The sequence below is a fragment of the Callospermophilus lateralis genome, chromosome 6 (genome assembly GCF_048772815.1).
Source record: "Callospermophilus lateralis isolate mCalLat2 chromosome 6, mCalLat2.hap1, whole genome shotgun sequence".
In the NCBI taxonomy this organism is placed as follows: Eukaryota; Metazoa; Chordata; class Mammalia; order Rodentia; family Sciuridae; genus Callospermophilus; species Callospermophilus lateralis.
In genome coordinates this window covers 128978965-129051053 of record NC_135310.1, presented here as the reverse complement: position 1 = coordinate 129051053, position 72089 = coordinate 128978965, and the positions used below count along the sequence as shown (strand labels likewise).

Here is a 72089-nt window from a genome sequence, read left to right as displayed (position 1 = left end):
CATTATCACACATTGCATGCACAAATTAAAATATACCATACTCTATAAAAATGTACAATTACTGTGTTTCAATGAAAAATAATAAGATTTAAAATTATGAAGATTACTGGGAAAAAGACAGACACCTCAAAAATGTCTCTAAAAATGTGTTTGTTTTGTGCTCATATGAACTGAATGAAACCTTTAGTGTGTATAAAACTTGGGTGCTGTATGTTCCATTAGTTCAATTATGCATTTTTTCTTTCTTGGATTAGAATGAGTGACACTAAATTATATTATCTATTTTACTAATCCTTCTTATGGCTGAGTCAAAACATTTAAAATTACTCTATGTAATTCTTAGTATGTAAATCTATTTCATGCTTAAAATGATGGACTGATGGTCTAATCTTCATGCTTCCATTTTGCCAAGTAAGTACATTAGATTCTTGAATAACAAACATTGTATTTTTAGGATTTTCCATTCTTCCTACAGTCAGTATCATTCTTAGAAATCAAGAAGGAAAATGGCTAATTTTACTACAATGAGTGGATTTCTTCTCATGGGTTTTTCTGGCAAGCCTGAAATAGAAATGCTGTTTGCTGCCCTTTTCTTAGTCTTATACATAGTGGCTCTAGTTGGCAATATTCTCATTATTACCACCACTTCCATGGACCACAGTCTCTCCTCACCTATGTATTTCTTCTTGAAACATCTCTCCTTTCTGGATCTGTGCTACATTTCTGTGACAGTCCCAAGGTCCATTTGCAACTCTTTCATGCATAATGGCTATATTTCCCTCTGGGAATGCATACTGCAGTGTTTTGCATTCACTCTCTGTGGCTGTGCTGAGATGGCATTACTCACAGTGATGTCTTACGACCGCTATGTGGCCATTTGCCTTCCACTGCACTATGAAGTCATCATGGATATCAGTACCTGTGTTCATGGACTGTTAGCCGTCTGGGCCAGTGGAATCCTTGGTGGAGTCATGCACACAGCCGCTACTTTCTCCATCCACTTCTGTGGTGCCAACATCATTCATCAGTTCTTCTGTGATGTCCCCCAGCTTCTGAAACTCTCTTGTTCCAATGAATATGTGAGTGAGCTTGGGGTTAGTGGCTTCTTGGCCTTGGTGACATTTGTTTGCTTCATCTCTATTGGAGTTACCTACATGCATATATTCTCTACTGTGCAGAGGATACCATCTGCTGAGGGCAGAGCCAGAGCCTTTTCTACCTGCCTGCCCCACCTATCTATTGTCATATTATTCGTTTCTACTAGTGCCTTTGATTTTCTAAAGCCACATTCAGAGTCTCCAACTGTGTCAGACTTTTTACTCACTGTTTTTTATACTGTTCTGCCCCCAACACTCAATCCAATAATCTATAGCCTGAGAAATAAGGCCATGAAGGAAGCCCTAAAAAAGATTTTTGGAAAAAAAAAAAGACTTCTTTTTCTGAATCACATCTATTAATTTGTTTTGAGGAAAAAGTAAAAATTTATTACAGAAAAAAATAACATAACCAATCAAGAAATTAAAGTTAAAACAGAATTTATTATAGGGAGATTCATGATAAAGTCATTATACAAAAGGACTCTATGCAATAAAAACAGTGAGTACAGAGTTATGTATAAATTACTCTTATAAATACAGCTGATTAAAATCTCACTAAACAAATTCAGGTGTGAGAAAAATTTCTTCCATTTTAAAGGAAAGAATTACTCTTTGTCACTCATTTTTATCAGTGTAATGGAAATGTAGTTAATTTGAAATGTCTTCCTCATTTTTTCCTGAATTACACTTGAGTGGGAGCCACCTGATTCTCAATGCCCTCTGGTCATGTAGGGGTTCACTACAGTTCTATAATGTCTCAAGATTTCAGTCAGCAATACACAGTGCTCACCCTGGAACAGTCACATCATTTGCTCTGCCCCTTCAGATGCCATGGACTACTTTGCCACTTATGTGGATGAGATGTTTAAATGAAAGAATAATTTGATAAAGCTCAGAAAATGAATCAAAGAAGAAATCTGAAAAGAATTAATAGAATACCATGTTAGAAAAAAGAGACATAAATGAAAATATATACAAATATAATTTTAGTGATTGAAATTTGGAACTAAAATGTGTGTCAAACAGCAAAAAAAAAATTTTAAAAAAATAAGACAAACTTAGTGAATTGAAAGGTCCAAAGATTTCACACAGAATGAGATAAAAGAAATGTATGTCTTGGGCTGGGGATGTGGCTCAAGCGGTAGCACGCTCGACTGGCATGTGTGGGGCCCTGGATTCCATCCTCAGCACCACATAAAAATAAAATAAGGATGTTGTGTCCACCAAAAACTAAAAAAAGAAATATTAAAAAATTATCTCTCTCTCTTTAAAAAAAACAAAGAAATGTATGTCTTTAAAAAAAAATCTGAAAAAGATTAGCAATTACAAGATTAACAAGAAGAATCAAAAAGTTATTCAATCAAACTCTCCAAAAAGATCTATTGCTCTATTTGCCCATGCTTTGAGGAACTATGTTACAGATGAAATTTATTTATTTTTTAATGCTTATTTATTTTTATTGTTGGATAGTATACATATTTTTTTCATTTTTTTATTAGCTACACATGACATTACAATGATCTTGGCAATTCATACATTTTAATCAATTGGGGTATAATTTCTCATTTTTCTGATTGTACAGATTGCAGAATCACACTGGTCATATAGTCACCTATATACATACAGCAATTATAATGTCTATTCTATTCTGCTGCCCTTTGTATCCCCCCTTCCCCTCCCCTCCCCTCCCATCATTTCTCTCTATCAAATCTAATGTGACACACTTTTTTTTTCTTTTTCTCCTCACAATATCATACGTGTATTCTGTATAACGATGAGGGTCTCCTTCCATCTTCCATGCAACTCCCCTTCTCCCTCCTTTTCCCTCCCATCTCTCTTCCCTATTTAATGGTAATCTTCTTCTCATGCTCTTCCTCCCTATCCCATATTGAGTCACCCCCTTATATCAGAGAAGACATTCGGCATTTGTTTTTTAAGGATTGACTAAATTCACTTAGTATAACTGCTCTAATGCCATCCATTTCCCTGAAAATGCCGTGATCTTGTTATTTTTTACTTCTAATATTCCATTGTGTATAAATGCCACATTTTTTTAATCCATTCATCTATTGAAGGGCATCTAGGTTGGTTCCACAGTCTACTATTGTGAATTGTGCTGCTATAAACATTGATGTGGCTGTGACCCTGTAGTATGCTCTTTTTAGGTCTTTTGGGTATAGTCCCAGAAGGGGAATAGCTGGGTCAAATGGTGGTTCCATTCTCAGCTTTCCAAGGAATCTCCATACTGCTTTCCAAATTGGCTGCACCAATTTGCAGTCCCACCAGCAGTGTATGAGTGTACCATTTTTCCTGCATCCTCACCAGGACTTATTGTTGTTTGACTTCATAATGGCTGCCATTCTTGTTGGAGTGAGATGGTATCTTAGAGTAGTTTAATTTGAATTTCTCTGATTGCTAGAGATGGTAAGCATTTTTTCATGTATTTGTTGATTGATTATATATCCTCTTCTGAGAAGTGTCTGTTCAGGTCCATGGCCCATTTGTTGATTGGGTTATTTGGTTTTTGTTTTGTTTTGTTTTGTTTTTATTGGTTGTTAAAAACATTACAAACCACTTGACATATCATATTTTATACATTAGATTCAAGTGTGATATGAACTCCCATTTTTACCCCAAATGCAGATTGCAGAATCACATCGGTTACACATCCACAATTTTACATAATGCCCTATTAGTAACTGTTGCATTCTGCTACCTTTCCTATCCTCTACTATCCCCCCTCCCCTCCCCTCCCATCTTCGCTCTCTACCCTATCTACTGTAATACATTTCTCTCCTTGTTTATTTTCCCATTCCCCTCACAACCTCTTATATGTAAATTTGTATAACAATGAGGGTCTCCCTCCATTTCCATGCAATTTCCCTTTTCTCTCCCTTTCCCTCCCACCTCATGTCTCTGTTTAATGTTAATCTTTTCTTCCTTCTCTTCCTCCCTGCTCTGTTCTTAGTTGCTCTCATTATATCAAAGAAGACATTTGGTATTTGTATTTTAGGGATTGGCTAGCTTCACTAAGCATAATCTGCTCTAGTGCCATCCATTTCCCTGCAAATTCCACGATTTTGTCATTTTTTAGTGTTGCATAATACTCCATGGTGTATAAATGCCACATTTTTTTTTTATCCATTCATCTATTGAAGGGCACCTGGGTTGGTTCCACAGTCTAGCTATTGTGAATTGCGCTGCTATGAACATTGATGTGGCAGTATCCCTGTAGTACGCTCTTTTAAGGTCTTCAGGGAATAGTCCGAGAAGGGCAATAGCTGGGTCAAATGGGCTCCATTCCCAGTTTTCCCAGGAATCTCCATACTGCTTTCCAAATTGGCGGCACCAATTTGCAGTCCCACCAGCAATGTACAAGAGTACCATTTTCCCCACATCCTCACCAGCACTTGTTGTTGTTTGACTTCATAATGGCTGCCAATCTTACTGGAGTGAGATGGTATCTTAGGGTGGTTTTGATTTGCATTTCTCTGACTGCTAGAGATGGTGAGCATTTTTTCATGTACTTGTTGATTGATTGTATGTCCTCCTCTGAGAAGTGTCTGTTCAGGTCCTTGGCCCATTTGTTGATTGGGTTATTTGTTATCTTATTGTCTAATTTTTTGAGTTCTTTGTATACTCTGGATATTATGGCTCTATCTGAAGTGTGGGGAGTAAAAATTTGTTCCCATGATGTAGGCTCCCTATTTACCTCTCTTATGTTTCTCTTGCTGAAAAAAACTTTTCAGTTTAAGTACGTCCCATTTGTTGATTCTTGTTATTAACTCTTGTGCTATGGGTGTCCTATTAAGGAATTTGGAGCTCGACCCCACAATATGTAGATCGGAGCCAACTTTTTCTTCTATCAGACGCAGAGTCTCTGATTTGATATCAAGCTCCTTGATCCACTTTGAGTTAACTTTTGTGCATGGCGAGAGGAGGGGATTCAGTTTCACTTTGTTACATATGGATTTCCAGTTTTCCCAGCACCATTTGTTGAAGATGCTATCCTTCCTCCATTGCATGCTTTTAGCCCCTTTATCAAATATAAAATAGTTGTAACTTTGTGGATTAGTCTCTGTGTCCTCTATTCAGTACCATTGATCCACCCGCCTGTTTTGGTACCAGTACCATGCTGTTTTTGTTACTATTTCTCTGTAATATAGTTTGAAATCTGGTATCGCGATACCGCCCGATTCACACTTCCTGCTTAGAATTGCTTTTGCTATTCTGGGTCTTTTTTTTCCATATGAATTTCATGATTGCTTTCTCTATTTCTACAAGAAATGCCATTGGGATTTTGATTGGCATTGCATTAAACCTATAGAGAACTTTTGGTAATATCGCCATTTTGATGATGTTAGTTCTGCCTATCCATGAACAGGGTATATTTTTCCATCTTCTAAGATCTTCTTCTACTTCTCTTTTTAGGGTTTTGTAGTTTTCATTGTATAAATCTTTCACCACTTTTGTTAGGTTGATTCCCAAGTATTTTATTTTCTTTGAGGATATTGTGAATGGAGTGGTTTTCCTCATTTCCATTTCAGAAGTTTTGTCGCTGATGTACAGAAATGCCTTTGATTTATGCATGTTGATTTTATATCCTGCCACTTTGCTGAATTCATTTATTAGTTCTAGTAGTTTTTTTGTAGACCCTTTTGGGTCTTCTAGGTATAGAATCATGTCATCCGCAAATAGTGATAATTTAAGTTCTTCTTTTCCTATTTTTATGCCTTTAATTTCTTTCATCTGTCTCGTTGCTCTGGCCAGTGTTTCGAGAACTATATTGAATAGAAGTGGTGATAGAGGGCATCCCTGTCTTGTTCCAGATTTTAGAGGGAATGCCTTCAATTTTTTTCCATTCAGAATGATGCTAGCCTGAGGCTTAGCATAGATAGCTTTTACAATGTCGAGGTAAGTTCCTGTTATCCCTAGTTTTTCTAATGTTTTGAACATAAAGGGATGCTGTACTTTGTTGAATGCTTTTTCTGCATCTATCAAAATGATCATATGGTTCTTATCTTTAAGTCTATTGATGTGGTGAATAACATTTATTGATTTTCATATATTGAACCATCCTTGCATCCCAGGGATAAATCCTACTTGATCATGGTGCACAATTTTTTTGAAGTGCCTTTGTATCCGATTCACCAGAATTTTATTGAGGATTTTTGCATCTAGGTTCATCAGAGATATTGGTCTGTAGGTTTCTTTCTTTGAGGTGTCTTTGTCTGGTTTCGGAATCAGGGTGATGTTGGCCTCATAGAATGAATTTGGAAGAGCTCTCTCTTTTTCTATTTCCTGAAATAACTTGAAAAGTATTGGTTTTAATTATTCTTTAAAGGTTTTGTAAAACTCCGCTGTATACCCATCTGGTCCTGGGCTTTTCTTGGTTGGTAGTCTTTTGATTGCTTCTTCTATTTCATCCATTGATATTGGTCTGTTCAAATTGTGTGTATCCTCCTGACTCAGTCTGGGCAGATCATATGACTTAAGAAATTTATCGATGTCTTCATTATCTTCTATTTTATTGGAATACAGGTTTTCAAAATAATTTCTAATTGTCTTCTGTATTTCTGTAGCATCTGTTGTGATATTGCCTTTTTCATCCCGTATGTTAGTAATTTGAGTTCTCTCTCTTCTTCTCTTTGTTAGCATGGCTAAGGGTCTGTCGATCTTATTTATTTTTTCAAAGAACCAACTTTTAGTTTTGTTAATTTTTTCAATAGTTTCTTTTGTTTCAATTTCATTGATTTCCGCTCTGATTTTAATTATTTCTTGCCTTCTGCTTCATTTTCTGTTGTTTTGCTCTTCCTTTTCTAGGGCTTTGAGATGAAGTGTGAGCTCATTTATTTGTTGGTTTTTCCTTTTTTTTGAGGAATGACCTCCAGGCGATAAATTTCCCTCTTAAAACTGCTTTCATTGTGTCCCATAGATTCCAATATGTTGTGTCTGTATTTTCATTTATCTCTAAGAATTTTTTATTTCCTCCTTTATGTCTTCTGTAACCCATTGATTATTCAGTAACATATTGTTCATTTTCCATGTGTTGTAGGATTTTTCCTTCCTTCTTCTATCATTGATTTCCAGTTTCATTCCATTATGATCAGATAAAATGCATGGTATTATCTCCACCCCTTTATATTTACTGAGTTTTGCCCTATGGCAGAATATATGGTCTATTTTTGAGAAGGATCCATGTGCTGCTGAGAAAAAAGTATATCCACTTGATGATGGTTGATATATTCTATATATATCAGTTAAGTATAGGTTATTGACTTTGATATTGAGTTCTATAGTTTCTTTCTTTTTTTTAAAGAGAGAGTAAGAGAGAGGGGGGGTAGAGAGAGAGAATTTTTAATATTTATTTTTTAGTCTCGGCGTACACAACATCTTTGTTTGTATGTGGTGCTGAGGATCGAACTTGGGCCAAACGCATGCCAGGCATGCGCGCTACCGCTTGAGGCACATCCCCAGCCCCTCTATAGTTTCTTTATTCAACTTTTGTTTGGAGGATCTGTCCAATGGTGAGAGAGGTGTGTTGAAGTCACCCATAATTATTGTGTTGTGGTCTATTTGATTCTTGAACTTGAGGAGAATTTGTTTTATGAACGTCGAAGCACCATTATTTGGTGCATAAATATTGATAATTGTTATGTCTTGTTGGTGAATGGTTCCTTTTAACAGTATATAATGTCCTTCCTTATCCCTTTGGATTAACTTAGTCTTGAATTCAATTTTATTCGATATGAGGATGGCCACCCCTGCTTGCTTACGAGGTCCGTGTGCGTGGTATATTTTTCCCCAACCTTTCACCTTCAGCCTGTGTATGTCTTTTCCAATCAAATGTGTCTCCTGGAGGCAGCATAATGTTGGATTTGTTTTTTTAATCCATGTTACCAGCCTATGTCGCTTTATTGGAGAGTTTAAGCCATTAACGTTTAGAGTTACTATTGATATATGTTTTGTACTTCCAGCCATGTTTGATTATTTATCTTTTTTTTTAATTTAGTTTGTTTCTCCATGATTAGCTTTCCCCCCACCCTCTGTCTTTACCGAGGCACTTCCCACTGATGGTTTTGGTTATTGTCTTTCATTTCTTCCTCCTGTAGTGTTTTGCTCAAGACGCTTTGCAATGCTGGTTTTCTGGCTGCAAATTCTTTTAGCTTTTGTTTATCATGAAAGATTTTTATTTCATTGTTGTACCTGAAGCTTAATTTTTCTGGATACAGAATTCTTGGTTGGCATTCATTGTTATTCAGTATTTGAAATACGTTGTTCCAGGATCTTCTCACTTTCAGCATCTGTGATGAAAAATCTGTTATTAACCTTATTGGTTTACCCCTGAATGTAATCTGCCTACTTTATCTTGTAGCTTTTAATATTTTCTCTTTATTCTGTATATTGGATATCTTCATAACAATGTGTCTTGGCTTTGGTCTACTGTGATTTTGTGTGCTTGGTGTCCTGTATGCATCTACAATTTGTATATCCATTTCCTTTTTTATTTCTGGAAAGTTTTCTGTAATTATTTCATTCAGCAGGTTACTCATTCCCTTGGTTTGAATCTCTATACCTTCCTCTATCCCGATGACTCGTAAGTTTGGTTTTTTTATGTTATCCCATATCTCTTGGATGCTTTTCTCGTGATTTTTTACCAGCCTTTCTGAGTTGGCTAGACTCTTTTCAAGATGATATATTTTATCTTCATTATCTGATGTTCTGGCTTCTACTTGCTCCACTCTGTTAGTGATACTCTCATTTGAGTTTTTAATTTGGTTTATAGTTTCCTTCATTTCTAGAATTATTGTTTGATTTTTTTATAATCTCTATCTCCTGATAAAGATGCTTAACTTCTTCTTTTATCTGTTTATGTAATTCATTTTCAATAAGTTCTTTCACTGTTTGAATTTGCTGTCTCGTATCTTCTTTAAGGTTCCATTCCATCTGTCTAAGGTATTCCTTGAGTTCTTTATATGACCATTTTTCTGATGACTCTAGGTCCTCCTGAATATTTAGGCTGTCCTGCATTGTTTGTACTCCTTTTCTTTCTTGCTTTTTCATGCTGCTCATGTTACTTCTTGTTCTGTTTGACTGATAAGTTACTGTTTATTCTTATAAATTTATTTGATGCTGTCGCCGCTGGTTTCAATGAAGTTATCATTATGGGTGGGTCCTAACGGTCTCTCTCAAGCCCCGTTTCAATCCTGTGGCCACTGCCTATGAAGGCTCGGTTGGCTTTTACCTCCATAGTTCAGAAGGGCTGAGCAGTTGTTTCAGCGGGATCATTAGTGCTGAGTCACAGCAGTATGGCTGCGAGAAGCAGGCGAACCGGAGATTGAATGCATCTGATCCGGGCTCGGTGTGTGTTCTGAGAGGCCCAGACTGTTCACCCCAGATCCACATCAGTTCAGCATTGCCTAGTGATCCTGAGCAAATAGCATTTAGACAGTTTACGACTTCCTATGCCCACACAGCTGAAGAGGTCAGAGACTTGAGCTCTCCGCGGCCGCTGCCATGTTGGATCTCCTACAGATGAAATTTAGAGAAATAACTTCTAAGAGTTTTTTCAGATTAAAAAACAAAGGACACAGATCATCAGCTTTGAAAAGCACAACAAAATTCATCAGTACAACTAGGATAAATACACATGTAATTATATCATACTAAAACTAAAGCATTATTAAAAATAGAAATTTCTGAAAATCAAAATAGAACAAGATATTCTTAAAGTAATACAACTTTATAGTCTAGAAGTTTTATTATTTTGCCATACATATTTAGATCTATAATCCATTAGAAAATAACAACTGTGGGTACTGTGTTGTAGCTCACTGGTAGAGTGCTTTTCTAGCATGTGTGAGGCACTGGGTTTGATACCCGGCACCACATTAAAAAATAAAATAAAGGTACTATGTCCATCTACAACTAAAAAAGATTAATAAAGAAAATAACAACTGTATCTCGTGTGAGGTAGATGTCACTGTTCGTTTTACTCAGTGATGACAAATTTTATTAACATCAATATAGAAATATCTTTTCCTCCAATGAACTGTCATGAATTATGTGACCCTATAATGTGAGTCTCTAATCTGTTCTGTGTTCATATTTACAATAGTGAGCTCTATCATTTACTGTAGCTATACAGCAGGATTTTTTAAATATCTAGTAGTATAAGTTTTCTATCTCTGTTTTTTCCAGATTTTCTAGGCTATTGTAAGTTTTCTAAACATGCTTCTGAGTTTTAAAATTAATTTTGTAATTTCCAAAAAATATCTATAAAAATTTTGACTGGCATTCCAAATTGAATCTATGATCTAAAGAGTGGAGAGTGTCTTCTTTAAAATATTTTATCTCCTCATCCATAAACAAGATTCTTTTCTATGTTTATTTGCATTTTTAAAAATTCTCTCAGAAATTATATATATTTTAGTGTAATTGTGTACGCCTTTTATTAGATTTACTTATATGTATTTGATGTTATAATGTTTAAATTTGTCTAATTTTGCAGCCAATATTTAAAGAGAGCATTGATTTTTGTGTATTGACCTTATATTTGGTGATCTTATGAAATTTACTTATAAATTTTATATTTTTATAGATTTTTAAAATTTCTATTATATATTACATAATCTGTGAATAAAGAACTTCATTTTATCTTTTCCAATTTCTAAAACTTTATTTATCTTTCTTATTTTTGTGCTGGCCAGGAACTGTAAGCCAATATGAAAAGAAGTGATGATAGTAGTATTTTCACTTCTTCCCAAGCTCAAGGGAAACTTATTTCAAACATGCTTTAGATATGCTACCAAAATGGTCCTCAATCTTAGAGTATCTGGAATGGGCTCATGAATGTGCCCAAAGGAAAAAGAGTTGGCTTTAAATGTCTGATATGAGCATAGGAAAAGATACAAAAGCATGTCACTCTGCTACTTAAATATGACCATTCTCACCCTTCACATCTTCTTTGTCCCAGTTTCAACAACAAAAGAACCAGAAGAACCTAGAAACAGTGGGAAATAACATAGAAGTTGGAAGCTGGTAAATACAGAAAATGTGGCAATAGGTCCTGCACACTCTAAAGACCACCATCCCAGAATAGGTTTTAGTTAGGTAAAGGAAGATGATTAATTTTCATGAAGTTAAGGGCTTTTGATTATGAAATTGACTTAGTTATAATAACTGATAAAGTGATATTTTTCTTGATTCCAAAAATAATTGGAGAAGTTTTGTAAAGATTAACTTAGGGTCCCAGTAGCATAGGAAATATTAATTCTACAGAATATTTTCAAATGTCCGAGTCCAGGAGGCATGGGGGTAGGAATGATAGTAGAATAAATTGGACACTATTACCTTATGTGCATATATGATTACATGACCTATATAACTCTACATCATGTACAACCAGAAGAACAAGAAGTTATACTCCATTTATCTATGATGTGTCAGAATGCATTCTACTGTCAATGTATATGAATTAGAATAAAATTTTTTAAATGGCTGAATAAAATAAATAAGTGTCCCAGTCTATTGTCAAAACAGCTAAGATTACTGGACATTAACAGCTATGCATAGAACCCTTATAAATACAGACTAGTGTGAAACCTAAAGAGAAAAATCTCAAAGAACATCCCACTGAAATCAAAATTCTACCTAGTTTTCCAAAGTCTCTGCAAAAGAGCTATCCTCTCTAAGAAGTAACCAGAATGAGAACTTGTGAATTACTAGACCCTGGCTGACTACCTAGCAAACTCATGAACTCTCCAAATGGTGACGCAGTCTCCAAGCTTCCCACGTATTCAACAAGAGGTGAACGCTTTTCTTGTTCAGGACATTTAAACACAACCTCTGACCAATCACTGGCTGAATACTAAACAGAACTGACCCCAAGTAAGATAAGATTTCAAGGTAAAAAGAAAAGCAGAACTTATCAGGAACATCAGAGATTTTACACAACCAGGTAGATAGAATTTACTGAATTAGTCTAGGAAAGTTATTAAAGAATCAAACAAAAAACAATAGCAAGTCATAGGGGGTTAGGGAAGGATCAGCACCCAGAGTGCTACAACATAATATTTTAATATCCAGGTTCCAGCAACAACCAAAAAAATGGAAAAAAAAAACAGTGAATTATGCCTCATCTTGAGAAAGGAATACAAAAAGCAAGCAACACAACCTGTCCATGAGTGTGCTCAGATGCTGAACTTAGAAGATTGGGCTGTAAACTTACTCATACTCATCCCATCCTTCATGATTTTCTTCAAGGCTCAATAGAGGAGGTGAGCTTCATTTCGTCTAGGGCTATTAATCCTTCTTTAAATATTTTAGAGTCCAAGGAAAAACTCATGCACATTCAGGTTCTAGGCAGATGATATTAATGACAGAGTGGATCAGGTCTGAGAAAACAACTGCAGTAATGTAATGATGGATGGCCAACAATATTTAGCTAAGACCTGCACTCAGTTCTAAAAGAGTATCAGAAACAGACAAACTTCAAGCACATACAGAATCTGAAGGAAACAATAACTGTTCAATTCACTTGATCAATTTTCTGTGCATCAAGTCCCAGGACTGAAAAATATTCATAATCTTCAATAGAATCTGGATTTTTGTTAAAAGCCTATTGATTCTTAAAATAAGTTATTCATTCAGAAAAGTAAACAGTTCATAAAGATGCAAGTTGCTCAATTTTTATACTGTAAACACATCTTGATTGAGAAATAAAACACAGGAACACTCTAGAACAGACCTCAATTCATTTTCTTTTTTTTTATTATTGTTGATTGTTCAAAACATTACATAGTTCTTGACATATCATATTTCACACTTTGATTCAAGTGGGTTATGAACTCCCATTTTTACCCCGTATACAGATTGCAGAATCACATCGGTTACATATCCACTGATTTACATATTGCCATACTAGTGTCTGTTGTATTCTGCTGCCTTTCCTATCCTCTACTATCCCCCCTCCCCTCCCCTTCAACTCATTTTCATATAATACTTTTACATGTCCTCATGTAACCATTATTGTAATTTTAGAACTGTATACAAACACAATACATTACTTTTTTTTTTCTCTGCCTTCATTCATTCAACATTGTCTTTGTGATATTTAATCATTAAGGTGCTTATACAGTAAATCACAAATTTTATAGCAACATTGTATTTCTTTGTGTGAATATTCCATACCATATTTATCCATAATAGTATTGATAGGCATTTAAATGTATCTAGGGTTAACTTTTATGAGCAATGCTGCTATGAATAATTTGCATATATCTTTCAGAAAATAAAAATGTAAGTATTGCTTTTGAAGAATGTTTAGTCATAAAATAAGTACACATATATTCAGCTTTAGTAAATACCATTTACTCAGAAAACTTGTATAAACACCTACAAACCACAGGCGGTGTGAGAATCCCAAGTTCTCCGCATCTACACCCACACTCAATGTTCTATGTTCGTTTAATTTTTGCCATCTGCTAGCATGTAATGGATATCTCATTACAATTTAAACTTTGTACTCCCCTGATAACTAGTAAATTTGACCACATTATTTTGTTTATACATCTTTGGGAGATTTTATGTATCATACCTGTTCAAGTATCCAGGTTTTCTTCAAATTGATTTCTAGAAAATCTCTTTCTCAGACGTTTGAAAAATAAAAAAGAAATATTCAAATACTTGTCCTGGGGAAGTATAAATTTGGGGAAAAGAAAGGGAAATTTTGCAAAAGCAATTGTAAAATCAATTATACTCATTGCCCAAATTGAATTTATTCCAGAACCTAAAAAAATGAGTAAGTATATTTTAGCAAAATAAGAAAATCAAGGGAAACACTTAAATAATCATATCATTAAATCCAAAATCAAGTATTTGATAAAATTCAAGGTTTACAAAAATAATTAAAAATTTTTGTAAACTATGAATAGAATGAAACATGGTCGATATGGGCAGTAGACAAAGGTAGGTCCTTTTAGACAAATTTGGCATTTCAGATCAATAGAAACAGTAAATTTTTTATTAGATGCTACTGTAATAATTAATCACTCGTGTGGAAAAGAAGACAGGTGACCACTATCACACCATCCACAGACATCCTTGCCAGATGATTGTACATCCAATGATGAAAGAAAAAAGCTATATGTTCATAGCATCATCACAGTAATTATTTACTAATTAATCAATAAGTTCTTGTAATCTCAAACCACAAGGGAGTAGTTTGATTAATTTACCTATGCTGAAATTACTGAAAAGTTTTGTAATCTCCCTTGGGCTGCATTCCTATTCCTAGGAAATACCCTGCTGTTTCCTGACATAGCATACTTCTACCCTGGAAAGTCTTCCTACTATATGCACATCTGTCCCCATGCTGGTTTACACTCCTTTCCTTTCCTCTAATGTCTTTCTTTAATTCATTCAGATTCTCTCTCTCTCTCTTTCTCTCTCTCTCTCTCTCTCTCTCTCTCTCTCTCTCTCTCTCTCTCCCTTTCTCCCTCCCTCACTCCTTCTCTCTCTCCCTCTCTCTGGTTTGTACAGCCTCCTGGGTTTCTGTCAAACACCCCACACTCAATGCCTGCCAGGATAAAATCCCTTCCTGCTCCAAATGAGTCCCAAAATATCTGCTCTGAAGTATTGTGAAGTATGTTCACAATGAAGTGTGTTCCTGCTCTGAAGTATTGTGAAGTACATTCACAATGCTCACTGATTATTTGTATTCTATTTAAAATTTATAATAAGAGTGACTATATTACTTTTACTACTGATAATGATTCCTTGGGCTTTCTTTCTTTTATTTTTTCTTGAAACCATTTTGCCTGCCATTTACCAATTTTACTAAATTCTTTCAAATTTGTACTTTTGGCCTTATTGATTTTCTCAGTTATATACTCATTTCTATTTACTTTCTATCTTATATTTGTGGCCTGAAAACAGGTGACAACTATTTCAATTATTGGTATGAGAACACTTTACTAGAAAAGTAACCTCTCTTACCATCTGAAAATGACCAGAAAAGTCAGTGTCATTCTAAAGCTGCTCTCCAGGAGCATGGAAAGAGCCATGCCCCTGGTATGGGCAGTAGGCATAAAAGAATAATGTTCCTTCTGATTTAATAGTGCTCCTTGAGGAAAATCACCAGTAATAGACAAATGAGTGTTGAGCTTTGCTACATGCCAGACACTTGTCAAGACTGTTATGTGTGTTGTCCTCACTCCTCACACTAATATCATGAAATTGGCACTGTTACTTCAACTCTATAGATTTGGAAATTAGGGAACTCACTTCAGGAGTTAGAACTAGGTTGGTATGACTCTGGTGCCCAAGATCTTATTCAAAACAAGATATTCTTCTAGAACTCATAGTATTGTCCAGCCTCCTTCACATAACATACAAATACCTAAGCAATTTGGTTCATTTCACTCTTCTAAGCATATCCCCTATGATTTCTGATTATATTCTTTTCCTCTAACTATAACAAAGTATTTGAGTTTAAATAGAATGATTCTCTTTTTCTCATACATTTATGAATTAATACTACATGGCATGGCAAGTCAGAGGAGAAAGAAGTTATTATTGAATGAAGACATCTTTGTGGAACAGATGAGATTTAATTTTGGCTTTGAGAAGTTGTCATGGTATAAAGTGCTAAAGTTAATAAAAATAAAATGTTCAGAAATTGCTGCTCAAATAATAGGATAAATGAGAGCATAATGAGGAGATAAAAGACAAATTCAATCAAGATGGTGGAAAACCTGAGATATTGTGCTACTTTAGAATTCATTCTATGATGATTTAAGAGGCATTTACAATAAGAATATCATAGTTATAAATAGAGTTTAATTTTTCTGGAATAATCAAAGTGTTCATTGAAAAAATAAGTCATCAAGAGAATAGTTTGAAAATTTAAAAATACAAAGTACCAACATTTTAAGTGCCTTGGAAGCTAGAAGTAGACCCACAAGGAGTCCATGGGCCAGGTATGAAAGGCTGTAAGGCAGAAAATATACTGCACATCTGAGGGCATTCACAATCATTAAATTATAGTTTTACCTACAAACCAAAGATGCACCAAAACCCATTCCTGCCCAGAGCTATATATTTTCAATCTTTGTTAGGGTCAAGATAGAGGAACTTATCTTGGGCAGTGCCAATGTGAATGTGATGGATGAAATGGGTTAAGACAACACTAGAGATAGCTTGAAGAAGAGTTTCCTATGTCTGCAAGGGTAAGAGAAATGTAAATAGAATGCAGGATCTGTATTCCAATTTTGTGCTGAGTTAGAGGAGCTACCAAAAAATAGAGCATGGTTGGACACAGTTAAAAGGTGTTGAAATATCCTAGAAAGTGATTGAAGTTATAAGGGAGATCATTACATGGGTAAGGTCATTTGAGCTATGAAATTAGGAATAGTGTAAGTGATATGGATGTAGCTAACAATAGGTGGGTGGTTTTTCTTAATGTATAATAGATAGCTCTGAGCTAAATTCTTATCTAGAAGATAAGATTTACTTATCACAGAAGCCAAGCAAATTAGGAACTATTGTTACCACTCTTGTACAGTGGAGGAAACTGTGAATTGGTATAGTATAGGTATGTACTTAAACACTATCCTAGTTAATTAGCTTCATAGGACTGGGCTTTGAACCCAAGCACTGTAACTCAAAATTTAAACAATATTCTTTAGAGCACATATTCCAAAGTCAAAATTGGTACTGAAGTGCAAATTGGTGCTGATACAAAGCAGTGTAAAGAAAGATTTTGATTGGTTTTAGTGTTTCCAGTAAATAACAAATTAAATACCATACAATATAAAATACAAAACAAAAACACCAACCAATGAAGCACATGTTGAGAATGATAGAAATTGTGTGTGAAGACTATGGAGATAGCTGAACACAATTATGTTTTAGAAGAGTATTTTTACAAATTGTTAAGACTCACTCAGCATTTACCAGTGCCATGAATGACTTTCTGACATTTTGCATGAGTTAATTTATTTAATCCATACTGGATATGTAAGAACTGATTGAACTGAGAAAAATAGGTAAAGGGCAGAGAGAATCATGAATGGCAAGTATGTAAAACAGAGCTTTAAACCAAGGCAGTGTGGCTCCACAGTCCACATGTTCAACAACCACAAAGACACTGGAGAAAGCAAGTGACTGTTAAATAGAATTGAATGCAAGCTTTTGCCAAGAAGAGCCTGAATCAAGCAGAAACTATATTACATTAATGTTTCGTATTTCATTAAATTATTTAGTAATTACTTATAACAATTATTTTAATTATTACTTGTTAAATAATAATGCATTCTCAGTATCAGTTTAAGGAGATTCATAGATCTAGTCCTTTATGCCAAAAAATTCCCACTTTTTGAAGTTTGGTTTTGTTATTTTTTTTCTTGAAAGAACTGAGACAATAGGTACAAAATGTTTGCAACAATGTTATAAGAGAATTCTTCTTAAAAAGAAATACTAAGGGGAGGGTGGATAGTAGAGGATAGGAAAGGCAGCAGAATACAACAGACACTAGTATGGCAATATGTAAATCAATGGATCTGTAACTGATGTGAATCTGCAATCCGTATACAGGGTAAAAATGGGAGTTCTTAACCCACTTGAATCAAAGTGTGAAATATGATATATCAAGAACTATGTAATGTTTTGAACAACCAACAATAAAAATTTTAAAAAAAAGAAATACTACAATAATTTTTTCATACTAATATATACTTTTCAACTTTGCAAACATTAAATATTATTTTAATTCCCTAATCATGTTTGCAAGCAATTATGTATTTATGTGTGGGGAAAGTCTTCCACTCTTTCTATATACTTCAACCTTTTAAATATACTTAATGAGAGAATTTGCGAAAATATTTGTGACACATTTGTGAGTTTTCATGTGCTACAGAAGTTGAATCTAAATGTTCTTTTTTGACACAGTGTGGGCCACACTGTATGTAAATGCAGCCACACATGCACTGCACATTAGGGAATGGTTATTTAATATTATGTCTCTTCAATAAGTCTCCAGCACAAAACATCCATTAGAAATGTTGCTCTCTCCTCAGCAGTCTCCTCAGGGCTCCTTTCACATCCTTGTTCCTCAAGGTGTATATGAGGGGGTTGAGGGTGGGAGTCACAACAGTATAAAAGAGTGTGAGGAACATGCCCTGGCTGTGGCCAAAGGATCTCTGTGGTTGGATGTATATGACTGAGCTGGTCCCAAAATAAAGGAACACCACTAGTAGATGAGAGCCACAGGTCCCTAGAGCCTTGCGCCAAGCTTGGGATGACTTAATATTTATCACAGAATGTGCAATTAATCCATAGGAGACAGATATCAATGCCATGGGAAGGAGGAGGAGAACTAATGTAGCTACAAAAAGCTGGACTTGGTTTGCATGAATGTCAACACATGCCAACTTGATCATGGCAGGCACTTCACACAAGAAGTGGTGGAGACGACGGTGCCCACATCGAGGAAGCCGCAGGGTGATGGTGCTTTGGATCAGAGTGTTTCCCACTCCACTTAGCCAAGCTATTCCTGCCAGGGCCTTGCAGAATGATGGGTGCATAACAGTCATGTAGTTGAGAGGTCTGCAGACAGCCACATAGCGGTCAAATGCCATGATACTAAGGAGAACGCACTTAGTGGAACCTAAGGAGAGGGACACATAGAGTTGTAGGACACAGCCGGTGGATGTGATGGTCTTGGCTGGTCCCCTCAGGTTCCACAACAGCTGGGGCACGATGCTGGTAGTGAGGGCAAGGTCAAGAAAGGAAAGATTAGTGAGGAAGAAGTACATAGGTGTGTGGAGTTTGGAATCCAGGCAGGAGACCAGGATGATGGTTGTGTTGCCCACAAGGGTCAGAAGATAGGATATCAAAACTACCATGAAAAGGATGATTTCCAACTGGGGTTGGTCTGAGAATCCAAGCAAAATAAAACCTCCCTCAGAGGTTTCATTGTTTTCTTCCATCAGTCTTCAAAGGCAAAAGAGAAAAATAGAAATTCAATCTAGGGAAATATTATTATTACTATTTACCTACAATATTTGAGATGAACTCTTAGATAAGGTTTTTAACCAGTGAAATTCTACAAAGAAGAAAAGATAATTATTAAAAAGACATTAATAAATGCAAATGCCTTTTTCTGTCATTTTTTGTCACAGTAAATATTTGATACCTCCTATTCTTCATGAAACTGTCTCTTTCCCTTACATGTCAAATTTATTATTAAAGATAATCTACTTAGGAAAAGCTTCCATTTGGTCAGAGTGACAAAAATCTGACTAACATAGCACTCAACCCTGACAATAACAACTTAGGCAAAGTTGATCTGGAGCTCACGTTTCAGAGGGTCAGTCCATGGTCAGTTGACTCCATAGTTCTAGGATTGAGGTGAGGTGGAGCATCATGGAAGCAGAGCATGGTGGAGGAAATTACTCACCTCATGGTGACTGGGATGTAGAGAGACAGAGAGGAGCCAGAGGGACAGTATATAATCCTCAAGGGCACATTTCCAGTGATCTCCCTCCAGCCACACCCCACTGGCCTACAGTCACCCCCCAGTACAGTTGACCTTTCAAATGATTAATTCTTCAAATAGATTAATCTATTTATGAAGCTATAGCTATCATAATCTAATCCTCTTACCTCTGAACGTTCTTGCATTAACAGCTTTTGGGAGACTCTTCATAGCCAAACCATAACAAGTGGCTACTTAAGTCTGTTAAAAGTAGGAGCGAAGTAACAGACAAATGCTGACAGTAATTTAAAATCATCATTGAATGGATTTTCAGTGATTATTGTTCATAATAATGGAAATTGTAGTGCAAAAACAGTGAATGAAAGTCAAGAAATTGATCAGGAAAATAAATGGATTGTATTATATGTCTTATTTTTTTTTTTGTCATCTTACCGACAAGATGGATTATAATGATGCTTCTTAAATTTAATTACCTGATCAGCATGATAAAGGGTTAGACACTCATAAGTTTCAACATAAAGGGAACTAAATAGTGCTGTACTTTCTTTACTTCAGAATACTTACATAAAATCTTTTATCTCTTAAAGGTAATGGGGAAAAAAACATAGGTCATATGAACATCTGAAAACACACAGGCACACAAACTTGGATGTGCCCATTTTTTGAGACAGATAACCATGAGATGTTTTTGATAAAAATTAGGGGAAGACTATAATCGATTTTTTAAAAAACTAGGTGTTAGCATTTTCAAAATCATGAAAAGGCAAAACATATCTTTTTCAACTCACTTTCATTGTTGTACTTAATAAATTAAATTGGATCATAGTACAGTCCCCCATGCCTATTCACTTGCTATTTTTTTATGATGTTATCATCTGTGCTCCCAATTTTTCTGCTCCCAGGATAGCATCTTCTAGAATCATTTCCTTTTAGTAATATTAAAGGATCAATTTTTGTTTTCTTTAAACATGTTTATGTTTCAGAGTTAAATGTGTCTGGAATGGGAGAAATAATCCTTTAACCCTTTAAATTCTAGAGTTAATGTGCATAGCTAATGAAGAATTCTACTCAGGAAGCCTGAATCTTGTGCTATATATATTCCACATTCTGCATATTCCTAATGCTGCTTAACATAAGATGGAAATTTGTCTCAGACTAGTGTTGTTTTTTTTTTACTTTTAGTCACTAAAGTAACTATTTCAGTAGTTTAAACATATATTCAGATCTAATGCAAGCATAAGTTATTTCCATTGCCTCAAGCAAATAACACAATGATATAATTTTAAAACTTTAGAATCATCTTTAATTTGAACTCTTAGACTATAATGTCTTATTAAATATGAATTTATTTATAGATGGAAATTCAGGAATTACCAATTTTCTAGTTTTGTACCAAATCTTAAAATCACATAATTTGATAGGATGTTACATTTCAAAGAAACTTTAGAAATAAATTTTTAATTTGTTCCCCTTTGCCAGAGTTCAAACACAAAATCCAGAAACTCCTGTTGAAATTAATACAGTATATACATTCATATCTCACATTATTTACAGTAAGTTTTTAGAGCTTTACTGGATTATAATTGACAAATAAAATTGGATATATTTATCATGTACATGATGTTTACATTGTGGATATATGTATGCATTGTGGAATAATTGCACAAACCAGCAATTTAATTTTATATAAAGAAATAATATTAGTGTAGGTGCTTATTAGTCTACAAAAAAAGTTAAATGAAATCAAAATCATCTAATTATTCCTCTTATATCTTCCTATTATAATACTCTAAAACATTTGGATTATAAATAATATTTCAAGAAGAGCTTTCCACTCTACCCATCACATTCTTTATTTTTTATCCTGAATATACTGAAGAATAACTCTTCTCTATCCAATCTGATGAGAACCAGCTCACACTTCTGAAGCAAGATATATAGAAATTTGCTTTGTCCACAGTGTGACTTGAAGTCACTGAAGAGAACCTCTGAAGGAGAGTGGTCAGTGCGAGAGAGAGAGAGAGAGAAAGAGAGAAAGAGAGATTTCAAAACAGAATAGTAAAAAGCTATCCTTTTAAATATTAAATATAAACTATAGATTGCTATTTGGAAAATTATCCAGAAAAGGGGAGCTCAAGGATAGAACCAATCTATGCAAACAATATATAGCAGTAGACCAGGTACTTAGTTCCTATTTTGATATCTATAGTGTTAACTGGTACAGTATGCAGAAATATTAGGATTAGTAATTTCCAACAGTAAAAACAGTAAATAATTATGAATTGTGTCTGGTATAAAATCAAACAACAGGTGTTGTCTATAACTTCTACTGTATTACTTATTATTACTTTCACTTTTTGCAAAAAGACCAAGAATTTTATTCCCCCCTACACCTTTTTCTGATTGTTCTTGTGTTATGAACACAATTATTTTGAATGAATATGCAGAGTACAGACCTCCAAAAGGACTACTGAAGGGAGAGACGGTGATTCAGTCAGGGAAGTAGCTAAGTTGGTGATGACCGTAGTTACTGGACAAAGATGTGGTGATATGAGACAGATAGAGGGTTACTCACATTCTCTAGGACATCCCCCTCTCCTTTTCACATTCATCCACATGTAGAGAATATCACTGTTGACATAACTCTAGCATAACTGAGTTTCTCTTCTGGAGTTAACATCACAGCCCGATACCCAGGTGAAAGTAAATATGACTTGAGCAATTTTCCCTGGAGAAAATCAGATTAGAATAAATAAAAAATATATAGGATATGGATTCTCTCAAGACTTTGGGATCTGTATTTCCATGTTTCTAATTATCATGGAGTTGATTAATGTCCAGAACTTTGCTCTCTCAAGGGACACACATAAAAGAAGGCATTTCTCCATGGGACATTGTTTGTTTTTCCTGTCAGACAAATTCTCTTACCCATATTCAGATTTCTCAGTTGTATATGTTCTTCTGTTCATTGCTATGGTGCTTTGGGTGAAGTCATTGTCATTGCTGTTAAAAATTAGCTACATAATTGGGAAATAATTTGTAATTATTTTGTAACAGTTGTCTCTTTTGTAACCAGTTACTTTCACTAACAAATATAAACTTTTTCAATGTCAGTAAATATTAACCATAACATCAGTGTCTCACAAATATTCCATTATAAGGGTAGACCAAATTATTTGAATATATTCCACATTTATATACATTAGATTTGTTTATAATTTTACCATATATTATAAATTTCTGAAATAAAATATTTTCATAATTAGATATGTTTTATAATTAATTAATGAATACATTATTATATATTTAATAAGGACCTTTTCATATTATGAGTCATAATTTTATATTTTAAAGAGTTAAAAAATCTATTTGCCATTATGTCAGTGAACAAGAATCTCTCCAATCATTCCAATTCAGTGATTATTTTTGTTCTCTAATCAGCTGGGTAAAAAATTACACATCACTATGGCCTTTAATCTGCCTTAAGAATACCTTTTTTAAAGTATTTGTCTATATTTTATCCCTATTCTGTGAGATTCATTGTTTGCAGTGAAATCCTCATATATTTAATTGTCTCATGTATATTTTAGTTAAACTGATAAGTCAGAAATCTAATATTGTCATTATTTTGATGAATCATCATTTGTCCCATTAAATGATATTTCCTCACTAATTTGAAATATAGTTATGTGACATGTTGAAATTTCTGATATTTGCATTTTTGTTACAAAGCTTATGAATTTTTCAATAATATGTTTTCCAGGAATATATTCACTGACTACATATAGTCATACAAATTTTACATTATTTTTGTTACTGTTTTCTTTAATGGTTTAATTTCACTTGATTTTTGACATAGATGTAAGATAGATGTTATAGGGGCTAGGGTTATGGCTCAGTGGAAGAATGCTTGCCTAGCATGTGTGAGGCACTGGGTTGGATCCTTGGCACTATATAAAAATAGATAAATAAAATAAAGGTATTGTGTCCATCTACAACTCCAAAAAATTTTTTTTAAAGATATATGTTATAGAATTCTTATCCAATTACTGTTTTCAAACTCTACAGGGAAGAATGTCATTGGTATTTTGATGGGGATTTTGTTGAATCTGTGTAACAATAATGGTAGTATAACCATTCATTCTCCCTATCCAAGGACATAGGAGGCATTTCCATCTTCTAATTTATTCCTAAATTTTTTTCTTCATTTTTTTCTTTTTGAGGTTATTGTGAATGTGATTGTTTTCCTGATTTCTTTCTTGCAGATTAAGTATTAGTACATAGGAAAGTTATTAACTTTTGTATATTGATCTTGTATCCTGATTCTTTGCTCTTTTGGGAAGCTAGGTGAGAAAGAAGGATAAGAGGTTCATGATGAATAAAAATACTGTAACAAAAAATAAGAGAATGTCTTTGCATTGATTTTTGTTATTTCACACACACACATAAAAGTATGATTGATACTTCTGCCTCTGAGATCATAAAACTTCTGAATGGAAAAAAAGAAGTGTGTCACATTAGTTTGGGTAGAGTGAAGTGATGGGAGGAAAAGGGAAGGGAAGGGGGGAAAGGAAGGACAGCAGGATAAAATAGACTTTATTATTGCTGAATGTATATACATGACTGCATGACAAATGTGATTCTGTAACCTGTACACTCAGAAAAATGAGAAATTGAACCCAATCTTATTCAAATGTATGATATGTCAAGATAAAAAAATGGCATTGAAAAAAAAATAATTCTATTTACATGTTAAAATGAAGCCCACTATTATATATAACTACAATGCACTATTAAAAACATTAAAAAGGAATTCCATACACAATAGCAATTAAAAGACAAATACAGGAGACCAGACAGGCCCAGACAGTCCAGTCAATCTGCGGGGAAACAAGGAAAGCCCAAGCTGGCCTAGGAAAGTCTTGCTGATCCCCTTGGGGAGTAGGTAGGCCCGGGACAGCCTAGAACATCTCCACAGAGCCCAATCAGGCCCTGATAGCCCCACTGATACCCTCTGAGCCAAAGCAGGCCCAGTACAATCTTGCCCATCCCTGTGGAAACCAGGCAGGCCCAGGAGAACCCCATCAATTTGTACAGAGACCCAGCAAGCCCAGGAAGGACAGCACCACCAACTAGCATGGAGCCCAAGCCCAGGTCCTGGACCACACTGCCAACCCAAGAGGAGCCCAGGCCCAGGCACAAGATGGCCCACTGGCTGAGGATCATGCCACACTTCACAGCACTGCATCTCCAAAGAGGCAGCCCAAAGCCATCAGTCAGCTTGTGCATTCAGTCCCATCTCTAAAGTGGTTGCCACACTCTTGGGATACCTTCAATGCCATCTCAAATTACCCCCACTGCTGCCACCACCATCTTCAGGCATGGCAGATTTTATCTTAGGACACTGGCCAGTAATTGGAAACTCAACACCAAGGTACTTACAGGTTTGACTCCACCCTGCTACCAACTATGGATGTGGCCCACTGCATCTAAGGACAATAGCCAGGACCTGGAAGACAATCACCAAGTTCCCTGTAGGCTTGGTTACACCCCAGGTATTTCTGCTAGGTGTGCTAATAGCCACCATCTTGTTGCAGAGGCAGGAGAGAGGCAAAAGAGGTACCTAAAGAGTAAGAGAGGTACCTATAGAGTAGGAGAAGTACCTATAGAGTAGGAGAAGTTGGCTGTTAATAGGAGAAAAGAAAGAGGTGACCCAGCAAGGGTACAGAATAGAAGACACAGAGACACACCCAGACAAATATAGTTATCTCTCACTAGACAAAGGTACTGAAAACATACATACATTTCCCAGGTACTGGGAAAGCCGAAAACCCATATGCAGCAAAATGAAACTAAACACCTATCTCTCACCATACACAAAACTCAACTCAAAGTGGATCAAAGACCTAGGAATTAGATCAGAGACCCTGCACCTAATACAAAAAAAAAGTAGGCCCAAATCTTCATCATGTCATATTAAGTTCTGACTTCCTTAACCATACTCCTAAAATGCAAGAAATAAAACCACAAATTAATACATGGGATGAATTCAAACTAAAAAGCTTCTTCTCAGCAGAGAAAACAACCAATAATGTGAAGAGGGTACCCAAAGACTGGGAGAATATCTTTATTACACACACATCAGATAGAGCACTAATCTCCAAGATATATAAAAGTACTCAAAAAATTTAAAGCTAAAAATATAGATAACCCAATCAATAAGTGAGCCAAGGCACTGAACAGACACTTCTCAGAAGAAGATATACAAGTGATCAACAAATATATTTAAAAAATGTTCAATTTCTCTAGAAAGTACAGAAATGCAAATTAAAACTACGTTTTCATCTCATCCCAGTCAGAATGGCAATTATCAAGAATACAAGTAATAATAAGTGTTGGGGAGGATGCTGGTGGGACTGTAAATTGGTGCAACCACTATTTAAAACAGTATGGAAATTCCTTAGAAATCTTGGAATGGAACCACCATTTGACCCAGCTATCCCACTTCTCAGTCTATAACCAAAGGACTTAAAATTAACATACTATAGTGACGCAGTCACATCAATGTTCATAGTAGCTCAATTCACAATAGCTAAATTGTGGAACCAACTTAGATGCCCTTCAACAGATAAAAGGATAAAGAAACTGTAGTACATATTCACAATTGAATATTACTCAGCATTAAAAGAGAATATAATTATGGCATTTGCAGGTAAATTGATGGAGTTGGAGAATATAATGCTAAACGATGTAAGCCAAGCCCCAAAAATTAAAGGCCCAAGGTTCTCTCTGATAAGTGGATGCTGATGCATAATGGGGGTGGAGGTTTGATTTTGCAAAGGGGAGGGAGAGAAGAGGAGGGGACATGCAGGCAGGAACAATGATGAAATGAGATGAACATCATTACTCTAGGTACATGTTTGATTGCACATGTGGTGCAACTACATTGTGTACAACCAGAGAAAAGAAAAGTTGTGCTACACTTGTGTACAATTAATTGAAATGCATTCTGCTATCATGTATAACTAATTAGAACAAATTTTTTAAAAAAATTAAAATACAAATACATAGGTATAAGTATAACAACATGTTTAGGTCACCAATGTAATAATTCAAGTTAATTTAATTATTAAAAAAAACGAGTGGATAAAAATTTTTATGTAAAGTTTTAAAATATCAATAACTTTTTTTTCGGTAATTTGACATAATTCAATAATGCATATGGAATAAAATGTCAGACAGGGAAAGGAGATTGAAAGGAGAGGAGTAGCATGGAACTGGTGTGGAAGTAAATGTTCATACCATAAAGTCACATGTTTTAAGGCTAGAATATTTTAAATAGTGTTGTGTTTTTATAAAATTTATGTTTTATTGAATAACAAGAAAATACCTTCCATTTATTTAAGGCATTTTCATAGAGTTCTTTTATAGAAAATTATGTGGCATACATAAAAGTAGGAAAAATGCACAGTCTATAAATCTTAAGTGAAGTTAGCCAATCCCTAAAAAACAAATGCCACATGTCTTCTCTTATATAAGAGAGGTGACTCAAAACAGAGTAGGGAGGAAGAGCAAGAGAAGAAGATTACCACGAAACAAGAAAGAGAGGTGGGAGGGAATGGGAGGGAGAGGGGGAATTGCACGGAAGATGGAAGGAGACCCTCATGGGTTACACAAAATACATATACGATGGTTTGAGGGTGAAGGGAAGAAAAAAGAGAGAGAGATAAGTGTCACAGTAAAATAGGTAGAGAGAGGTGATGGGAGGGGAGAGGAGGGGTGGAGTGATAGGGAGGGCAGCAAAATACAACTGACACTAGGATTGCTGTATATATACACATGGATGTATAACCAATGTGATCCTGCAATCTGTACACATGGAAAAATGAGAATACATACCCTATTTGAATCAAATATATGCTATGTCAAGATCATTGTATTGTCCTGAGAAACTAATAAAAAATAAAAATAAATCATTAATCCAAAAAAATTAATTTTCATTTTCCCTAAATCAGTCCTTTAAAAATAAGATTTCCAGAAAACATAATTGTATTAAATACTATGTTGAAAATGCAATTTTAAAAACAACAGAATATGATAGAATTAAAAGTTAAATTCTGTTTATAAGAGAAAAAAATCATAAAAGATGAGAAAATATTTTTTTAAAAGAAACAAATACCTAAAATAAATGACAAAACATTAGTAGTCTAACAGCCACCATTTTTCTACCCTAATTTTTCTTGGGTTAGCTCAGCAGTTACACAAAAATTCTTACTTGTATCATCTCAACTGACCCTACTTCAAACATTGAAGAAAATTATTACCTATACTTTAGAGATGGGAAAATGAAGCTTGGGTAAATGAGTTGACTCTTCTTTCAAAAGGAGCAAGCAACTCCTTAGGATTTGGTCCCAGGAGTTCCTGGGTTGGGATCCTGAAACCATTTAGAAATAGTGTCAAACAAATTGAAAAGGGATGAGGCTTAGTATAATGGTTATGGTTAAAGGTCATCAGTCTAATGAACTATATAAAAATTAAATGAAGAATATTATATATAAAACATTTGATTTCAAAAATGAGCATAAAAATATAAAATGGATTATAATACTCATGTTCAGAATTCTGAAAAAGAAGGAAGAATAGAGATTGAAAAAGAGTAAAGACAGATCATCTATTTATTACTGTAACAGAAAAATATAAAATTGCTTATATCTGTAGTATGTAATTAAGGATTTTGACCTATTTTACTATATTTTTTAGGTTCTTATACTGAATATTGTTTTAAATGAATATATGTATATTTTTAGAGGTATCAGACCTTATAATACTTTATTATATGAGAATTTTGTTATTACAAAATTACAGAATTCTTTACTTCTGTAATTCTGTGGATCATCATCAAATGTCCAGCAAAGTCAATATTAATATACACTTCTCAAAAAGACAGTATTAATCTGCATTTACTCAATGTATAAGTACAAGTATTTGACATGTTCAAATTTATGTATGTTTAGAATTTTACTGAAATATTTCCTTAAAAATAGAGCCCATATTTATCAATGTCTACTTTAGATATTATACTTCATTTTACAATTTTATTACATGCATAAATATAAAAACTGATTTCAGAATTATCCAATTTACTTACAAATTTTACTTATAAATTTTTATATTTTACAACTCCAGTTACCTCTGGGTATAAAAGCAATTTGTTTTCTTTCTAAAACACAAATGTTTCCAAATTCTAAAGTGTATCTGGGTCAGATATTATTACTTGTATATTATTCACGAGGTTGAAGCAAAAGGATTGCAAGTTGGAGATCAACCTCAACAATTTAGCAAGGCCCTAAGGACTTAGCAAGACCCTGTCTCAAAATATAACATAAAAAAGGGCTGGGGATGTGGCTCAGTGGTTAAGTCGCCTGGGCTCAGTACCCAGTACCAAAGTAATAAAAAATTAAATATATTTGGCCCTAGGAGTTTATGATAAAGAATTGGGGGCTTAGTAAGAACTTTCTCTTAAAGGCCAGTTTCACTGGCCGTGTATTCATATATGAACATAGGAAAGTTATATCCAATTCATTCTACTGTCTTTCCTATTCTTTTAACCCTTCACTTCACTTCATTCCCCTTTCTCTGATACATGAACTTCTATCCTCCTCTCCTCATCCACATATCAGAGAGACCATTAGACCTTTGGTTTTAGGAGATTGGCTTATTTTGCTTAGCATGACAGTCTCCAGTTCCATTCATTTATCAGCAAATGTTATATTGCATTCCTCTTTATGGATGGGTAATATCTCATTTTGTGTATATATATACCACATTGCATTTATCCATTAATTTGTTAGAGGACACCTAGATTGGCTCCGTAGCTTAGCTGTTGTGAATTGAGCTGTTATAAATATTTATGTGGCTACATCACTGTAGTGTGCTGATTTTATATCTTTAGGTATGTACTAAGGCATGGGATAAAGATGTCAAATATTGGTTCCAGTATTCAAGTTTTCTGAGGAATCACCATACTGCTTTCCAGATTGCACCAATTTCCAGTCCCACCTTCAAATATGAGTGTGACTTTTCCCCCCACATCCTCACCAACAATTATTATTACTTGTATTTTTAATAATTGCCATTCTGACTGAAGTGAGATGAAATCTCAGAGTAGCTTTCACTTGTGTTTCTCTAATTGCTAGAGATATTGAGAATTTTTTCATATATTTCTTGACCACTTGTATTCCTTTTTCTGTAAAGTGCCTGTTCAGTTCTTTTGCCCATTTAATGACAAGGTTATTGGGGGGGTACTTTTATTTGTTTGTTTGGTGTTAGATTTTGTTGAGTTCTTTGTACAGCTTGAAAACTGATGCTCTGTGTTGCAGGTAGCAAAGATTTCTCTCCCATTCTATATGCTCTCTTTTTATGTTCTTACCTGTTTCCTTTACTGTGAAGGATTTATTGATTCTTGATTTTACTTCTTGAGCTTTGGGAGTCTTCATGAGGAAGTCAATTCCTAGACTGACAAGATAGAGAGCTGGGCCTACATTTTCTATACTAGGTGCAGATTCTCTGAATTAATGCCTAGATGTAAGGGTTCTGTGTTTGGGAATGAGGTCTCTGATAACTTCATGACTGTGGCATTCTTGGTGGCTAGGAAGTTTCTGTGCAAAGACACAGGATGCCTGACTGTTGTAGCAATGCCTTGCTTAAGGAGGCTCTATGTTAGAGTCTTATCAGCCTTGGCCTTGATCTCAGGCATAGAGCTCCTGTGAATAAAAAAACTCTCTTGTTAGGCAACCACAATGTTTCACCAAGCTCCACTGCACCTGAATCTGTCCACATAACACTAACAATGAACTTTCTTGAGAGCTACACTAAGCTCCTAACATTGCACATTGCAACTACAGTATGTAACTGAGGAATAAACTGCATAATGTTGCTAACTGTATAACCTGCTTAATGACACAATGAACAATAATGTGCTACTGATGCCAGTGACCTAATGTAACCTATTGATATAAATAAAGCTGGTAGTTTGGGCATTCTGAAATTCTACCATATTTTATGCCTCTACATCTTGTCTCTGTGTCTCCTTTTCATTTTCGTTACACCTAGGTCCTTGATCCACTTTGAATTTTGTTCAGGATGAGAGACAGCGGTTACATTTTATTCTGCTATATATGGATTTCCAATTTTTCTAGCAACATTTTTTAAGATACTATGCCAGGTTTCTGTTCTCATGACTAAAAGGCTCAGGGATTACTCCAGTTGAACTGGGCTAACTGGGTTGCATAAAATAACAAGTACCTTTTCTTGGGGTTGCTTTGACGGCTCCTCTGACCTTAAGGGTCTGCAAGAAGAGAGAGAGAAACAGCATGCTCTGAGCCCTTTTATTGAGGAGAAGCTATTCAAATGAGGCAAGGGTTCAGGTTTCAGGGGGTTGAGTCATGCTGTCTACTGTCAGCAGGTTCACTGACACCTGGGTAGGCCACATCCAATGGCACAGTAAGAGAAGGGGACACACCCAAGATACTTTCTTGGAAGATTCTATCCTAAACAAGGCAAAGGGTTATATAACAAAGAAACAAGTGAGCATAGCTTCACCAATGGGTCTGTAGCAAGACACACTCATGCATGAGACACTGACCCTCAAACCCAAGAAGGGTGGGGATATCCAGATGTAGAAGAACAAAATGTGACCTCTACCACTCATCCTTCACAAAGTCAACTCACACTGGATCAAAGCCCTAGGAAATAGACCAGAAACTGCAACTGCTAAAATAAAATGTAGGTCCAACACAGTAACCTGTTGGCACATGAAATAACTTTCTTAACTAGACTCCTAATGCACAAGAGATAAAACCAAAAAATCAATAAGTGGGTTAACATCAAATCAAAAAACTTCTGCACAGCAAAAAACAAGATTATGAAGAAAAAGCCTACAGAATTGGAGGAAATCTTTGCCACCTGCTCCTCAGATATATCCAGAATATATATAGAACTCAAAAAACTTAACACCAATAAACCAAATAACCAATTAACAAATAGTAAAAGAAACTAAACAAACACTTCTCAAAACAAAAAATACTTGTGACCAACAAATAAATGAAAAAAAAAAGTTTCAACATTTCTACCAATTAGGGAAATGCAAATCAAAACTACATTGAGATTTTCATCTCACACCAGTTAGAATGACAATTATCAAGAATACAAATAAGTGTTGGTGAGGATGGGGAAGATGAAAGGTATACACAAATTGTTGGTGTAATTGAAAATTAGTGCAACCACTTTGGAAAGCAGTAGGGAGATTTCTCAAAGAACTATGAATGAAACCACCATATGACCCAGCAATCTCACTCCTCAGTATATATCCGAAAGATCTAAAATCAACATACTATAAGGATGTAGCCACATCCATATTTATAGCAGCACAATTTACAAAAACTAAGCAATGGAACCACCCTAGTTTCCCATCAACAGATGAATGGATTAAGAAAATGTAGTATATATACACAGTGGAGTTTTTACTCAGTCAAAAAAATGAAATTATGGCATTTGCTGGTAAATAAAACTAGACACTATCATGCTAAGTGAAATAAGCAAAACTCGGAAAATTAAGGTTGAATGCTTTCTCTAATATGCAGAATCAAGTCAAAAATAAGGGGTAAAAGAGATGGAAACAAAGGGAAGAGGGGGCAGGATTCCATCAAAATAAAAGAAAATTGGTGAACTAGATGGAGGGAATTGTGTGTAAGGGAGAGGGGACCAGATAAGAAAAGAGCAGCAGAATAAATCTGACCTAACTTTCTTCGTGTGTGTGTTTGTGTGTGTGTGTGTGTATGTATGTATATATATATATATATATATATATATATATATATATATATATATATACATACATACCACAGTGAATCTCACTATCATGTACATCCACAAAACACTAACAAAAAAATCCTTAAACTACCTAAATAAAAGAAATATCAATAGAGTATAGGAAGGGATTGGGGGGAAGGGGAAGGAGAGTACTAGGGACTGAATTAGAGCAAATTATATACCATGCTTTTGTACATATTTCAAATTAATTCTAAAGTTATGTATAACTAAATAAATCTTAATGATATGTAAAACTAAAAAGAGTGAATAAAAAGAAAAAAATTTTTAAAAAGAAATTGAATTATACCAGCGGAAACACTATCAACTTGGAATTAAAGGACATAAGTAGGTCAAAATGAAGGAAAACTATCAGACATCTGGGATTCTCTAGCAGAGGGGAAACAGAGCTATTTGACTGTAAATATGTGCTATCATTCAAGAAAAGCAAAGAGTGAACTCCAAAGATTATTCACAGAGTAGCAGGACTGTTCCTCCCACCCTAGTCCCAAAGTGCATAGACCGGCTGGCCAAAGGCTGTCCTGATATTTACAGAGGGTGACCACATCTAGATTTAGATATGTAGACAGGCCAGGCTGCTGAGTCCCAGACACTCAGGAACAAAGCACTGCCCAGAGCTGAGGAGGCAGCACTGCAGCCTTGTTGCCTGGAGCCCAGAGGATCAAGTTAAAGAGAATTATTCTTGAACCTTAGAATCAAATCAAATTTGTCTTGTTAGCTTTTAGAATTGTCTGAGCACTACCATCCCCTTTTTCCTTATAGTTTCTCCATTGGTATAGCAATGTCTATCCTGTGCTAATTCCACTTTTGAATTTTGGAAGCACATAATCTGTTTGCTTTCACAGATCAACAACAAGAAGAAATTTTGTCTCAGGATAATCATAACTTGAGTCTCACTCATTTATAATTTAACCAATACTTAGATAAGACTTTGGACTTAAAGTTGATACTAAAAAGAATTAAGTGATAGCAATTCTATATTAAAAGCATTATTTATGGTGACATGAAGACTGTATTTTGAACCATTACCTAAAAGAGTTAATGAATTTCCAATCTCTCCCTTCTTTTATGCTGGATGTCAGAATCCATTTCCCTCCCCCCATTATTCCCTCTTTTCCAGAAACCTGTTGGGGAAGTTCTTAGATTACAATAATTGTATTTATTTTAGCACACAGAGATGCTCTACCAGTGAACTAAACCCCAATCATTTTTACTTTTTCTTTTAAGCCCTGGTCTCACTGAATTGTGGAATATGGCCTCAGTACTTCTGCCTAAACTTCCAAAGTCACTGGGATTATAAGTGCATCCCACTGAGCCCAGTTAGAAAATGAATTTTAACTTCATGAATGTTTATACAGATATACACATTTCCGCATACACATTTTATAAAACATATATTCACTAACAAAAAAAAAACTTTAAAGAAATCATCGAAATAATTTTATATGTTTAGTAGTATAGGTGATAGGAAGTAGTCGGTGAATGACCTTAACATGTTTTGCAAAGCTCATTATGAGTAGAAATGAAGGATGTCGTCACTGACTGGAATTTTAATTACCGTCCCTCTCCATTTTTTATAGCTTTATTTGTATTTGTTTGTTTAGTACAACTGATTGTTTTCTAGAAGAAACAGAGTCACAAGTCTCTGCAATTCTTCTCTCCAGAGATCTATCTCCCTCTCTGATATAGCAATTGGAAATTGCCTGGGAAGAACAGCTCAAGAAATGGCGACTGAATAAACAAGCTAAACAATATCTACCTGAGGATGGTTTGAGCGAAGAGATTGCAGGAGAGAGTTGGTGCTAATAAGTTGCCACAGGGGGGTGCCTCCACTACCTCTCCTGGAACTGTGTTCATGGACAACCTTTCCATCAAAACCATAGGAGCCTCTACGGCTAGGTCATCATTCTTCCTGGAAGGTAGGGCTTTCTTTTCTTTCTTTCTTTCTTTCTTTTCTTTTCTTTTTTTTTTTGTAGTTGTAGTTGGGCAGAATGCCCTTATTTTATTTGTTTATTTTTATTTGGTGCTGAGGATTGAACCCAGTGCCTCATGCATGCTAGGCAAACACTCTACAATAGAGCTACAGAACCAGCCCTGAAGGTAGGATTTCTTTTCATGTTATGGGAAAAAATAAAGAGAATTTTATCTGATTTAGCAAACATAATCATTTACTATTTTTTAGCCATAAAAATTGACTAATGTCTTCTCTTTCTCAGACAAAAATCCTCTAATCCTCATCTTTATTAGCAGAATGTGAAAGGGGGAGGAAGGAGTTTCATAGTGGTGTTTTCCTGGAAAATATCTACTCAGGGACACATAAATAAATATACAAGGAACAAATTGAAACTATGTAGAGTTATACAAATAAAATGTGACCACTCGTCTATTTGTTCTTCCAGTAGACATCAAATACTTCAACACAGCATAGTTCTAGTTATCCAACAGCAGGAAAGATTATGCCAACAAAATCAAGGTCACTTCAGGTACATTAAAGCATTCAGGATTTTTATTTTACTACCACAATATTTGGCCAAATAGAGAGATGCTAAACAATGTGATCAATGTCAATTTTCTTCTTGTTGTTATAATTCTGGAAGAAGAACTAGTTGCTCAAAATATGTAATAGTTTCATCTTATCCAAATTTAAGCATGCAATTACTACCATGGTTGCCAAAGAAAATTAGGCATATATTCTTCTTAAACTGGTCTATATAATTACCTGAATCTGGGCATAATGACCAAAGGTTCTAGGATGTATTTGTTTTCTAATTAGGTTGTTTGAAAGCAACCAGAAAATTTTACTAGGGAAGATTTTTTAAAGGAATCTTTTTAAATTTAACTCTCATAGTTAATCAATGCTGTAGTCTCTTTGGAGACTAAACTTGACCAATCAAAAGTAGATTTTCATAACCACAATTCTTAATCTTTGCAATTTAATAGTTTGAATTATACATTCTATATAATTTACTTTATAAAAGGTGGTTGACTTTGTGTACTTTTACAATAAAAGCATCTAAAAGCTTGTGGGCCTAAGAATCATCAAGGGTAATGGTTGCTTATTAAAAACTATGAATTAGGTTTTTCTAGAGAGCAATATTTGTAAATCAGACCAATATCTCCAATAGAGAAATACAGAAGTTATCCTTAGTTTTACTGCTGATTGCTTCTACCTTTAGTAATTGATTGCTTCATAGAAAAGCAATGAATACGAATGATAGTCATATCTAACAATTCCTGCTTAATATTATAATTAATCTTACTGTATCTCAACTAGATATATGTTCTCTAAGTCTGATCTAGTCTATGTATTTTTCAATTTATGTATCTGTGTTATCTATTGTCTATCATGTATCTATGCATGTAGAAATAATTTTATTTTCAACTTCTTTGCTTTTTCAGTTTCCACGTTGATGGCCTATGTGTTTTATTTTCAGATAGTTCACGTATGTCTCAAATCTGTTTTGCTATATAACCCTAATGTCTATTCTGCTTTGTATTTAGCATGTTAATTATGTGCATTTGTCTCTTCTTCTATATAAAAACACAATTTCTTATTTGTGCATATTACTTCTCTGTATATCATTCCAATATTGAAATGCTCATTATTTTTCTATTGGTTATTGTATAAAATTTTTTTCTTCCCACAGGAATAAAATTTATAAATTATCAAGAAAGATGAGTCTCAATTAAGGAACAATGAAGGGGTTCAATTTTAGCAACCCAGCAGGCTTTATCTTACTGGGATTCTCTGACCAGCCACAGTTGGAGATGGTTCTTTTTCTGGTCATCTCTGTTATCTACATTTTGACACTGCTGGGGAACACAGAGATCATACTGGTTTCATACTTGAATCCCAAATTCCACACCCCCATGTATTTCTTCCTCTGCAATCTTTCCTTCCTGGACCTCTGTTTTACTACCAGTATTGTCCGCCAGATGCTTTGGAATCTCAAGGGCCCTGAGAAGACCATCAGTTACACTGGTTGTGTGATCCAGTTATACATTGCTCTAGAATTGGGCTCCACAGAGTGTGTCCTCCTGACTGTTATGGCCTATGAATGTTTCAATGCTATCTGTCGACCACTCCACTACGGTGTTATCATGCACCTAAAACTTCTCCAGCAACTAGCAGCTGTGGCCTGGACCAGTGGTTTTGTGGAGTCCACAGTTTAGACCACCCTTGTTTTCCAGCTGCCTCTCTGCAGCCACCACAGAGTGGATGATTTTATGTGTGAGGAGCCTGCACTGATTAAAATTGCTTGTGTGGACACAACCTTCTTGGAAAATGAGCTCTCCATAGCTACTGTCCTCTATGTGGTTATAACTCTTGGGCTTATCCTGGTCTCCTATGGCTGCATTGTTAGGAGTATGCTGAGGATAAAATCCACTAAAGGCAGGAAGAAAGCTTTTGGGACCTGTGGATCTCACCTAATTGTTGTGGTTTTGTTCTTTGGGACTATAATTTCTGTGTATATACAACCCAAGAGCAAGTACACACAGAATCACAGAAAATTCCTCACCCTTTTCTATACTGTGGTGACACCCTCACTTAATCCTTTGATCTGTACCTTGAGAAACAAAGAATTTAAGTGGGCAATAAAAAGGTTGCTGGCAAGAGACCCAAGTTAGGGAGAAATGCAAAACACACCCAAGAATTCTCTCAGACTTTGGGGACTTGTAGGTTTTATCTAATTATAGTTTCTTTTTTCATCTACAAGGAGCATAACTAAATATTCTAGGTGGGGAATTTTCCTTAATGACATCCTGATCTTAGCTACATTATGTCCTTCTTATCCTCCTTTCAAGAAATGTATGCATCTTCTTTTTGCAGTACTTCATATAAGAGTTTTATAAATAAATAAATATTTGTAGATGAACCAATGTGTATGGAATGTGTATGTGTAAATAAAGCTTAGTGTCACTACTCTAATGACCAACAACATGACTGACATGGTTATGACAAATACGTTTTTTTATCATAAAAGTAAATTCTACACCTTGTGAAGGTAGGATTTGGATCATAACTTCAGAAGTTTAAATTTATCTGAGAATGATTCCTGTTCCTTTTTAGTGCTCACATTTGATAGTATTATAGGCAGTGGATATCTGTAGTTTATTTAAAAGTGAGAAGGCCTAATAGAAAACATCATTGTCTAACAATTTGCCTTTTGGGGGGATATTTTATTCTTTTTCTTTGAACAGCGGCATCTGGGATTATGTACAACCAGAAAATTTTCTGCTCTTTTTGAATCACAGAAGAAGCTTCAGAGATGAGACAGAAGATTTAATATTGATAGACAGTGAAGTATTGATAAGTTAACTTAGGTAACTCTCTTATGCATATTTTATCAGCATAAAATGACAGTCATCTCTTTTAATAAATATTTTAGATCTAAATCTGTACTCTAAGACAATGCAAAAACAATTTTAAGTATTATTACTAAGTGTGAATATTTAAGTTTCACAAAAGTAAATGCAGCTTTACAATAATGTTTGCCTTTGCCATTTATATACCATTTTTATATTATAAATTTGTAGAATTTATGAGGTGGTTTATCTTCATATTAAATAAAAAGATTTTATCTGTTCTATCTAATGAGATACTTAAAATTTGATAGTTAAAAAGTTAACAATCTGCCTTGTTTTCCAAATATTCACAATATTTTACTTACAAAATATTATGATCCTTGTAAACTTTAGATACTTGCAACATGTTATTATTGGATGTCACTTCATTAAATAAAATAAAAGTTTTAACAGAGAGTGATTCTGAAGAATCTTTTAAATACATGTAAATAAATCTAGGTGAATATAGTAAATAGTAAGTGGATGATAAAAAAAATTGCAAAAAGAAAAACATGATGTGCAGTCAGAAATGATTGATAAGGTAACTAAGGAAGTACTTCTATAAACCTTGCATTTCTCTGTTCATAAAATGTAATTTGACATTCATAATTATATCTACTCATATTCAAATTAAATTTGTATTGGTGGATTAGGATAACCAAATGCTTAATGAGTAGTATAATTACCTAAACAATTCAAAATCTCATAACTTCAAACAATAAATATGAAAACCAAAGTTATATTCCAATACCCAGAAAAATGTAAAAACTCTTAAATATCTTCTATGTATTCATTATATTTTAACCAAAGATTTTACCTAACATTTTTTTTCAGCCTCAATTGGCTTTTTTAAACCTGTTATACCATAAATTAAATGAGACTCATTTCTAGCAGTTCAGTCTCCTTCCCACTGGATTTCACAAAGTGTGCCTCTCTAGACAAGGTGGGCTGATGCTGCAGTTGAACACAGGGAACTTTTTCTTGGTTTCCCTCTTTTTCTGATCATTTTCCTTCACACATTTCAGGAAATTACCTTGACTTAGAGGGCTTAATATGCTCAACAATCATATTATTTTTCTTGGCAATAATCTTGCCCTTAATTTGTTTGTTTACAAAAGCACCAACAGTGTGCTGGGTGACACTGTAGCAGTCCCTTCTGAACAATACACACTCACTTGCCATCTACTATATAACCCTTCTTGTAAATTCACATATATGTAGCCAAAGGAACAGTTCCATGATTTATAAAAGGTCTAGAGAACATACATCAAGTGCCTCTCTTTCCCACTGTGATTGTCATTTTGGTGAAGTACTGGAAGGTGGTGGGTCCTTTAGTTAACCTTTTATTGCAACATAGAATTCATATTATACACTTGTACTCCAGTGACTTGGGAGGCTGAGACAGGAGGATGGCGAGTTTGAGGCCAGCCTCTGAAAGTTAGTGGAATGCTGGCTCAAAACTTAAGAGGGTGGGGACTATGTAGAACCACAGCCTCTGAGACTGGAGTCTCTGTGCTTCTCCCTTGCTAGCAAGACAATAAACCTTTTTCCATTTTCTCAAAACTGTGTCCTCATTATTAAATTGCTATCAGGGATGATGATCAAACTTTCAGTAACAAATTTGACACATCAGATGGGGCCTGAGAGCTGCCTCCACTTTGGCTTTCTTGGGAATACCTGGCTGTCCAAGAAATCCCACTTCCAAACACGTTGAGAGCTGACTGCCTGTGAGTTAGGAGACTGGGTGAGTTTGCCTCAGGTTGAACAAGAGGAGCTATTCCTGTGAATAAAAGGAGGAACTGGGGGACTATCCCAGCAGCTGCCACAGCTCCTTTTACTTTGGGGAACTCCAGCCTTTTCTCCCTAAAAGGTACAGGTTGCTCTCTCTTGGTCTACTTTGAGAAAAAGGAAACTGACTTAGTGAAGTCAAGACATGCTTAGCCACCAGGAAAGTTCCCCAGTGTGCACACTCAGACTCCTGGTTCCACGCATCTGGCTCCTCTTTGTGGGAACATCTGGTCCCTCCCTGTGGAGACATCTGTGGTTCCACTGGTCTAGGAGTCTTGGTTGAGCAGGACTCAAGAACCTAGGTATTTTTACACCCTTCAGGTCTGTTCTGGGTTCTCATCTGTTTGCTGACCTTGGGTTTGGGAATTCCCTCTAGTGTCTATCTATGTTTTTGTTTGTGTCTTTTGCTGTCTCTTTTATAATATGGGCAATACTGTGTTGATCCTATAGATAGCCCCTTGGGAAAGATCTTGGCTGCTCTCTCAGTTTTAAAGATTCCCAATTGTTGGCCATGGTTTTTGAGATCCTTTCTGGTTGTGTGTTTTATTTTGTACAATCTGGCACTTGGAGTTGAGCTCTCAAAGGTAAAGTAAGCAGAAGAAATTTGTTTATGCAGGTCTCTCTATTTAACCACATTTCTGTCAACCATGGCTTCAGTGATCCTCTTTCTGTCTCTGGTTTTTGTATCAGTTATTGGCCTTTTAAGACATGGGCCATGCTGCATTGATCTTTTTGGTAGGTAGTCCCTTGAGAAGAGAGATCTTGGCTGAATAGGCCACCTATTGGGTATAGCTGTTACCATCTAAGGGTTCTGGTTTTTTTTTCTCCATTTACCAAAGAAATGAAGACCAGGACACAGAGATAGCAAGCAAGAAGTAGATTTATTGCAAAAAGCGACAGAGATACAGATATAGACGTCTCTGAAGAGAAGAGACTCCAGAAGCTGAGATCCAATTGGTGAGTTGGGGGCTTATTCTTTTTATGGTCTATGGAATTTCCTCATTTCCTTATCTTCTCCTCTGTCCACACTCTCCTCACTGTTATTGATTGGGTGCCTCCTCTGTCCACATATCTGTTTTAGCTTTTCTATTGGATCCCCAGTTGAGGAACATGAGTACAAAAAGTATCTGTCTGATTAGGTCCCCTGCTTGTGTCCACCAGCACTTTTCTAAAGCAGGAAGTTGACCTCATAAGACCCTCTCCATGCACCTTTGTTCTGGTCCTGCCCCTAACCTCCTCACTCACTACCTTGCCCTGGCTCCCTAAGCCCTCCTATCTCTTCCTCATACTCCTATCTAAGAGAAAGATGTGACTTTGAATGGTTTTCTGGATTATTATACAATCTTACATTTGGACTTGGTCTACCAGAGGTAAAGTATATGGAAGAGATTCTCCATTACAGGTATTTGTGAAGTTGCATGATAAGGAGTCTTAAGGCATTAAGTTGAAGGCACAAAAAGGCATTGCCTCTGATGTGCAAGGACAAGAGGACACCAGCCCAGGGCTGGGAAAAAATCCCAGGAAAGCTGCCTGGCCTGAAAAAAAGTTGCAGAGGGCAAAGTGAACTTGGCCTCTACCCTTCCAACCCCTTTTGCACACAGGAGAGTGGAGGCTACTGACCACAAAGGACATGGCAGTAAGTTCCAGCACTGTTAGGTTTATGACCTGGGGACAGGAATAGTCTCCACTTTTAAGATCTGACAGGACCCTTTATTTGGCCAGGGAATATCTGTCATTGGAGGAGAGCAATTCTGGTTATGACAGTATCCCATCAAACTAACTGCATGTGGATCCTGGCAGGATGAACAACTACATCAAAAAAAGAATAAAACAGAAACTACAGTCAACCCCTGTTTTCACAGCAGCCTCTGCCAACAGATATAAATAAATACATATATATTTACATATAAATAAATAAGGGCTCTGTCTTATTTCTGTTGGCCTTGACTAAGTCTATTTCTGTTCGTTAACACTGTTTTCTAAATGTACAAGAGATTCAAGGCTATTCTTTGATTTTTGCTAATACTGCTCACCCATGTAGACCTGTGATTATGGTTACCATACCCTATGGATTCTAAATTTTACTTTAAAATTTAAACTTAGTTAAATGTAAAGCTTAATAGAACACTTTTCCAAGTTGGTGTTTTTCAATATAAAATTGTCTGTAACAATAGTCTCCTTCAGATTTATATAGCAATAACAAATGTGGCTGCTAATTTTTTTTCTCTTTCTTTTTCTTTTGGTCATTTAAGGTTTTTTAACTAAATAAAGAAAACCTGTTATCAATAAGTTATATATAAAACTTGTGTTAGTGTTTGCACTGGGATGAAAGTTTAAATGTATTTTTGGAAGGTAATAAGTAGAGCCTGATTTGTTCAAAGATTGACAATGGGTAACATGAAAACATTCTGCCACCTTTTCCACAAAAGGGAAGTTAAGAGCTCTCTTAACCTCTCTGGCTGTTTCAGATTTAATGTTGTATTATGTTAACTGATGTTCAGCTAGACTCAGGAAATAATACATGAGAACTTTGTAGAATGATATTTTATCAGGGGGCAAAGATCAGATTCAGAAATAAAACAGGCTAGAATTAAGCTTTTTTAAAGTTGTTTTCAAAAGATAAATTTTTTGTTATAAAGATTACTGTGATCTCAAAGTAAACAGGGGATATAATAGAAAATTTATGTAAAGGTTTAGGTAAATTGTAAAAGGTATTTAGGCTTGTAAAAGTGTTTTAAAAGCAGTAAAACTTGGGACTGGGGCTGGGTCTCAGTGGAAGAGCACTTAGCTTAGCACCGAGTTTGATCCTCAACACCACATACAAATAAATAAATAAATAAATAAATAAAGTATTGTGTCCATGTACAATCAAAAAAATATTTTAAAAAAAGAAAGAAAAAAAAAGTAAATCTTGCCAGGTGCAGTAGCACATGCTTGTAATTCCAGCGGCTTGGGAGGCTGAGACAGGAGGATCACAAGTTCAAAGCCAGTCTCAGCAAAAATGAGGCACTAAGCATCTCCATGAGACCATGTCACTAAATAAAATACAAAATAGGGCTGGGGATGTGGCTCAGTGACCAAGTGCCCCTGGTACCAAAAAAAAAAGTAAAAGTTGTATATAATTGAGTGTTAAATATATGAGTCTTTGTAAAGGCTAAATAGACATTAGTGGGTTTTTTTTCTTTGTAAAACTTTATAACTGTTGTCTGATAGTGTTTTATAGAAGTACTACTTCTAACAGAATAACCTGAATTGATTTGATATGTTATAGTTAAAACTTTGTCCCGGCGTTTCATAAACTGACTTCCAGACACTCACGTATAATCAAATCAAGCCTTTATTGAAGCACACAGGTGGTGGCTGACCAGAACTTAAAGCTGTTCCCCTGATCATCCTGAACAATTGCAAGGGCCCTCCTTATAAGCCTGAAAACCACAAAAGGGATATTCGGGGGGTCTAGCCAATGCAAGCAAGCCAGGTTTACAGAAACAGGAGAGTGCAGTCAAGTGGAGGGATGCTTAGCCAATCACAGTTAGCCCAATCACCTCAGTTACAGAAACAGAGCCCTGTTACCCTAGTTACAGAAACAATTTCCCATTAGATAGTTCTGTGTTCTTAAAGGTTTCTATAGTAAAAGGAAAAGAACATTTTGCCCTGGTTATGACCCTTCTACTTGGCATGGTTGTTTTACAGGATGAAGTCATAAAACAAAATGGAGTCACATTTGCTTCTACTATCACAGATACAATAAACCAACACCTGTAGGATAGATAAGATATAATGCTGACTTCCAGTACAATATTTACTCCAGTTAAATGGAAGGGATAACTGTAAAATGATAGATATTGAAGTTATAACCCATTACTCTTACATTAAGACTAAAACTGGCTTGCTGGATATTTAAAACCAAAAACTGGAAGACCAAAGTCAAGGAAGTAAAAGGGCCAAGGAAAAAGGAGCCAATATGTTGGCCCTTGTTCTCTAAGGTCAGACAGGACCCAGAGAACAATGGGTCGCCTCTAAGGGCCCTGCAACTCCAGTGAATCACCTGATCTGCTGACTGGGGAAATCAAGAAAACCCTAGAGAACAGGAAGCCAACCAGTGCACATTCTGCAAAGAGGTAAATATCTCTCATGCTTCCAAGATAAGCCATGTATAGCCAACAACACACTGATCCATACTGGCAGGTGGCACCACTGAGAAAGGAAAGGAACCAAAAGGCTTCCCACAGGTCCCCAAGAGTGATCTCTGAGGAATCTCAGCTGACTCTTAAGAATAAATAGGAACAAGGTCAGTTTTAACCAGATTTGTCTCAAACACGTGGCAGGAGATTCTACAGGGACATTTAAAATGAAAGACATTTTTTAATGTAACTTAAGATGTACACTTGAGTCAGTCCTACCAAAAGTAAGGAAAGCTGGAGGCTATAAAGGAAGGATTATTGTGTGGGAGTGCCTAATGATAATGATCACAAAGGACTCTAGAATCACAAGTTTGTCTTGAGTTAATTTTAGCCTGATCTCATAGACCTCCAAACCTTCTTAACCTCTTAAACAGATAAAACTAATCTGTTTTTCACTGATAATGATCATGGGTGACTGTATTCATGATTTTCAGAGACTAAAATACTAATTGCTTTTGTACTACTTGTTTACAAAAAAAGTAATGTTTTCATGTCTTGATATGGTTGTCTTAACATGATCGCTGCCTTAAACATGCCTTGTCAAGTTACTCACCAACTGTCACCATGGACCTCTGGACAGCCCTGATGTTAAATATCCTTAACTGACCACACCCAACCTGAAAGTGAATAAGGATTTCTGTTCACTTCCCGCACAACTTCAACCTCTCTCAACAGGAAGCAGCTTGGAGATGTTGTCAACAATTTTCCATAGAAATGGAATGTAGAAATTGACAATGAGGAAATGGGACAGTGGTCCACTTTATGGTTTGAATTAACCATTGCTGTTCTGCTACTGAAACTTATTTTTTAAAGGACATGTTTCTTTCTCTTCCTCTCTCCCTACTCCTCCCTAATCTCTCCCCCTCCCTAATATCAGGGGAAACATGATAATCTTTCTTCCCATCCTAGGCAGATTTATCTGTCCTCGAGCACACACCCACCACAGGAATTAAGTAATTCAGACTTTGAAGATGGCACCAAAGATCCCAGAAATTAAAATCTCCTAAATTAACAAGAAAATTACAACTCCAGACAGAAAACACATGGAATGAGGCCTATCTAAAAACCTCCTGTTCCCCTAGATGGGCAGAACCACAGCCTCTGTGCTGGAATCCTCTGTGCTTCTTTTGCTACCAAAACAATAAACCTTTCTTTTCCTTTTTCTCAAAAAGGAAAGTGGGGGTGGAGGAAACTTTTGAATGTGACTTGTTGGTAAAGCACCTCTGGGTTAAATCCCCAGTACCAAAAAATAAAAAATAAATTTTCAAAAAAATTAAAAGGGCTATGGATGTTGCTCATGGTAGATCAGCCCTGGATTCAAAAAAATATATACAATTTTTATGCTTAAAAGATTTGTCCAAACAGAATTTTCTGGAAAAGAGAGAATAGTGGAGGAAGAAATAGACTCTGATATTGAACATAAAAGAAGAGAGAGAATTGGAAATTCATCAACTCTTTTAAGAAATGGTTCAAAATAAAGACTTCATGTCACCAAAATAATGCTGTATATACAGATTTGCTGTCACTTAATACTTAACTCTTTGCAGCATCAAAGTTAGTTCAAAGATTCATTAAAAATGAGTGATGGGCTGGGGTTGTGGCTTAGCCATAGAGTGCCCATCTAGTATGCATGAGGCTGTGGGTTTAATCTTCAGCACCACAAAAAAATAAATAAAATAAATGTGTTATAAAAAAGAAGAATGAGTGAAACCTGAGTTATGATTCACCCAGAAACAAAATTTCTCTTTGTTGTTAATCTGTGAAAGCAAAATACATTTTCAAAATATCATGATTCTAGAATTAAAACTGACACATAGACCAAAGGGGTGGAATGGAGAATCCAAAAACAAATCCATACATTTTCAATCACTTGATTTTTGACAAAGATGCCAAGAACACAAAATGGAAAAAAAGAATGGTCTCATCAATAAATGATGTGGGAAAAAACTAAAAGTAGTCAAGCAGAACAAAGAAAATAAACTTTTTTCTCACCATGTATATGAAAATGAACTGAAATGATTGGGAACTTTAAAGTAAGACATGAACCTATAAAATAATTAGAAGAAAGGAGGAAGCTAAATGATACTGATTTAGGCAATGTTTTTTTATAATATGGCCCTGAAAGGCACAGGCAACAAAAACAAAAAATAAAAATACAAGTGAAACTATATCTATGGCAATATGTAAAAACGTGGATGTGTAACCGATGTGATTCTGCAATCTTTATACGGGGTAAAAATGGGAGTTCATAACCCACTTGAATCAAATGTATAAAATATGATATGTCAAGAGCTTTGTAATGTTTTGAACAACCAATAAAAAAATAAAAATAAATAAATAGAACTAACTCAAAAAAGAAACTACATCAAACTAAAAAGTTATGCACAGCAAAGAAAGCAATAAGCAGAGTGAAGAGAATAACAATATAACAGGGGGAAATGTCTAAACATTTGATAAAATGTTAATATCTAAAACATAGAAAAAACACAATAGTAAGAAAATAAATAATTTTCTTTAAAAAGTATCAAAGTACCAGAATAGACATTTCTCAAAGACAAAATTGTTCAATGTCACTAATCATAACAAAAATGCAACTTGAAACCACAATGAGATATTACTCCATAATTAGAATGTTAGGTATCACTCCATACTTAGAATGTTAGAACTGCTATTATCTAAAAGAAGAAAAATTAAAATATTGGAAAGTATGGTGAGAAAGAGGAAACCTTGTACACTATTAGTGGGAATGTAAATCAGAATAGCCACTATAGAAAATAGTGTGAAGGTTCTTCAAAAATCAAAACTAAGACTACCATTCAATCCTGCAATTCGACTAATAAGTATATGCCCAAAGGAAACAAAATTTATTTCAAAGAGATATATCTACACTCACATGTTCATTGATGAGTTCACAATAACCAAGAAACGAAATCAACCTAAATTTATCAGTAGATGAATGCCTAAGAAAATATAGCATATATATATACACAATAGAATACCACTCACCTTAAAATTTTTTTTAAATTCTTAATTATGACAACATGGCTGAATATAGAAGATGCTATGTGAAGTGAAATAAACTAGGCACAAAAGGCAAATACTGAATGATCATACTTATATTTGGAAACATAGCACATGCTTACCTGGGAGGTGACTGGGGAAATGCCAAATTTCAAGTAGGAAGAATAAGTTCAAGAGTTCTATAGTTCAATATGGAGACTATAGTTAATAACACTAAATGGAGATTCAAAGTGATCTCACCACAAAAATTAATAAATAAATAAATGTTAATTAGTTGAATTAAGCCACCCATTATGTACACTTATTTGAAAACATCTTGTTGTTCAACATAAATATGCACAATTTTTATTTGTCAATTGAAAATAAAGTCTAAAGTAAAAAATATAAAAAGATATTAAATGATCTAACTTTAGAGTTCAAAAAACTAGAAAAAGAACAGCTATTATTTCTGCCAATTGCCAAAATAATAAAAAGTGAGTAAAAATAAATCAAATAGAAAAAAAGAAAAACACAGGATAAAATCAACAAATCTAAGAGTTGATATTTTGAATAAATTATAAGTGCAGCCAGGCATGGTGGCACACACCTGTAATCCCAGCAGTTCAAGAAGCTGAGGCAGGAGGATTGTGAGTTCAAAGTCAGCCACAGCAAAAGTGAGAACTAAGCAATTTGGAGACCCTGTCTCCAAATAAAATACAAAAATAGGTCTGGAGATCTAGCGTCCCTGAGTTCAATCCCTGATTCCCTAAAGAAATAAGTGCAAATATATACAGTAAGTCAAACTTCAACAAGGATGCCAAGAATAAACAAGGGGAAATAAGTAGTCTCTTCAATAAATGATATTGGGAAAACTGGAGAGTCATGTGATAGAATGAAAATGGACACTTATTAGACTGGAAATGAAGATTTAAACAGGAGGCATGAAACCTTTAAAATTCCTAGAAGAAAGAAAATCTTCTTGACATTAATATTGTCAGAAATTTTCAACTATGACAGCAAAAACATAGGCAATAAAGCAAATAAAAAAGTAGGACTGCCAGGTACAGTGGCTCATCCCAGCAGCTTGGGAGGTTGAGACAGGAGGTTCCCAAATATAAAGGCAGCCTCAGGTATAGGCTAAGCAACTCAGTGAGACCCTGTCTCTAAATAAAATACATAATAGGGCTGGGAATGTGACTCAGTGGTTGAGTGCCCCTAAGTTCAATCCCCAGTTCCCACTCCCAAAAAACTAGGAAAATATCAAACTAAAAACAAACCAAAAATGAAATAAACAAAGTGAAAAGGCAACCTATAAATTTAGAGACAATGTTTGCTAATTATATGTCTGCTAATCTGTTAATATCTCAAAATGAAAAAGGATCAGACATACGCAGAATATTCTACCACAGCATTTACAAAAGAAAAGATCAGACCTAAGCTACAATATGTTCTAATATCTGTTCTACCAGAACATAATAAATTTCTAGTAACTAAAATACAGCTTGGACAGTGGGAATAATTTAAAAGCTTAGGAAAAGACCATGTATTTTTAGAATGTCTCAGAATATTGTATAGTGAGAGGTCTGTGTCAAGCCACAGATGTGGGTCTCCGTTCCACAGGTTGTTAAAGTTGTCAAGAATAAGGCCTACATTAAAGGCCCAAATCACTATCATGTTGACTTAGGAACCAAATTCCTCAACAATAGTACTAAAGCATAAGAAGTAAAATCAAGTATCAACAAATGGGATGGTATCAAACAAAAAACGTCTTTACAGCAAAGGAAACAATCAAGTATGTGAAGAGAGAGCCTACAGGATGGGAGAAAATCTTTGCCACACACACATTAATCTCCATGATATAAAAAGAACTCAAACAGTACCACCCCCCCCACACAAATAACCCAATCAATAAATGAACAAAAGAACTGGACACACTTCACAAAAGTGAAATGAAAAAAATACAATTGGCAAACAAATATATAAAAAAAATGTTCAACATCTCTAGCAATTAGAGAAACTATACTGAGATTTCATCTCACTCCAGTCAGAATGGCAGTTATCAAGGACACAAATAGCAATGTGTTTGGGAGGGGGGAAAGGTACACTCATACATTGCTGGTAGGACTGCAAATTGATGCAATCACTATGAAAATTGGTGCAACCAGTATGGAGATAACTCGGAATACTTGGAATGGAACCACCATTTGACCCAGCTATCCCACTCCTCGGTCTACACCCAAAGGACTTAAAATCAGCATACTATAATGATGCGGCTATGTCATTGCTTATAGCAGCTCAATTCATAATAGCTAAGCTATGGAACCAACCCAATTGCCCATCAACAGATGAATGGATAAAAATGTGGTACATAGGCACAATGGAACATTATTCTGCCATAAAGAAGAATGAAATTATGGCATTTGCTGGTAAACCAATGGAACTGAAGATCATCATCCTAAGTGAAATAAACCAATCCCCCAAAACCAAAGGCTGAATATTCTCTCTGATATAAAGATCCTCAGAGAGAATATGTGGGGAATATCAGGTGGGGGAGGGGGCGGTCACCAGATTGGATGGGGAAGGGGGTGTGTGTGAGGAAAATGGAAGGCAGATGGGAACGGGGAAAACAGTCGAATGAATCAGGCATAACTTTCCTATGTTCATATACAAACACACAGTGTAACTCCACATCATGTACAACTGAGAGAATGAAAAGTTATACTCCATGTATGTATAATATGTCAAAATACATTCTACTGTCATATATAACTAAAAAGAACAAATTGAAAAATCTTAAAGAAGAATAAGGCCTACTTTAAGAGATAACAAGTGAAATTTAGAAGATGAGAGGGAAAAACTGACTCCCATGCTTGTAAACACTTGGTGATGCAAGACAAAAATCAGTACAACACACCCAAACACAGGATGATAGTTCATGTAACTAACAGAGATATCATTTGCCACATTTTTCTAATGCCCATATAGAAGAGGATATGATAGTCTGTGCAGCATATGCCTATGAACTACCAAAATATGTTGTGAAAGTAGGTCCAACGAATTATGCTGTATCATATTATACTGGCTTGCTGCTGGCCCACAGGCTTCTCAATAGGTTTCACATGGACAAGATCTATGAAGGCCAAGTGGAGGTGACTGGAGATGCATACAATGTGAAAAGCACTGATGGTCAACCTGGTGCCTCCCATGCTATTTGGATTCAGGCTTTGCCAGAACTACAACTGGCAATAAAATTTGTGGGGCCTTGAAGGGCTTATCTATCCCAAACAATTCCTTGTTTATGATTCTGAAAGCAAGAAATTCAATGCAGAAGTATATTGGAAGCACATCATGGGTCAGAATGTCACATTATCTAAGGAAGAAGATAGAGGTGCTTACAAGAAACAATTCTCTAAGTATATAAAGAACAATGTTACCCCAGACATGATAAAAGATATGTATAAGAAAGTCCATTGTGATATAGGAGAGAATCTGGTCTATAAAGAAAATCCCAAAAGAGAAGTTAAAAAGAAGAGGTGGAAGACCACTTCGACCACTTCGATAATGAATTACATAAACAAATCCAAGAAGCAAAAGATCAATTATACAGGGAGATAGAGGTTATAAAAAACAAACAAACAGAAATCCTAGAAATGCAGGAAGCAATAAACCAACTTAAAAACTCAATTGAGAATACTACCAGCAGAGTAGAACACTTAGAAGATAGAACATCAGACAATGAAGACAAAGTATTTCAACTGGAGAAGAACATAGACAGATCAGCAAAACTGTTAAGAAACCATGAGCAGAACATTCAAGAAATATGGAATAACATAAAGAGACCAAACTTAAGAGTCATTGGGATACAGGAAGGTATTGAGGTCCAAACCAAAGGAATGAGCAATCTATTCAACGAAATAATACGAGAAAACTTCCCAGACTTGAAGAATGAGACAGAATCCCAAATCCTAGAAGCCTACAGGACCCCGAATGTGCAAAATCATAAGAGATCCACACCTAGACACATTATAATGAAGATGCCCAACATACAGAATAAGGAGAGAATTTTAAAAGCTACAAGAGAAAGGAAGTAGATTACATTTAGGGGTAAACCAATCAGGATAACAGCTGATCTTTCAACACAGACTCTGAAAGCTAGAAGATCCTGGAATAACATATTTCAAACACTGAAAGAAAATGGGTTCCAACCAAGAATTGTGTATTCAGCGAAATTAAGCTTCAGGATGGAAGATGAAATTAAAACCTTCCATGATAAACAAAAGTTAAAAGAATTTGCAGCTAGAAAACCATCTCTTCAAAACATCCTCGGCAAAATATTACAGGAAGAGGAAATGGAAAATATTAATGAAAACCAACAGTGGGAGGTAGTACAGTAAAGGGAGGGGAAATAATCAAAGAGGAAAACAAACCATGTTTAGTAACATAAATAAACAAATATGGCTGGAAGAACAACCCATATCTCAATAATAACCCTAAATGTTAATGGCTTAAACTCACCAATTAAGAGACACAGGCTAGTAGAATGGATCACAAAACAAGATCCAACAATATGCTGCCTTCAGGAGACGCATTTGATAGGAAAAGACATACATAGACTGAAGGTGAAGGGTTGGGAAAAATCATATCACTCACATGGACTACGGAAACAAGCAGGAGTGTCCATACTCATATCAAATAAAATACATTTCAAGCCAAAGTTAATCAAAAGGGATAAAGAGGGACACTATATACTGCTCAAGGGAATCATACACCAACAAGACATAACAATCATAAATATATATGCCCCAAACAATGGTGCAGCTATGTTCATCAAAAAAACTCTTCTCAAGTTCAAGAGTCTAATAGACCACCATACAATAATCATGGGAGACTTCAACACACCTCTCTCACCACTGGACAGATCTTCCAAACAAAAGTTGAATAAGGAAACTATAGAACTCAATAACATAATTAATAACCTAGACTTAATTGACATATATAGAATATACCACCCAAGATCAAGCAATTACACTTTTTTCTCAGCAGCACATGGATCCTTCTCAAAAATAGATCATATATTATGTCACAGGGCAACTCTTAGACAATATAAAGGAGTAGAGATAATATCATGCATCTTATCTGATCATAATGGAATGAAATTGAAAATCAACGATAAAAGAAGTAAGGAAAAATCATGCATCACTTGGAGAATGAACAATAGGTTACTGAATGATCAATGGGTTATAGAAGACATCAAGGAGGAAATTAAAAAATTCTTAGAGATAAATGAAAACACAGACACAACATATCAGAATCTATGGGACACATTGAAAGCAGTTCTAAGAGGAAAATTTATTGCTTGGAGTTCATTCCTTAAAAAAAGAAAAAACCAACAAATAAATGATCTAATACTTCATCTCAAAATCCTAGAAAAAGAAGAGCAAAACAACAGCAAAAGAAGTAGAAGGCAAGAAATAATTAAAATCAGAGCTGAAATTAATGAAATCGAAACAAAAGAAACAATTGAAAAAATTGACAAAACTAAAAGTTGGTTCTTTGAAAAAATGAATAAAATCGACAGACCCTTAGCCACGCTAACGAAGAGAAGAAGAGAGAGAACTCAAATTACTAGCATACAGGATTAAAAAGGCAATATTACAACAGACACTTCAGAAATACAGAAGATTATCAGAAATTATTTTGAATCCTTATACTCCAATAAAATAGAAGATAGTGAAGGCATCAATAAATTTCTTAAGTCATATGATCTGCCCACATTGAGTCAGGAGGATATTGACAACCTAAACAGACCAATATCAATTGAGGAAATAGAAGAAACCATCAAAAGACTACCAACTAAGAAAAGCCCAGGACCGGATGGGTATACAGCAGAGTTTTACAAAACCTTTAAAGAGGAACTAATACCAATACTTTTCAAGCTATTTCAGGAAATAGAAAAAGAGGGAGAACTTCCAAATTTATTCTATGAGGCCAACATCACCCTGATACCTAAACCAGACAAAGACACTTCAAAGAAAGAAAACTACAGACCAATATCTCTAATGAATTAGATGCAAAAATCCTCAATAAAATTCTGGCGAACCGGATACAAAAACATATCAAAAAAATTGTGCACCATGATCAGGTAAGATTTATCCCTGGGATGCAAGGTTGGTTCAATATACAGAAATCAATAAATGTTATTCATCAATAGGCTTAAAAATAAGAACCATGTGATCATCTCGATAGATATGGAAAAAGCATTTGACAAAGTACAGCATCTCTTTATGTTCAAAACTCTAGAAAAACTAGGGATAACAGGAACATACCTCAATATTGTAAAAGCAATCTATGCTAAGCCTCAGGCTAGCATCATTCTGAATGGAGAAAAACTGAAGGCATTCCCTCTAAAATCTGGAACAAGACAGGGATGCCCTCTCTCACCACTTCTGTTCAACATAGTTCTCGAATCACTGGCCAGAGCAATTAGACAGACGAAAGAAATTAAAGGCATAAAAATAGGAAAAGAAGAACTCAAATTATCACTATTTGCAGATGACATGATACTATACCTAGCAGACCCAAAAGGGTCTACAAAGAAACTATTAGAGCTAATAAATGAATTCAGCAAAGTGGCAGGCTATAAAATCAACACGCATAAATCAAAGGCATTCCTGTATATCAGCGACAAATCCTCTGAAATGGAAATGAGGACAACCACCCCATTCAAAATATCCTCAAAAAAAATAAAATACTTGGGAATCAACCTAACAAAAGAGGTGAAAGACTTATACAATGAAAACTACAGAACCCTAAAGAGAGAAATAGAAGAAGATCTTAGAAGATGGAAAAATATACCCTGTTCATGGATAGGTAGAACTAACATCATCAAAATGGCAATATTACCAAAAGTTCTCTATAGGTTTAATGCAATGCCAATCAAAATCCCAATGGCATTTCTTGTAGAAATAAAGAAATCAATCATGAAATTCATATGAAAAAATAAAAGACCCAGAATAGCAAAAACAATGCTAAGCAGGAAGTGTGAATCAGGCGGTATAGCTATACCAGACTTCAAACTATACTACAGAGCAATAGTAACAAAAACAGCATGGTACTGGTACCAAAACAGGCAGGTGGACCAATGGTACAGAATAGAGGACACAGAAACCAATCCACAAAATTACAACTATCTTATATTTGATAAAGGGGCTAAAAGCATGCAATGGAGGAAGGATAACATCTTCAACAAATGGTGCTAGGAAAACTGGAAATCCATATGCAACAAAATGAAACTGAACCCCTTTCTCTCGCCATGCACAAAAGTTAACTCAAAGTGGATCAAGGAACTGGATATCAAATCAGAGACATGGCGTCTGATAGAAGAAAAAGTTGGCTATGATCTACATACTGTGGGTCGGGCTCCAAATTCCTCAATAGGACACCCATAGCACAAGAGTTAATAACTAGAATCAACAAATGGGACTTACTCAAACTAAAAAGTTTTTTCTCAGCAAAAGAAACAATAAGAGAGGTAAATAGGGAGCCTACGTCCTGGGAACAAATCTTTACTCCTCACACTTCAGACAGAGCCCTAATATCCAGAATATACAAAGAACTAAAAAAATTAGACAATAAGATAACAAATAACCCAATCAACAAATGGGCCAAGGACCTGAACAGACATTTCTCAGAGGAGGACATACGATCAATTAACAAGTACATGAAAAAATACTCACCATCTCTAGCAGTCAGAGAAATGCAAATTAAAACCACCCTAAGATACCATCTCACTCCAGTAAGATTGGCAGCCATTAGGAAGTCAAACAACAACAAGTGCTGGCGAGGATGTGGGGAAAAAGATTCATTGTACATTGCTGGTGGGACTGCAAATTGGCGCGGCCAATTTGGAAAGCAGTATGGAGATTTCTTGGAAAGCTCGGAATGGAACCACCATTTGACCCAGCTATTCTCCTACTCGGTCTATTCCCTAAAGACCTAAAAAGAGCACACTATAGGGACACTGCTACATCCATGTTCATAGCAGCACAATTCACAATAGCAAGACTGTGGAACCAACCTAGATGCCCTTCAATAGATGAATGGATAAAAAAAAATGTGGCATTTATACACAATGGAGTATTACTCTGCATTAAAAAATGGCAAAATCATAGAATTTGCAGGGAAATGGATGGCATTAGAGCAGATTATGCTAAGTGAAGCTAGCCAATCCCTTAAAAACAAATGCCAAATGTCTTCTTTGATATAAGGAGAGTAACTAAGAACAGAGTAGGGACGAAGAGCATGAGAAGAAGATTAACATTAAACAGGGATGAGAGGTGGGAGGAAAAGGGAGAGAGAAGGGAAATTGCATGGAAATGGAAGGAGACCCTCAGGGGTATACAAAATTACATACAAGAGGAAGTGAGGGGAAAGGGGGAAAAATATAAGGGGGAGAAATGAATTACAGTAGAGGGGGTAGAGAGAGAAGAGGGGAGGGGATGGGGGAGGGGGGATAGTAGAGGATAGGAAAGGCAGCAGAATACAACAGACACTAGTATGGCAATATGTAAATCAATGGATGTGCAACTGATGTGATTCTGCAATCTGTATACGGGGTAAAAATGGGAGTTCATATCCCACTTAAATCAAAGTGTGAAATATGATATATCAAGAACTATGTAATGTTTTGAATAACCAACAATAAAAATTAATTTTAAAAAATGGGGAAAAAAATAAAATAAAATAAAATGGGCCTGTGTATTTCGGCCCTTTGCCTCAAAAAAAAAAAAAAAAAAAAAGAGGTGGAACCATTCTGAAATGTCTCTTTCCCAGAAGAAAGATCATGTAGCTCAAAAGAAGGCAAGCTACCCCAGAGCTCAAGAACAGGCTGCTGAGAGCTAAACAAAACAATAGCTTTTCTATGAAGATTTTTCAGATAAAGACAATAAATTTATTGGGCAAGATATTATATATATATATATATATATATATATATATATATATATAAAATCTGTGGCAAAAATAGCCACAAAATATAGAGCCAATTCTGTCTGATCAACTCACAGCACATGCAAATGTAACTTCTAAAAGACTGTGATCCAAGGTAGCAAGTATAGAACTATATATCTAGTAAATGAGACCAGTTACATATGAATGGGACTCACTGCTAAATAAAAATGTGGGAATGTTAAGAATTTCAAGATAGTGACCACAAAGCACTAAACCAAGCATAGGACCCTTCTGAGAGCAGTGTCCTGTGGGACTGCACAGCACATAAGCCCACAAAGCTTGCTGTGTTATAAAAGAAATGTTAAAAAAATTCAGTTTGACTTGAGAAAGAGTATGTAAACAAGACTTCCAAAAGATAACTTAAAGAAAAATTGCTTGTCAAGAACTTCATCAAAATTGTGGATTTCTAGTCAACTCATAGATAAAACTAAGCTTGTCACAACTTGAAAAGATGGAGATGATATAGCTGCAGTCTCTAGAACTAAAGAACTTCAGTTGGAATACTAGCTTCATAATTATTGCAATAAATGGGGCTATTAACCTATGTCTTTTGAACCTTTGGTTTCTTATGGTAAAAGAGAAATTATTTGAATACTTCTTCCACAGGATGTTTTTGAGAATTTAATAAGCAAATGCATCTAAAGAACTCACAACAATAACTTTATTGAGCACAAAATACATGTTATTTATCTGCTTTACACTTGTAATTTTAAAATAATGAATGGTTAATGTGATGAATATGTAATAAACTCCTATAAGAAACAAGAATAAAAACTCAATAAAAAGATGAACAAAGTACATGGCAGGGAAAACAGTAGAATCTTTGGATAAATGGAAGATCAAACATAGATTTATCCTTTGGATAATTCAGAGAGGTGCCTGAGTTTTTAACCTAAAAGATGTCATAAGTAGTGAAGAATTCACATTGAAAAGACCAGGATTTATTCCCCATGAGACAAATACACTTTTTGGAAAAAGAAAAAAGAATTTAGTGTTGTCACCAACAGTGAAGAGTCAGATTTAGGAAGAGCAAAATCAAATCACCTCTTTCCATTCCTCTTTCTTTGCTATCCATAAAACCACAATAATAAATGAGTAGAATATTAGATGTAATCACCTTTCTGTACCAATCAAATGGGCACAACTGCCAACAGTTCCTTAATTTTTATTGCTAATTTCTTTCCAATGTATGAACCAGAATATTTTCCAGGGAAGTTACCAAGATAAGAAAAAAAATGCATACTTTTTTCTGAGAAAATGAAAGGAACTTCATGAAAACATATTAGGCCCTTAAGACCTTGCTGTGCCTGGTTCTGAAACTAAGAAATAATCCTAAGGAAAGAAAATAGAAAGATTGAAAAAAATATATACAATTCTCTAAGGCTGCTCCCTCAAATTGTTGGTATGGAGCAACGGTCTCCTGTTTATTAGAACATTCCTGCTCATCACCAGGGGACATGCTCTCTCAGGACATTTATGTCTAGAGAGCTGTGTCTCATTAAAGTACCAGCAGAATTTCTGAAAGACAGAGAGAGAGAGAGAGAGAGAGAGAGAGAGAGAGATTTCTGAAGGTGAAGAGCTTATGCCACAATCACAATATGAACTATCATTTCAAATACTTTTCAACTTTTATAATTGCTGGGAATATAAACCTGAAAAACTTTCTTAGCTGTGCTTCTGAACATTAAACCAGGTAAGAGAATGAAACAGAATACAAACTTGTTTTGACTGATCTGCTTGCTATTACTAAAACCCAGTGCTCAGTACATAGAACTGGTTTCCTCCTTTCTTAAAATGTCTTCCAGCTATAAAGCTTAGAATCCCAGTACTCTCTTGCAGGTTTTCCCATGTTTGTTAATTTTGTTTAGTCATAAAATTATTTTCTTCTCCCATCAATGATTTTTGAAACCTTCAATGAAACCCTTTTGTAGGAAGTACCCAAATGCCAGCAGCTCTGTTAAACTTCCCTATAGTTCTTATAATCCTCTCAATGCCTCCCATTTCTACATTTCCCATGAATGTTTGCTTCTTTCCTTCTACTACTCAAGAGCTAATCCACTAAATCTTTAAATGAAAAGAACAAAGAGAAAGTTATTTCACACAATTTGGCTACTTTTGCTCATGTATCTCAAGGAGACAGATAACTGCAGGTACTTTGCAAATAATGGAGAAAATAACCATTCAAATAGTTTTCTGCCTTTAAGTAAACTGTGCAATTTTGGTCAGATATTAAACCTTCTTACAATTAGCTTAGTTGCAATTCCTCAGAGTTTACATGCAGTGAAAAAATAAAGACTATTTTTTCAATTCTTCAAATTCACTAAAAAAAGGTTGCCCTTCTTTAGGAGAAAATGGGACTTTAGGAGAAAATAGCATTTAGGAGAAAATAGAAAATAGAACTTTAGGAGAAAATAAGACAGAAATTCAAGGGTATTGAAGTCATGGACATTTTGAGAAGAGGACAGTATTGGTAAACAAACGATGAATTCTTGACTCCATCAGAGGAACAATTTTTCTTATACAGAGATTCAAGAACCTAGGAAAGGATTTTTTTAAAGTCTTAAGGCAACCAAAGAATAGAAGTATAATAATGCCAAATTTATCATGAAATAAGTAATTTGGGATTGTATTTTGAAAATATTTAATGGCTCAGATAATAGGAAAATACTAAACCTATCAGCAGTTGTATTAGTGATACAGCTTCATGTATGTGGTCATATTTCCTATTCCAATAGGGTTCCTTGATGTTTCCAAAGATGAGGGTCAGAAAGAGATCTCAGAGAGGATGTCTCTAACCCTGATTACACTCAGATGAATAAGTGCAACTATAATTTGTTAAACATCTTTCCTTCTTTAAATAAGAAAAGTCTTTAAAGTCTTTATGGTTATAACGAGTTCATCTTTATCTATTTTTCTCAAGTTCACATCCTCCAGGTGTATTCTGACTACTCCAGAGATATCAGCCTGGTGAAATACTTTAAAAATTGCTCCTTGTTAGTGATACTTAGAAGATGAAAGGAGAGTTGAATCAGAATGTAGATGTTCACAGCCAGAGAAGATGGTAGGCTAAAAACCTGTCTTGAATCCCTAAGAGAAAAACAAAATCAATGACAAATGTAATAAGTTTAAAAACTGGTTGTGCCACAGTTCAAATGAATATTCACCTTTAATATTTGATAGTCTGATGGCCAAAAACTACACAATCTAAGGCAGTTGTTATGTAAAACAGCTAATTTTTGTCTTGGCAAGAAAATCCTGGGCTAGAAAGACTGATTCTCATTAGAGATAGACTTCCATAAATTACTCTGTCTTTTCTTTTCCTTTTAAGTGATGCTGAATCAAACTTTAGTCACTGAATTTCTTCTTCTGGGATTGACAGACATTCAAGAATTGAAGCCTTTTCTTTTTGTTGTTCTCCTCACCATCTACCTTGTGAATGTGGCTGGGAATGGAGCCATCCTGATGATTGTCATCTCTGATCCCAGACTCCACTCACCTATGTATTTCTTCCTGGGAAACATGTCATGTCTAGATATCTGCTACTCCACCGTAACACTGCCAAAGATGCTGGAGAACTTCTTCTCTACACACAAAGCAATATCTTTCATGGGATGCATAAGCCAACTTCATTTCTTCCACTTCCTGGGTAGCACAGAGTCCCTGTTGCTGGCAGTAATGGCATTTGACCGCTTTGTGGCTATCTGCAAACCACTTCATTACACTGTCATCATGAATCCCCAGCTCTGCACCCAAATGGCTATCACCATCTGGGCCATTGGATTTTTCCATGCCCTGCTGCACTCTATAATGACATCTCGCTTGAACTTCTGTGGTCCCAACCACATCCATCACTTCTTCTGTGATGTTAAGCCATTGCTGGAGTTGGCCTGTGGGAATACTGAGCTCAACCAGAGGCTGCTCAACACTGTCACGGGGACCCTTGCCATAGGTCCCTTCTTTCTGACCCTTCTCTCCTATTTCTACATTATCACCTACCTCTTCCTCAAGACCCAGTCCTGCAGCATGCTTCATAGAGCACTGTCCACCTGTGCCTCTCACTTCACGGTGTTTATTCTTTTCTATGCTCCTGTTATCTTTACCTACATTCGCCCTACCTCAGGGAGCTCCATGGACATGGACTGGCTCATTGCCATCATGTACACTGTAGTCACTCCTGCACTAAATCCATTGATCTATACTTTGAGGAACAAAGAAGTGAAGGGTGCCTTGAATAGGGCAATCAGAAGGAGGTTCTGACTTGAAGAAATCTAGTGACCTCTCCTGAAATATACATAACCAACCAGACAATAAGGAAGTTGAAATGTGAAAATATATTTTCTCAAATTATTTAAAATATGTATAACAGGATATGTTAAAATATGTATAACTGGGTAAAGAGAAAATATGGTCTAATTGTATTTTAAAATGCATTCCAGCTAGCATAGGGGAGATTTAAACAAATGGGATATTAGTCATATAATCTTAATGCTGAATATTTGATGGGATATCTGTTGATAAAATTAATTTGGTACATTTTCTCATATATCTTGTATGAAATCAAATAAACAAATATGCCTATGTTATCCATGCACTGAGTAGATGGGTATGTTTTTTCAGTATGTTTAGCTGTAGGGTCCCTCCAGGTTAACACATCAAAATGTGATGAATAAAATTATAATACTTTTATATATTAAAGATTTTAATATAAGACCAGGTTTCCATTATTGGAAAAGTGAACAATAAGAGACATATGATTTTAGGAAAATTTTTAGGAAGTATGCCCTAATTTCTTTTTCTTCAAACAGAAAGGATAAATAAGCAATTAAATAAATGACATTGTAATCAACTAATTAACAAAAATAAAATAACTGGGAGTTAATCTGAAGAGTTCTAGAGTCTCTTTCCCCATAGATGCTTTAGAAATCATCTCGTAAAATTGATAAGTATTATTAGAAAATGTTACTAAAATTGAAGGCAGATTGAAAAAAAAAACTCTCAAAAGTCTTTCCATCTCATTAATATGTCAATTTTCCCTCAGCCTTTGATGATGAAAGATTATGACTTCCAAAATTTTTTCCTTTTTAAATTTTATTTTCCTATGTTTATATTTATTTTGACGAAATTTGCGGGGGGGGGGGGGTGTTGGGGATTGAACCCAGAGCAGTGTGCATGTGAGGCAATCACTCTTCCAACAGAGCTATATCCCAGCCCCTATTTTGACAAATTTTAATGTGAAGCAATATGATATAATGTAGGTTAAATATAAAGAATTCATCAAAATGTTGTTTTCTTTTATTGGCACCAAACTCATACTAAGTAAAAGAATAGAAGTCATAATTATAGCAGTATTTCTAGAGTTAATAGGCAAGAACAATTATTATATTACTTACTTTTTATGTTCCTACAAGTGGTAGCTGGCCTTGAAATAGTGGTAAACTCCAGAATTTACAAATATTTGGACATATTCTATGAAGAGATATTTTAAGCAGATGTGTTGACTTTTCAGTCTGCTTTCATTTTCCAAACAACTTGATTCTGACCCTTCTCCTATACTTGTGTCTGAACTCCACCTTTGATCCCTCTAATCCCATTTAGTTAATGAAAGACTGTGTGTGGAGAAGGCAACTTCCACTCTGAGCTGGCTCATGCTAGCCCTAATAAATGATTTTTATTCCCACTTCTATTGGTGAAATTGGTAACATCATCAAATTTGGATGGAGTTGAACTATAAAGGAGTGTGTAGGGTTCTGTTAACTATTGCTGCATAATGCACCAGGACCTGAAATATTTAAAGGTTTAAAACAATTAATTTTTTTTATTTCTGTGGGTAAGAAGTTACCCACAGAAGTGTTGTGAGTCAGAGTTGACTCTGCCTCAGACTTGTCTGAGACCTTGGCTGTGATTAATTCAATAGGTGTCATGGAACAGGTGGGAGCTGACAAGGCCTTTTTCTCTATTTCTCTGTATCCTTCTCCAATTGCCTCATCTGTTCCTTCAGCAGGGAAGCTTAAGGTCAGATTTTTTTTCATGAAAACAACAGATCAAGGTAAAAATTGCCAGTTATCTCAAAGATAGAACCATGATCAGCATTAACATAATTTCTACCACACTCCATTTGCCAAAACAGTTGCAAGCCCACTTAACTTCATGGGAAGAGAAAATTGTTAGCACTGCTAAAGAAAAAGCGTCAGAGATTTTGTGGACACCCTTAATCTACCACACTCCCACTTTTGACTGCTAAAAATTCACATTGTTGCTGTATGCAAACTTCACTTACTACCTCTACCTAAAATCCTAAATTCTCATCTCATTATAGCATCAACTCAAAGTTCAGTGTTTTGTTTTGTTTTGTTTTCTTCTCATCTAAATTGGGCCCATAACAGTCACATAGCCATTGTAAATCTGGTTGTGGACATTTTTCTTACTGTCTTCCATATTGCAGGATGGTATAATTGAAATTGATAATACCCAAACAATTCTTTTTTAACATAATTTAGGGATTCTTTGGGGGTTTTAGTCAGTTAGAAAAATACCATATCCACAAGTGTCCTTCAGACAGCCTCTCTATAGCTTAGACTGAACAACACCTTTAAAATTCCCATCTGTCTGTCTTTATGTCCATATCATGCTGTTTTATTCACTGTAGTTTCATTATATATTTCAAAATCAGCATGTATGATGCCTTCAGCTTTGTTCTTCTTTTTGAAGATCTGGGTCTTCTCAGAAGATGATATACAATCAATCAACAAATATATGAAAAAATGTTAATCATCTCTAGCAATTAGAGAAATGCAAATCAAAACTACTCTAAGATTTCATCTTACTCCAGTCTGAATGGCAGTTATTGAGAATACAAACAACAATAAGTGTTGGCAAGGATGTGGGGGTAAATGACACTCATACATTGATAGTGGGTGGGACTGCAAATTGGCATAGCCAATATGGAAAGCAGTATGGAGATTCCTTGAAAACTGGGAATGGAACCACCATTCAACCCAGCTATCCCATTTCTCCATTTATACCCAAAGGACTTCAAAATAGCATACTACAGGGACACGGCCACATCAGTATTTATAGCAGCACAATTCACAATAGCTAAACTGTGGAATCAACCTAAATGCCCTTCAGTTGATGAATAGATAAAAAAAATGTGGTATATATACAAAATGGAATATTATTTATCATTAAAAGAGAATAAAATCATGGCATTTGCAGGTAAATGGATGGAGTTAGAGAATATAATGCTAAGTGAAGTTAGCCAATCCCAAAAACCAAATGCTGAATGTTTTCTCTGACATAAGAATGCTGATTCATAATGGGGTTTGGGGGGTATCATGGGAGGATTAGATGAACTCTGGATAGAGCAAAGGGGAGAGAGGGGAAGGAAAGGGGACAGGGGGTAGGAAACAGGGTGGAATGAGATGGACATTATTACCCTAAGTACATGTATGAAGACATGAATGGTGTGACTCTACTTAGTGTACAACCAGAGATATGAAAAAAATTGTGCTCTTTATATATAATATGAATTGTAATGCATTCTGCTGTCATATATGATAAATTAGAATTAAAAAAAGATCTGGATCTTTTAGAAAACTCATAAATTTTAGGATTATTTTTTCTAATTCTAGGGAAAAAATGCCACTGAGATTTTGATAGGGAGTTCCTTGAATCTGTAGATTGCTTTGATAAATGTAGACATTTTAACTATAATAATTATTCCAATCCATGAACAGAGTATGTCTTTCTATTTGTATGTGTCTGCTGTAGTTTGCATCACTATTTTCTAGATGTCAGTGTACAAGTCTTTCACCTTCTTGGTTTATTCTAAATTTTTATTCCTGATGCTATTTTAAGTGAGATTGATCTCTTATTTTATTTTTTGGATAATTCATTGTCAGTTTATAGAAACCCAACTGATTTTTTGTGTTGATATTATATATTAAAACCTTACTGAATTTATTTATTGGTTCTAAGAGATTTGGGGAGTTTTTAAGGCTATCTCCATATAATTTTACTTCTTTTCTGATTTTAATGCCTTTTACTTAATTATGATAGTACAGCATAAAGTCAGACATAGACCAATGGAACAAAAAAGAGTACAGAAATAAAACCACATATAATTAATATACATGGGAGTCAAAAACGCATACAGGGAAAATGACAATTTCTTCAATAAATGGTGTTGAAACAACTGAATATCTATGTGCCAAAAAAATAAAATTGGATCCTTATTGTAGGCCACACACATATAGGCACACAAATCAGCTCAAAATGGAATAAAGATGTAAACTGAAGACCTGAAAAAGTAAAATGCCTAGAAAAAAATGAGGAAACTTTTGGCACTGTTATTGGCAATGATTTCTCAATTTGACATAAAAAGTTCAGAAAAACAAAAGCAAATATAGACATGTAGAACCAAGACAAAGTAAAAAGCTTCTGTTCAGCAAAGGAAAGAGTTAATAAAATGAAAAAAAAAATCTAAGAAATTAGACAAAATATTTGCAAAACTATGTCTCAATAAGAGGCTAATATTCAAAATACAAAAGAATCTCCTACTAGTCAATATTAAGAAAAAAAATAATCCATTTAAGAAATGGCAGAGGATCAAAACAATTGTTTTCTCAAAAGAAGATACACAAATGACCAACATGTATATTTAAAAAATTCTCAACATCACTTATCATCAAGGGAATGCAAATTAAAAGCAAAATGAGATATCATCATACACCTGTTAGGCTTTTAAATTTCTATGCTTTCATTAGTGTATTAAAGTTACACATAATAATTGGTTTCATTTTGATGTAATCGTACATGCCTGGTATTTACTTTACTCCATTTCAGTCCCCAGTGTCCCCTTTCCTCTCCCCTATTCTTCCCCATTGCCTTTCCTCTACACTACTAGTCTTTCTTTAGCTCATTTATTTATTTTTAATTGGTGCTTTGTAGATATACTTACAGGTGGAATTTACTGCAGTATTTTATACATACACATAGTATATTTTGTCAAATGCATTATACATTTTCTTCCCTTTCCTGTCTTTTCTTCCTCCCCCTCAATCTCATTTTTCTGCTGCACTAATCTTCCTTCTGTGTTTATGTTACTCAATCCCCCGCCCCCACTTCTTACTTTGCTGTAGCTCTTGCATGTCAGAAAAAATATTCAACTCTTGATTTTCCAAGACTGGCTTTTTCACTTAGCATGATATTTTCCAGTTGTATCCATTTACCAGCAAATGCCATAATTTCAATTTTCTTTATGGTTGAATAAAAATTCTTCTTTGTGTTTGAGTAAATACAAATATATATGATTATATATGATATATAGAGATCTATATACAAATATATATAGATATATAATAAATATTTAATAGAATATATATGTATGTATGTATGTATGTGTGTGTGTGTGTGTGTGTGTGTGTATATATATATATATATATATATATATATATATATATATGAATGGGACAGGATAGAAAACGGGAGAAAATGTATAATGAATCTGGCAAAATATACTACATGTATGTATACAATAGCACAGTAAATTCCACCTATATGTAAATCTACAAAGTACCAATTAAAAATAAATAAATGAGCTAAAGGAAGACTAGTAGAGTAGAGGAAAGGGAATGGGGAAGAATAAAGGGAGAGGAAAGGGGGCACCAGGGACAGAAATATATATCTGTATATGATTGTATATTATAATATATTTAACAAATATATCTATATAAAATCATATTTTATTAATTCATTCATCTTCCATTCATCTATTGACAGACATCTGGGCTGGTTTCATATCTTGGCTATTGTGAGTTTCACTGCTATAAACATTAATGTGGTTGCATCATTGTCATATGCTGTCATATGCTGTCAAAGTTATTTTAGATACATACCAAGGAGTAGCATACCTGGGTCATATGGTGTTTTCATTCCTAGTTTGAGGGTTGAATCTCCATACTGCTTTCCAGAGTGATTGTACTAATCTGCAGTACTACCAAAAATTATGCGTATACCTTTTTTACCTTATATAGGAAGCAACAAAAAATCTTTAATTGCCTATTTGCCAACTATCCTTCAAATGTGCAAGTAAAAAATTCAAAAATGTTAAAATGAGAGACAAAAAAATTACACAGATCAGAAATTTAGACATACATAAGAAATGAGATCATGGAAGAAGGGATTAAGTGAAGGTAAATGAAAAACTTTTATTCTCTTCTTCATTGACCTAACATTTTATTCAAAATAACAATAGTACAAGGTTTTCAATCATGTATGCTTATAAATGTATTATGTGTGTTGTTGTTGTTGTTGTTGTGGTTGTTTGAGGAAGAGACTGTAGAACCCCTCCATCAGAAATAGAAAGATTCAGCAGTCAGAAAATCAGTAAGGACAAGAGTGAATATCATAACACCATCAATCAATTGGATAAAACTGACAGCTGTAGACTACTTTACCCAAACACCAGAGTATGTATTCTTCTCAAACTCACATGGAGCCTTCAACAAGTAGCCCATATTCTGAACTCTAAACATACATCATAATAAATTTAAAAGAATGCAAATCATCTAATATCTGCTCTCAGACTATAATGAAATTTAGCTATAAATCAATAACAGAAAGATAACTGAAATATGTCTACATTTTGGGGTGAAATAAACATAGCAAAGTTACTTTAAAAAACAGAACACTTATTGCTTATATATACATGCCAACTAACAAATGAAATAATATGATGACTCAAATTTGCTTTAAAATAACAGAGGCAGCATAGGGAATAGTGGGAGGAAATACAAATGAGAGAACATTTTTGGCATATTTGAAATTTAATTAAAATTCATAGCCAACATTATCCTTCTATATCCTGTCTAGTGTATTAGTCAGGATTCTCTAGAGAAACAGAATCAACAAGAGGTATGATTATAAAAAGGAGATTTATTAGATTGTCTTATACAACCACAAGCTGGATAGTCCACAATGACTGTCCGCAGACTGGAGAGTTGAAGGAACCAGTCCAAGAGACTGAAGCCTCAGAACAAGAGGAATCAACCCTCATCTAAGACTGAAGGCTTTGGAAACTCCCTGAAGAATCACTGGAAGAGTTCTCTTTAGAAGAATAAAGGAGTGAGATTGTGATATCCTCAGGTGATCACAGCAGCAATCAAGAACCCATTCAAGAAGAATAAAGCTTGCATCTGCTGCTGCTTCCTTGTTCTTCCAATTTTTATTCCACCCAAGCCATCATCCTATTGGATGGTGCTGCCCATGCTTAGGGAGGGTCTCCATTTCAGTTCACTATCCCACATGCCAATCATTCCTAGACAACCCTCATTGATACACCCAGAAGCCTCTTAATCTTTGACATCTCTTAATCCAGTCAAGTTGACAATTCAAATTAACCATTATAAATAGACATTCATGAACTATGTCTTATAACATCTATGAACACCCTCATTTCATTGTGATCATTCCCTAGATTCCTTAACAGCTTAAAACAGTTGTGAGAAGTGCTGGGGTATAATATTGGACAAATTATATCATTATAGTGTGTGCATGTGCAAATATGTAACAACAAATACCATCAAAATTTACAACTATAATATACTAATTTAAAAACTGAGGCATGAGCAATATCATACATGTGGAAATGTCTTTTCTACACGGGACAGTGAAATCTGGTTCACCTGGAGCATGAGTGACAGATCCAGAATTCAGTCCCAAGTTATCTAAAAGCTATTATTCAGTGGCAGAGATATTTTCTCCAGACAGACACTCTCAACATTCCTTGGTCTCACTTTTAACAGAAAACTTTAGTCTGACTTTCATTATTTCCCAGGACAGTCTGTGAGCTGCCAAATATGATTAAATAAATAATGATCAGCTTACCTTAGGCAAAATGAATTATGTTGTTTGCAACTAAGCACACCAAGAAAATTCACACTCCTTCCCAACAGCACACTCTTCATTCTATTTACACACACAGTAGATGGGGCCTCATTAATTTTTAGCATAAACATCCGGTTCATTGAACTCGGAACATCTAATAACAATAGCTCTGTCTTATCTGAGAAATTGTATCTCCAGCAGAAGCTTTTGTTGAATCAGTGGGCTGCTTCTCAGAGTGCCCTTGTGATGAGTGATTGATTGTCTTTGTCTTAAAAGTGGTCAAATGAAGATATGAAACTGGATGGTGAAGGAGACTGGTCCTACAGCTAAAATCTCTAGCCATGTCCTGTTAGCTTTATCCTCACCATTGTCACTTTTTTTCCTATCTTTGTGCCTCATAGATTGAAACGAAGCCCCTGATTATACAGATGGTCCCTGCTTGCAATGGTCTTTTACTTGTGATCTTTTTAACTTTATGATGGTGAAAAAATATACCCATACAACCATTCTGGTTTTCAGCTTCAGTGCAGTACTTAGTAAATTACATGCTATATTCAGCACTTTATTACAAAGTAAGTCTGTGATACATGATTTTGTCCAACTGTAAGCAATATAAGCGTTCTGGGCACATTTAAAATATGCTACTCTGACATCACAGCTGTGTACGAAATGTATTTTAGTTACACTATTTTCAACTTGAGATGGGTCTATCAAGATGTAACCCCAACATTGGTGAAAGAACATTAGTATTTGTTCATGGTAGGTGGAATATCACTAGACACCTGCCATGTGACAAGCCATATCCTCTAGAAGGAGTTAAAAATACACCCTGGCAGATTGACTATTTATAGTTAAAGTCATTTGAAAAACAGCAGATATAAAAAGATAATTCTTACCCTTATAATATACTACATCCTATCTATAGTACCAACCTCTGGACTTCCTTTGTATGAGAAAAAATAAGCTTTTACATATTTAAAACTCAAAAGCTAAATATGATTTCTAGCTGACTTCAACAAATGATATACTATAGAGCCATTAGTTAAAACGCTGAATGTTGGTGAGAAAGGGAGAAGATGAAAGGGGTTGAAACAAAAGTTCTCATTTAGATAGAATTAAGTTTGAGATGCATCTGATGTCTAAGAATGGATGACAAAATAGGCAACACAAATATTTGAATGTATATGTTTAAAAGAAGGCAACCCAAAACATGCACATTAAATAGAGTGGTTTCTATTAAAGGCTATAAAATGTTATAACCATATTCCACCATTCAAGTTTTTCTGACTTAAGGAGGCAGGGTATGACCAGAGATTGGCTGTGAGTTTTAAGTAATATTTCCAATTTTACTCCCAAATTATCATCAATGTTATGCTGCTGTTTAATTTGAGATTTTACTCCTTGACACCACAGGCAATTTTCTCAATGGAAAATTCTTCCATATTTGCCACTAATGAGTAACTCTGGGAACTGGGTCTCAAAGGCCAAGAAAGATTCATTCTACAGCCAAACCCCTTCTGATCCCAAGAGAGACAAAGTTGGGTAATGCTCAGTTTTCAAACTGCATCATCTCCACCTTCACACATGGTCTCAGCAACATAGGCAAATGGCTTGGCTTCTCGCCTGTTCCACTGGTCCACCAGCAGCACTGGATAAAATGAATATATCTAAGGTCATCACTCATGAGGTGGAGATTTAGGGAAGCCAGTAGGTAAGTGTCAAATATGGTATTTGACAGAATAATGGACTCATATTTCATAATAGAACATAGAGAACATAGAAGGTGCAAGTGAAAGGACATTTTATTTATGTGTCTATTTCCCAAGTAGTATGTAAGCCAGACCTGCGTTAAATATATATATATATATATATATATATATATATATATATATATATATTAATTACATGGTAAAATTGCTCCTGTAGAAATATCTACTAGGACGTTTTATATGTAGATACACATATAATATATTACATATATATATTTATGCACATCTAGAGATAAGAAAAGAAGTTGGAATTAAAAACATAATGGGAGTTATTTGTTTATAGATATTTAAAGCATGAAACTAGATGACAGAGGTCTTTATCTGGTCACTTAATAAGACTTAATGCAGTTGATTCTTCTCTATTTCGTCTTTTTTTGGCATGTGTTTATGTGATGCTGGGGATGCATTATGCACCTCATACATAATGCATGTTATGCATTTTTTTAATTAAAAAGAGGAAGTAATTAAAAAGAGGAAGATAAACCAGTCAAGGAGATTGAAGAGGAATCATCAATGATATTACTGGAAACCCATAAGAGTATTGTGTGTGCTCTGAAAATTACAAAGAAAGTGTTTGAAATGGGCTGGGGGTGAAGCTCAATGATAGAGTACTTGTCCAGCATGTATGAGGTGCATAATGCATCCCCAGCATCACACAAACCCATGCAAAAAAAAAAAAAGATAAAATAGAGAAGAATCAACTGCATTAAGTCTTATTAAGAGACCAAATAAAGACTGACCATTGAATTTTGATATTAACAGAGTGATTTCAGAGGAATGATAATTTCAAAAGTTTAACAGGGTTCATGAGAATATGGAAAATAAAACAATTGGAAAGTAATGAGTACAGGAAATAATTAGGGTTTTGATGTATTTTTTTAAGTCACAAAAAAGTGTAGCAACAGGAAGACCCAACATGGCAGCCGGCGAGGAGGCAGCACTTTCAATGCCTCCGCAGTAACGGGAGCACAGAGGCCCATTAATACACCTACATGTGACCTGCTGACGGACTTCTAGCAAAATTCTGCTGAAAGGAGACCTGCCGGGAATTACATCAAATAAATTTATAGGAGTAAACAGTAACTCAGCAGTCAAACAGAACAAGAAGCAATATGAGCAACATGCAAAAGCAAGGAAGAAAAGGAGTACAAACAATGCAGGACAGCCTAAATATTCAGGAGGATATAGATTCATCAGAAAAATGGTCATATAAAGAACTCAAGGAATACCTTAGACAGATGGAATGGAACCTTAAAGAGGATACAAGACAGCAAATTCAAGCAGCAAAAGAACACATTACAAAAACAGATAAAAGAAGAAGTTAAGCATCTTTATCAGGAGATAGAGATTATGAAAAAGGATCAAACAATAATCTTAGAAATGAAGGAAATTATAAACCAAATTAAAAACTCAAACAAGAGCATCACTAATAGAGTGGAGCAAGTAGAAGCCAGAACGTCAGATAATGAAGACAAAATATATTATCTTGAAAAGAGTCTAGCCAACTCTGATAGGTTGGTTAAAAATCACGAGAGAAACATCCAAGAGATATGTGATAACATTAAAAAACCAAATTTAAGAGTCATCGGGATAGAGGAAGGTACAGAGATTCAAACCAAGGGAATGAGTAACCTGCTACATGAAATAATTACAGAAAACTTTCCAGAAATAAAAAAGGAAACAGATATACAAATTATAGATGCATACAGGACACCAATCATAAAAAATCAAAGTAGACCAACGCCAAGACACATTGTTATGAAGATATCCAATATACAGAACAAAGAGAAAATATTAAAAGCTACAAGAGAAAGGAGGCAGATTACATTCAGGGGTAAACCAATAAGGTTAACAACGGATTTTTCATCACAGATGCTGAAAGCGAGAAGATCCTGGAACAACGTATTTCAAACACTGAAAGACAATGGATGCCAACCAAGAATTCTGTATCCTGCAAAATTAAGCTTCAGGTACGACAACAAAATAAAAATCTTTCATGATAAACAAAAGCTAAAAGAATTTGCAGCCAGAAAACCAGCATTGCAAAGCATCTTGAGCAAAACACTACATGAGGAAGAAATGAAAAACAATAACCAAAGCCAACAGTGGGAAGTACCTCAGTAAAGACAGACAGAGGGGGGAAAGCTAATCATGGAGAAACAAACTAAATTTAAAAAAGAGAGAGAGAGAGAGAGAGAGAGAGAGAGAGAGAGAGAAATAATCAAACATGGCTGGAAGTACAAACCATATAGCAATAGTAACTCTAAACGTTAATGGTTTAAACTCTCCAATAAAACGACATAGACTGGTAACATGGATTAAAAAAACAAATCCAACAATATGCTGCCTCAAGGAGACACATCTGACTGGAAAAGACATACACAGGCTGAAGGTGAAAGGTTGGGAAAAAATATACCACGCACACGGTCCTCGCAAGCAAGCAGGGTTGGTCATCCTCATATCGAATAAAATCGACTTCAAGACTAAGTTAATCCAAAGAGATAAGGAAGGACATTATATATTGTTAAAAGGAACCATTCACCAACAAGATATAACAATTATCAATATTTATGCACCAAATAATGGTGCTGCGACGTTCATAAAACAAATTCTCCTCAAGTTC

At 35.1% G+C, this 72089-nt stretch overlaps 3 protein-coding genes and 2 pseudogenes across 3 annotated transcripts; 4 read left to right on the top strand and 1 right to left on the bottom strand.

The window, feature by feature from the left end:
- Positions 1 to 506: 506 nt before the first annotated feature.
- Positions 507 to 1457, top strand: LOC143402083 (olfactory receptor 14J1-like). The gene has a single exon (XM_076859566.1). The coding sequence runs from the start codon at positions 507 to 509 to the stop codon at positions 1455 to 1457; it is 951 nt and encodes a 316-aa protein (XP_076715681.1).
- A 16694-nt stretch (positions 1458 to 18151) lies between these two features.
- On the bottom strand, positions 18152 to 19087 carry LOC143402082 (olfactory receptor 2G6-like). Its single transcript, XM_076859565.1, has one exon. It carries the CDS (start codon positions 19085 to 19087, stop codon positions 18152 to 18154), a length of 936 nt encoding a protein of 311 aa, XP_076715680.1.
- A 17093-nt stretch (positions 19088 to 36180) lies between these two features.
- LOC143402081 (olfactory receptor 2G3-like) lies at positions 36181 to 37113 on the top strand (annotated as a pseudogene).
- Positions 37114 to 48401: 11288 nt separating this feature from the next.
- On the top strand, positions 48402 to 55703 carry LOC143402080 (large ribosomal subunit protein uL18-like; annotated as a pseudogene).
- Positions 55704 to 59141: 3438 nt separating this feature from the next.
- Or12d2 (olfactory receptor family 12 subfamily D member 2) lies at positions 59142 to 60068 on the top strand. Its single transcript, XM_076859563.1, has one exon. The coding sequence runs from the start codon at positions 59142 to 59144 to the stop codon at positions 60066 to 60068; it is 927 nt and encodes a 308-aa protein (XP_076715678.1).
- Positions 60069 to 72089: the final 12021 nt, after the last annotated feature.

Coding starts and splice junctions, on each gene's coding strand:
- LOC143402083 (XM_076859566.1), top strand. CDS start 507: ATGGCTAATTTTACTACAATGAGTGGATTTCTTCTCATGGGTTTTTCT.
- LOC143402082 (XM_076859565.1), bottom strand. CDS start 19,087: ATGGAAGAAAACAATGAAACCTCTGAGGGAGGTTTTATTTTGCTTGGA.
- Or12d2 (XM_076859563.1), top strand. CDS start 59,142: ATGCTGAATCAAACTTTAGTCACTGAATTTCTTCTTCTGGGATTGACA.